The sequence below is a fragment of the Phocoena phocoena genome, chromosome 9 (assembly GCF_963924675.1).
Source record: "Phocoena phocoena chromosome 9, mPhoPho1.1, whole genome shotgun sequence".
Classification (NCBI taxonomy): domain Eukaryota; kingdom Metazoa; phylum Chordata; class Mammalia; order Artiodactyla; family Phocoenidae; genus Phocoena; species Phocoena phocoena.
Window position 1 is genome coordinate 102185610 of NC_089227.1, and position 72089 is coordinate 102257698.

Below are 72089 nucleotides of genomic sequence, written 5' to 3' on the forward strand. Positions count from 1 at the left end.
TCTATTTGTAGTTTTTTAAGGAACCTCCATACTGTTCTCCATAGTGGCTGTACCAATTCACATTCCCACCAGCAGTGCAAGAGTGTTCCCTTTTCTCCACACCCTCTCCAGCATTTATTGTTTCTAGATTTTTTTGATGATGGCCATTCTGACTGGTGTGAGATGATATCTCCTTGTAGTTTTGATTTGCATTTCTCTAATGATTAATGATGTTGAGCATTCTTTCATGTGTTGAAGATGAGGTTTTGATTTCCTTTTCCATACGTAGGACTTGCTGAATGTGAGTGGGAAAGAACACAGCTTGATGTGGTGGAGTTAATGGAAGCCGTATATAATCCTCATTATCTGTGACAATTAAGGCAGACCAGGCTGTGTTGTGACAGTTGATTGGGCTGTGTGATGATGCACGAAAGTGATGTTTATAACCCCCTGGACTGCTTTGCCATTCAGAAATTCATAGCTATATAAATTCATTCCGTGGATTAAGCATATGTCTTCAGCATGTCCCTAGTTCGCTGGATCTTTACACTGGGAATGTAGCCCACCAAATGAGAATAAATGCATAGAATTGATCAGAAAATAAAAAGTTGCTGGACGATGCACAGAATCTCTTGGTGTCACGAGAGTGTTAGAACCTCTTGATAAGGGGTCCATGGCTGGAGTGGGAGAGAGGCACCAGACGCACAGAGGTGGAAGAGATGCAGGGGCAGGCACAACTGGAGAAGGGGAAGAGGGGTCCAGTCCAAGGACCGGTGGGGACAGTGTTACAGCCTGAATGTCTGAGTCCTCTCAGAATTCACATGTTGAAACCCCGCATTGTGATGGTATTAGGAGGTGGGGCCTCTGGAAGGTGATTAGGATTAGATGAGGTCATGGGGGTGGAGCCCTCACGAATGGGTTTGGTGCCTTTAGGAGAGTCACAGAGAGCTTGTGAGGACACAGTGAGCTCTGCAACCCAGCAGAGGGCCCCACGAGGCACGGAATCTGCCAGCGCCTTGACCTTGGGCTTCCCACCATCCAGAACTGTGAGAAGTGGATTTCGATGGTGTCTAAGCCACCCAGTCTGTGGTTTTTTGTTAGAGCAGCTGCACAGACTAAGACGGACCGGACCTGACTACTCATGCAGTTCACATCGAGATACATATTGCAACCCTGACTCGAGTCTGGACTCAGACAAGGAGACAGGAGGCTCCCTTCCAAGGGGACACAGTAGCGCCAATGATCAAAGTCAATGACACGTGGGGAGGAACCCCAGGCTCTATGAGAGATGGCCGTCCAGCCCACGCTGTGCAGGAATAGGTGGGTGAGATGTGAGAAGTGAAATCAGTGTTCTGAGCTGGGCAGGACAGCAACTCTAACACAGACGTGTGAGATTTGAGGTCTGGCTCCACCATTAACAAGTGATGTGACAGACAACCTGTTACCATCTGTACCAAGAGACGGAACGGTCCCTACTGAGTAGGGATGTGCTGGGGCTAAGTCAGGTAGTGCAAGACACACCCAGGGCGTGTCTGTGACCCAGTTATCGCTAAGTAAAGATGGCTCTTATTATTCTTATTCTCATTATATAAATTATTATTACTATTCCTGGACAACCAAAGACTGCACCATCTCCAAAGCAGAAACAGGCTCACAGACGTAGAGAACAGACTTGTTGCCAGGTGGGGGGTAGGGGAGGGAAGGATTGGGAGTTTGGGATTAGCAGATGCAAACTATTATATAGAGAATGGATAAACGACAAGGTCCTACTGTAGAGCACAGGGAACTATATTCATATCCTGGGATAAACCATAATGGAAAAGAATATATATATATATATATATGTATAACTGAGTCACTTTGCTGTCCGGCAGAAATTAACACAACGTTGTAAATCAACTAGACTTCAGGAGAATAAACTAAAAATAGATTGCACCATCTATTCTAGTATATTTAGATTTTTAAAAGTGGGCCGCTCTTTCAGTCTAAAGGAGTGACTTGTGAAGAATTAAATTTCAAATAGTGTGGTACCTGGGGCAGGCTCCCCCGTGTTGGAGGAGAAAGCTGTGCAAAGCCCCTCCAACCCTCCCGGCGCCCCTCACTCTTCTCCACCCTCCCAGTGCCCCAGGGACCGCATCCTTGCTTTGTGGCTTCTGAGAGGTCGGCCAAAGGGAAGCACTGGTGGGGAGGGGCAGGGCGGAGGGGAGTGAGTCAGGGCACTCCCTCCCCACCAAGCCCCTGAGCTGCCTGCCTCCGTCAGGCAGCCTCTGCGGCAGCTGCCCTTCCTGGGGTCCCATCCCTGCCCCCTCCTCCAGCCCCTCCAAGCTTGGGATGGGGAATGGTTCCCCAGTTACTAGCCCCACATGCTGCGCTACCCTTGGTTGGTTTTTCCTAAATCTTGCCTACGCCTTAAAAAACGTCCCTTTAGGGGCTTCCAGTGGTTAGGACTCCATGCTTCCACTGCAGGGGGGCATGGGTTCGATATCTGGTCGGGGAACTAAGACCCCACAAGCCGCTCAGGGCAGCCAAAAAAATTAATAATAAAATGCAGCACTTTTAGAAAAAAAATAAAAATGTCCCTTTATTACACCTTCCTCCATTTCTCAGTATGACGACTTCTGTGTCCTGCCCTGGGCACTCTTGTTGCCCTCGAAACCACGCCCTTATTGTTTCCATGGCTTCCGAGCTATTTAGGGACTATTCTGCCTCACTCCCTTCTTTTCTCATCACCAAAAACAGCCGACATTGTAACCTTTGGCAAAGAGACACTCACAGGCACCCCTAACATGCCAGCAGAGCAGGGGAAGCATAAATGAATGCTCCCTGCCTGCGTATCCCTGTTACAATTACATAGAATACGGTAATTTTTAAAAGCGCGACTGAGATGCTTAGTAAAGTAGCAGGTGTTACAAAATTGCATTTTTATTAGCCTTCCCCATATCAGACGTGGAAATGATGGTCTCTCCAACTATTTCACCACTTGTTAAATGTTCCTAGTCAGTTATCACTGATCATGCTTCCTTTTAAATCATATGTGGACAATTAGAGACTTTTAGGTTAATTAATTTTCTATATCAGGAGAAAAGAGTTTATGTAAATTTAAGACAGTGGTATTAATATTATTAACAATAATAGTTATCGTAAACTATGGATTTATAATTTATATGTATAAAAATAGAGCCCCTGCTGTAAAAATATTAAAAATTGTAGTTAAATTTTATAGTCTTAAAATAACTTTCTGCATAGCCACACTTTCTAAGTAGGACATATCTGGCCAATTACTTAATATAAATAAATGGTAATTGATTATCCATACCTACCATTATTCTCTAATGCATCTGACTTATCCAAAAGATACAAATCATTCCCAAAAAATTGCTCTGTCAAATAAGATAAGGAAGGAAGTTTGGGTAAAGGGTAGATAAGAGTTGGAAAACTAAGAAGCCAGGACTTGGGTTTGAAGATAAATTACATGTCTTGAAACGTTCTATCATGAGCTGTGCACCCGGCACAGTTGGGAGAAAGACAACGGGATGCACCATGTACATTATCCACAAAACACACCACCTGGTCAGGTAGAGTGAGTCTCGCTCTAGCATCAAGACAAAGAGAAGCTTACTCATTGAAAGGGACATTGTGGCAATGGAAGGGAAATGCTCTTGATGACATCACTGGACTGGTTTTTAATGAATGAATGAAAGAAAACTGCTTTTTAGTGAATTCTTCAATGTAGACAGATATTGTAACATAACCCAAAGGACAATTTGGTGGTAGCAGTTCTTTAGGGAAAATGCCCTGAAAGGAAACTTTCTCTTTCACTACAGCCAGAACAGTTCTGACACCAAATGCGTGTGGGGTTTTTCCCACACCAGTCAGTCCTCCAAGCCTCCAGACAACAACTGCGTGTCCTACAATCCACTTCAGTTCTGACACTATCTACCTGGTGTTAGCACAGACCCCACAGGTGAAAGACTCAATCCCGCAAGACTGTCCCCAATTCAGATGCCAATTGCAAGTAGCGGGTCCCCAGATTACGCACCTTCTGTCCAACTTGACTACAGATTAGGGGTCCATGAACCCCTTCTCGGGTTCAGTTAATTTGGTATAACACCTCACCGAACTCAGAGAAACACATTGCTTACATTTACTTGTTTCTTATGAAAGATGTGATGGAGGATACAGATGGGCAGCCATATGAAGAGGTGCATAGATAGGGTGAGGTCTGGGGAAGGGGCTCAGAGCTGCCAGGCCCTCCCCAGGCCCTCCACCCTCCCTGGACCTCCAGGTGTTCATCAAACCAGAAGCTCTCTGAACCCCTTTCGTTAGAGACTTTAATGGTGTCTCCATTCTGCAGGCATGATTGACTATTAATTCAATCCCCATCCCCTCTTCCCTCCCCAGACGGTGGGGCTGACAGTTCTAATCTGATTTGGTTTTCCTGGTGACGCACCCAGAGTCCCCAGGTTAGAACAAAAGATGCTCCTATCACCTAGGAAATCCTCAGGGATTTAGGAGCTCTGTGTCAGGAACCTGGGTCAGAGAACAAATATTGGAACAAAAAGATGCTCCTAGTACACCTATCACTCAGGAAATTACAAGGGTTTTAGGAAACGTGTCAGGAACTGGGGGCAGAGACGGAATATCTAGTTCTTGCTATGTCAAAGACCCACAGTGGTACAACCAGGAAAAATGATCTGATGATGGCTTAATCACAGCTGTTAGTTTACTCATCTTCTCAAAATTCTGTTATGGTCTCAGAGAAGATAGATCTCTCAGGAAAATCACATGGACGAAAGCAACGAGCAATTGGTGGAAATAGACAAGTAAAAAAGGTGGGGAAAGAAATGCTTACCTGGGGAATTCCCTGGCGGTCCAGTGGTTAGGACTTAGCACTTTCACTGCCGGGCCCGGGTTCGCTCCCTGGTCAGGGAACTAAGATCTCGCATGCCATGCAGCGCTGCCCCCCCGAAAAATGCTCATATGCTTCCATGTTTGACTTTATTCATCTCCATCCCTGCAAAGCCTGGCACCAAACTGGACTTCAGGCTTAAGAAACAAATGCACCCAACCTGGATTTGAGAAATAAAGGGAAAGAGGAAGTTGAGAAGAGGCAGAAAAATGATAAAATATCAGGATGGAGTTATAATAGATGCAGCTGGAAATGATGTGGCAAGATTTTAAAATACGAGAGAAAGAGAGAAAGAGAAAGAAAGGGAGGGAGCATCTATACCTTTAAGAACTCCTGCCGGGGCCCCAGAGCTCTGAGAAAGCAAAGGGCATGATCTTTTGCTCCCAGACCTTGGTCCATCAGCATCAAAGTCAGACCTGATATGGGTCCCACTCCAGCATCTCAAATCTACGTTTCGAACTAAGTGCGTTTCTGCTTTGACAACACCTACTACCGTGGCAACTGCCCCTTTCACCCAGAGTGGGCTGACCCTGCAAAGCAGCCCCAGATAATTCTTAACTTAAACTCTGGGGTTTTGTTTTGTTTGGTTTTTAGAAGTCGTACCTAAAGAATGCCTAAAATGTTCTCTCCTGATAGACAGGTTTTCTTGCCGCTAAGTGAAATTACAGTTGCAAAGGGAAAACAAGCTAGATTTGGTGGCATCGATTCTGGTTTTTATATTTTAAGTTTCACCAAATATCTCAACAGTCTTAATGCATTCAAAATATTTGAAGTCTAAAAATTATACATTTAAAGAGGTTTAGAGCTGAGCAACAAACGGGTAACATATTACTTAAAATGTATACCATCAAAGGTCAGTTTTCCTAATGCAAAAAAGAATCATAAATAGAACATAAATGAGGAAACATAAATAAAACAACAGAAAAATAGGCAAATATTATGAGCAGACAGTTTCTATAGAAGAAGGTATAAAGAAGACGGGTTTATCTTAAATAGTATTAAATAGCAAATAAGATTTTATCTTAAGTGTTTTGTTTCTATTTAAAACATACACATGTGTTAGCCAATCTCTTGATATGACGAGCGTTTCAGGTTTTCTTTATTAATTAACTATACCTGTGATGCATTACCTTTTATTTCCAATTTCAGTTTCTTTCAAGTAAAATTTAAAAACCTTCTGAGTGCAGCATCCTTCTGGAGTTTTCCTTTTTTCCCCTCACAGCATTTTTAAAAAGTTTTATAGAGATACAATTTTCATACAAAACATTTCACCCATTCAGATTGTACAACTCAATTTTTAGTATGTTCACAGAGTTGTGCAACCATCAGCTTAATCTAATTCTAGATGAAAAAGAATCCTTATACCCACTTGCAGTCATTCCCCGCCCCTGGATGCCCATCATAAACTTGTCTCCTCTCCCGCCAACTCATATCCAGTCCCAGGCAACCGTTACCGTCTGTCTCTGTAGACATTTCATGTAAATGGAGTCATACAACATGTACTCTTTTGTGACTGGCTTCTTGCGCTCAGCATAAGATGTTTATAAGATCCCTCTGTGTTGTGACACGAATCAGTACCTCATTCCTTCTATGGCTGAATGATATTCCATTGTAAGAATACATCCTATTTTGTTTATCTGGTCATCCGTGATGGACACTTGGGTTATTTCCCCCTTTTGCCTATTATAGATAATGCTGCTATGAACATTTGTATCCAAGTTTTTGGTGGGCATATGTTTTCACTTCTCTTGACTATATACCCAGGATTGGAATTGCTGGGTCAAGTGGTAACTTAACATCAGGCCTTTTGAGGGACTGCCAGACTGTTTTCCATGGCGGCTCCACCATTTTACACTCCTACCAGCAATGTATGAGGGTTCCAGTTTCTCTACATCCCTACCAATAGTTGTTATTATCTGACCTTTTTATTAGAGCAATTTTAGTGGGTGTGAAATGACAACTTGTTGTGACTTTGAGTTAATATTACTTTTGTAGAAAAACAAGAGTCAAACTCGTATTTTAAAAGGTATTTTTAAAAAGTCTGCTTGTGGCATTTTTAGCAGGGAAGAAATAACGTGTTGTATGTGCGCTTCAGCCATAGATTTGCAATGGGCCTGCAACTCCAAAACATTCAGGTTTGATTCTCCGTGATTACTGAGACAGATGACAGTTTCCTGACAGTCGTTCAGGTTTTCGTTCCTTTCTGGGCATTTATAATCTTGGGCTCAGAGAAAAGAACCCTGGTAAAAGTCAAGAGATCTGTGTGTTCCCAGCTCAGTGGCTAAACTGAATGCATACTCTCAGGAGCAAATTCAAGTCCCTCTTTTTACCTACAGACATGTTCTATGGCCATAACTTTTAGACCGTTAAGTGTTGGGCTATTTTTTTTTCTACAAGATATTCCATAGGAACCCTAAAATATATACTCTGCTCTCCTGGTTCTCTTAAACAGATGTTATATAAAGGAATTTTACATTGCCCAAAGATAATAGGATTTTCATGCATTTAACTGCTTTTATTTTCTGATACTTTGCTTATTTACAGAGCTTCTCTATATAGATGTTCCTAATGTATAAAAGAGCTATCAACAGTTAACAGTTCCTACACTTCATTAAGAAGGTATTTAATACCCACAAAACACTGTACTGGTCAAGAGGTCTTCACTGGGGTACGGAGGCAGCGTTAGCTGAGCAGGTGAAATAGCTGCGGTCGTAGCCTGGAACGTCGACTAGTGGCATGAATAGGAATATGAAACCCAGGCTCTTTACCCTTCCTTCCTCCACCTGTGAAATGGGTATGTAGTAGAACACACTCATTAGTGTTCAGAGACAGGTGCTAGGAGAGAAGAGAAACCCCAACCCACAGATGTTTTGGTCCATAAGAGTCTATTTCCTAAAATAGAAACCACTAGGGCCCATCTAATGTAGAGGATCTGGTTCAGAATCATCTCGTTCCTGAGAAGTTCATGATGTCGGTGGCTCAAGGAAAATAACCCCGTTCAATTGAGCAAGACCAGGGACAGAGATTAACTTACATAATTTCCTCGACTCTTGGTCTACACTGGCAAGGGAAAATGCTGTCAAAGATAAAAGTCTTCTAATTAAATGTGGAAGGGCGTTTACATGTACACTTGGGACTTCTCTGACATCTCTCACTGTTGTGGCCTCTCCCCTTGCGGAGCACAGGCTCCAGACATGCAGGCTCAGTGGCCATGGCTCGCGGGCCCAGCCGCTCTGCGGCATGTGGAATCTTCCCAGACCGGGGCACGAACCCGTGTCCCCTGCATCGGCAGGTGGACTCTCAACCACTGCGCCACTAGGGAAGCCCCCTGTGAAATTTTTAAAATAAATATTGACAGATCTCATTTTTTTCAGAAGATATCTTCCTGGAAATTCATGGGTAAATCAAATTATATAGGATGAATGATGTCTTCAGTGCAATAAGAAAGCTCACATTTTAAAGAACTTGAGTAATGGATTAATCTGTGGGTAAAGAATAGTTTGTGATGAGAAAATCACTCTCTTTTCCTCTTTTCCTGTGCACTGTGATGGTTAGTTTTATGTGTCAACTTGACTGGGCCACAGGGTATCCAGATCTTTGCTCAAACATTATTCTGGATGGTTCTGTGAGGGTGTGTTTTTTTTTTTTTTTTTTTTTTTTGGATGAGTTTAACATTTGAATCTGTAGACTGGGTAAAGCAGATTGCCCTCTTTGACGTGGGTGGGCCCCATCCAAGCAGTTGAAGACATGAATAGAACAGAAAGGCTGAGTAAGGGGGAGCTCCTACCCAACTGCTTTGAGCTGAGACATCAGTGTTTTTTTCCTGCCTTCAGACTCAAACTGAAACATTAACTTTTCTTGGGTCTTGAGTCTGTTGACTTTTGGACTGGAACTAATGCCCCTGGTTCTCCTGGGTCTCCAGCTTACCTACTGTAGATTTGGGGACTTGAGAGCCTTCAGATTCATGTGAGCCAATCGCTTATAGCAAATTTATACTATATATACATATATATATATATATATATACACACACACACCACATACATGTATATTCTGTTTCTCTGGAAAACCCTAATAAAGCTACCTTGACTTTCACTTTTATGAGTTGGGAATTTCACATGTTGAGTTTCCTTACAGCAGAATTCACCTCGGCAAAGTTAAACTTTTAGTAGTAAGTCACAAGAAATGAACATTGACAAAACGACACTATGAATCTGTTCTTCTGTTGTAAATATCACCTGATGTCAAATGTGAAACTGAACATTGTGCCGAAAGTCTCAACTTAAATCAAAGCTGCTTTAATCAAAGCAGTTGCTAATGCCAGCAATACATAAATTAAGGATGGAGCAGAAGGATGGACAAAACAACAACTCTGTTATAGCAGGTTTGGAGAGAGCCTGTCAGAGTTAAATAACGTCCACGAGCCCACACTGAGCAAAGGTAGATGGTGTGTAGGTGCCGCAAAGCATGGCAGATCCCACCTGCTCAAACCTCACAGAAATACTACAGTGAAAACCATGAGATGAGCATGCCTTCTTGTAGATTAGAAAGAAAACTGGAAATTCAACTGCAAAAACTGGAGATGAGTCAACACTTAGTTGATAAATATAGGACCACATTTGCATCCCATGTTCATAAATGCAGCACAGGAGAAAAAAAGACATTCTGAGGATGGGGGTGAGGAGAGGGGTTCTGATGTCTGTGCTATCTTCAAATATTTCCTAATTTAATTTTCTTATAAAATTTAATATCCCAAAATAATATGGCAGTTGAGCCTCCTCCTTTTTTAAGCATTTCCCCCCTATACTCTTGGCTTCTTTCTTCCTCCTGGATTCCTCTTTATCTATCCTCATTCTTTGTCTCTCCAGCATTCCCTAGGTCAATGACTAAAAGCAGATGAGTTGCGAAGACTGAATAGTCATTATTTAATATTCAGAGTTGCTTTGCTGTTCTATTCCCTCTTTATGCCTGCTTTAGCCCTATTTTTTCTACAGGCATTTCTTTCTTTCTTTCTTTCTTTTTTTTTTTTTTTTTTTGCGGTACACGGGCCTCTCACTGTCTTGGCCTCTCCCGTTGTGGAGCACAGGCTCAGCGGCCATGGCTCACGGGCCCAGCCGCTCCGAGGCATGTGGGATCTTCCCGGACCGGGGCACGAACCCGTGTCCCCTGCATCGGCAGGTGGACTCTCAACCACTGCGCCACCAGGGAAGCCCAGGCATTTCTTCCAGAGGCCACAGGCAGGAGTAAGGTAGCACAGGTGAGCCAGACAAATAGTTTTGGCTGATAGCTCTCGGGTGAGTGTTGGGAAAAACATTCAGACTACTATCAGAATTATTCATTTATTAACTTAAAGTTTAAACCATATTATTCTGCTTTGTATTTCTAGAGATAATTTCAAGGAAGCTATAAAAATGGCAGGTTAAAACAATCTTGTCCTGTACCTTGGAATAAATTTAACCAAGGAGGTGAAAGACTTGTACACTGATACTGAAAACTGTAAGACATTAATGAAAGAAATCGATGAAGAATAAATCAATGGAAAGATATTCCATGCGCATGGTTTACAAGAATTAATATTGTTAAAATGTCCATACTACCCAAGGCAATTTACAGATTCAGTGCAATCCCTATCAATATTCCAATGGCATTTTTCACAGAAATAGAGCAATCCTAAAATTTGTATGGGATCAAAAAAGGCCCCAAATAGCCAAAGCAATCTTAGAAGAACAAAGCTGGAGGCATCATAACCCCTGATTTTATTACAAAGCTCTGGTCAACAAAACAGTATCGGTAGTGGCGTAAAAACAGACATAGATCAGTGAAACAGAATAGAGAGCCCGGTCTCTTCAATAAGTTTTGTTGCGAAGACTGGACGACTGCATGCAAAAGAATGAAACTGGACCACTATTTTACACCATACACAAAAATTAACTCACAGTGGATTAAGGACATGAATGTAAGACCTGAAACAATAGAAGAAAATATAAATGACATTTGTCTTGCAGTAGTTTTTTTGGATTTGACACCAAAGGCAAAGGCAACAGAAGTAAAAGTAAACAAGTGGGACTACATCAAACTAAAAATTTTCTTCACAGCAAAGAGAACAACCAACAAAATGAAAAGACAGGCTACCAAATGGGAGAAAATATTTGCAAATCATACATGTGATAAAGGACTAATTTCCAAAACACATAAAGAACGCATACAGCTTAATATCAAATAAACAAATAATCTGATTAAAACATGGTGGAGGATCTGAATAGATATTTTCCCAAGGAATGCATTCAGATGGCCGACAGGTACATGAAAAGATGCTCAGCATCACTAATCATCAGGGAATTACAGATCAAAACCACAAGGAGACATCACCTCACACCTGTTAGAATGGCTCTTATCAAAAAGGCAAGAAATAACAAATGTTGATGAGGGTGTGGAGAAAAGGGAACCCTTGTGCATTGTTGGTGGGAATGTAAATTGGCGCAGCCACTATGGAAAACAGTTTGGAGGTTCCTCAAAAAAAATAACAGTGGAACTACTATATGATCCAGCAATGTCACTTCTGGGTATTTGTCCAAAGAAAATGAAAACACTAACTTCAAAAGACGTATGCCCCTCATGTTCATTGCAGCATCATTTACAATAGCTAAGATATGGAAGCAACATAAGTGCCCATTGATGGGTAGATATACACACAGTGGAATATTATTCAGCCAAAAAAAATGAAATCTTGCTATTTGTGACAATGTAGATGTACCTTGAGGGCATTATGCTAACTGAAATAAGTCACACATAGAAAAACAAATACTGTATGCTCTCACTTATATGTGGAATCTAAAAAGCAAAACAAAAACCAAGCTTATAAATACAGAAAATAGATTGATTGCAAGGGTAGGGGTGTAGGGAGAAATGAGTGAACGCCGCCAAAAAGAACGAACTTCCAGTTATGAAATAAATAAGTCATGGGAATGTAATGTATAGCAGTGTAACTATAGTTAATAATACTGTATCACATATTTGAAAGTTACTAAGAGAGTAGATCTTAAAAGTCTCATCACAAGAAAAAAATTTTACTTAAATTAGGTATGGTGACGGATTCTAACAAGACCTCTTGTGATGAGCATTTCACAGTGTTTACACATATCAGTTCATTATGTTGTACACCTGAAACTAACATAATTGATACATCAATTATACCTCTGTAAAATATACTTTTGCTGTGTTTTCTCAGTTTTCCCTCCCTACTCCAATGTGTGATGGGATGGGAAAAGCCAGGTTGTGAGGGAAAAGTTTTGGTGAGAAAGAGAGGGAAGAAGATTCTAAAGGAATTAATGCCACTTCAAACAAAGAAGAGAAAGAACCATTTTAATGCTGCTTAAAAGCAGAATTAGATTGGCAATATTTTTGGTCCACATGAAGCTGGGTTTAGTGTAAAAGTCAACAGTACAAGGATGATCTGTGCCCATGTTCATTTCTAGAGAAAGGCTGTCATTAAGAATCCTAACATAGGAAGGTGCTTCTTAAACCTAAAAAAATGAATAGTGTTGGGTTTCCCTGGTGGCGCAGTGGTTGAGAGTCCGCCTGCCGATTCGGGGGACACGGGTTCGTGCCCCGGTCCGGGAGGATCCCACATGCTGCGGAGCGTCTGGGCCCGTGAGCCATGGCCGCTGAGCCTGCGCGTCCGGAGCCTGTGCTCCACAACGGAAGAGGCCACACAGCAGTGAGAGGCCCACGTACTGCAAAAAAAAAAAAAAAAAAGAATAGTGTTGTGCCTGCCACTTTCCAGGCAAATCCTAATCCACGTTCCTTTAAAAGCTGCTTTTCCATTAGCTTTGTTTCACCTATTTCTTCCACTTACTTCTTAAGCCAAATCATTAGTTACAAGTATTTTTCACCTGCTGCTTGAGTGTGCTTATATATACCTACCATATATGTGTGTGTATATATATATATATATATAATGCTTATATATATAATGTTTAATATATGAAGGCATTTTGGATAATTTACATATAATTACTGTTGCAATCGCTCAGAATTTTCTGCTTGAGTGTGGGTTGGAAACTGGCCTCTTATTCATTCTTACATGCGATTTTTTGTGAATGTAAAAAATGGAAAGGCTTCTCAAACCGCTCCTAGCCTCTCCTTCCCGCCACTGCCCCCCAGGCGAGGACGTACAAACACACACACGACAGTGAGTTCAAGCCTGATGCGCTGAGGTCGGTTGAAACAGCTCCAGTCCGGTTTTGGCGGTGGTCTGGTCCTCGGTGGAGGAAAGCCGCGGCGTGCGGAGCATCCTCTGTGCGCTCTTCCCGGCGGCTTGGGTTGGTCAGCATTTGAATTTGGCCACCTTCTGCGTGCGCGCTCTCGGGAGCGCGCGTCCCTGTGTGGTCCTGGGAGCTAACCCGCGGGTGTGAAAGATTCAGCCGTCCACGAGCGCCCCGGGGGTGGTGATCAGGGAACACTGGGCGCGATCACTGGGCAACCCGCCGCTTGGGGTGGAGGTTGGGTGGGGGCTCAGAGCCGGGGTTTGGGCTCCGGGGCCAGGCAGACCCCTTGGTGCGGGGCTGGGCTGTGGGAAGAGCTTGGGATCAGGTCCGAAGAAACAAAGACGCTTTAGGGGCCGCAGCTGGGGCAGAGGCCTGGGGGGAAGGTGGAGCCTGGGAAGCCAGGTGTGCGGGCGCAGAGCGGCCGGGCCAGCCGGTGCCGGGAGTGCTGCTACCCAGCAAGGAACCCCATGCCGTGGACCAGCCGCGGCGGCAGATTCGGATGCAGACCCAGAGTGCAACCATGGAGACGCAACGTGTGTCCCATGGTAACCCTAAACAACATTATTTATGAGCCCTCCGCTTCACCCTGCTCGGCTTCTCCACCCCTGCAGCCGACGGTGCTAGGCGGCGCCCGACTCTGCCCGGCCTCTCCCTCCCCTCCCGGGGGCGCAGACAGGAGATAGTCGCAGCAGATGCAGCGTTCACGCTGGGCGGGAGGCGGCGGCTCTACCCGCGGACATCGCGGCGGTGCCTGTTCGTAAAAACCAAGCGTGCGTGCTCCGCGCACAAACGGCCCGCGGGGAGGGGGCGTGTATCCCAGGAGAGGGTGCTTGGAGGGGCTCCCGGCTCTACACAGACCTTTCGGCACGCCTAACCTTGATGCAGCCCGAGGCTTCCTGGTCCAGCCGGGTTCGGGCTGAACAGCCGGTGTGTGTACGCGCGCGCGCGCGCACGCACACACACACACACACACACACACACACATACATACAGATACACACACAAGGGCCCGCGCGCCCTGTCGTCGCCGCCGCCTCGCCGGGGTCCCCGCCCTTAGGGACCAGTGCGGCGCCGGCAGCACCCGGCGCTGTCCGCAGAGCATCCCCCCAGCCGGCCGCGCCGCCCAGTGCCCCCGCGTGCGCCCCGCGCGTCTCCTAGCTGTCGCTGGCGGAGCGCGGCTGGCCGGACACGCAGGCTGTCTAGCTGGCCCCGCGGCTCTCAGCCTCTTCCCCGCGCCCCCGCTCCCGGCGCCCAGTGTTTGTTGAAACAGGATCTCACCCTGCTCTCCGGCTGTGTATTTTTCTATCTCCGCGGCGGCCGAAAAGAGTTGATTGCTATTGTGATCCGCCGGGGAGAGGAGAGGGGCAGGGTGGCGGAGGGGGAAGCCGAAGCGCTGGAAGAATTTTTTTTTTTTTCCTGCGAAAGCCAACTCCACCCAGTCCTCGGCCGGTCCAGTCTCTACTTTAATCATCACCGAGACAATGGATTAAGTTACTCTTCTCCGGGCCAGAAGTCGGGTTCAGACTTGGGGCAAAATGAAGGAAAAGGCGATGATTAAGACGGCTAAAATGCAAGGGAACGTGATGGTGAGTGCTGGTGAGGCGCGCGGGGGCCGGGAGGACCTGCAGGGGGGATCGGGGACGGGGGGCGAGTCCCGCACCCCCGGGAAGGACCGCGACCCCCGTGCGGAGCGCGTTGGTGCCGCCACCATTTCCCACCTGAATTCCCCCTACCCGCAGCGGCGGCCGCCCGGCTGCGAAGGATCAGGCGTTCCCTTGCAAATTACAACTTTGCAGCTCTGGGTCCCTGTGCTTTGGGCAGGTGGCTCGGTGTCTTGGGCCACGGGCGGGGTGCGCGAGGTGGGCAATGGGAGGCGGACCGGCCCTCGCCGGCTGCGCGTCCGTCCCAGTGCGCGGCAGACCCCCGGGAGACACGCGGAGAGCGAGGTCGCCGAGGCCAGGGGAGGACCGCGGGGCCGGGATGCCCGCGCCGGCCTCGGGGCCGCGAGTTCCCGAGCCCGGGACCTGGTAGGGTCCGCAAAGCCTGTGGCTCACTCGGGGCGGACGCCTGTCGCTCTGTTCCGGCGGCTGCCCCCGCGACCGCCGGCCGGCCGGGCGGGGCCCTGCTCCCGGGTATGACAACAACGACTCCCCCGAAAGGCCGACTCTGCCAGCGAGCGTAATAATGGCACATCGCTCCCCGAGGAGGACCGTGCGCCGCCGGGGACCTCGGATCGGTGGGAGGCTCAGGGCGGCGGGCCAGGGGGCATTGCGCCTTGACAACTTTGCTAACTCGAGGACCCCGGCGTCCCGCGTCCCCCGCCGACCCCCTTCCGCTCCCGGGCACCGCGCCGCTTTGGCGCTCCTGCCGTCCTCATCCCGAGCCCGTGCCGGGGGCTGAGGGGGTCGAGGACGAGGAGGTTGCCATCTTGTTCTCTGGAAACTGTGTGTGCCTGAGCGTGTTTATTTGGCTGACGCTTTAACCCTTTCCGGGTTGCTGTGGGATGCTTCGGAGGAGGGCCCCTGTTTTCACGCTACTTGCCCGCCGGTACTTTGTTGTGAAGCAGGGGCGGGCAGGTAGGGGTTGGCGTGCGGCTCTGAAGGTACAGCTGGAAATGCAGGGACTCCTTCAGGTCCAGGGTCTGCAGCTGGTTACGAGGTGGGTTGGGTGCAGGCGATGGGGGGCGGGGAGCAGAGGTGTGTTTGGGAGAACTCAGCCGGTGAGCCATTTCGAGGTCTTGCTTTCAACAAAAAGAGACGGGAAGTGGAAAATGTATTCGAATTGAACCAGTACCCAGCCGACTTAACCACACCCACGGCAAGACACCTGTTGCCTGCCGGAGGAAGGAGTGCCATCCGCTTGGAGCTTGGCTTCTGGCCCGAGGAGCGCGGTAACCGTATTAAAGGGACTATTTTGTAGAACGCCCCCGACCCCCCTCCCCACGCAGACGACAGGCCAGTCATTCCAGAGCCTGCCTTCATCAGTCTGGGTTCTCCGAGTGGCTTACCTAATTGTCTGTGAAAATACATCTGTGTCCCTAATTTTCCCACTCCCTTTTTAGCCGTCGGGTTGTTCCGCGTAATTTCATGTATAAACAGGGCAAAAACGCATATGGAGTAATGTTTTCCAATTAAATTCCCACCCACACCCGTAATTCCTCTCATATATGGTGCCATAATGTGCTAGTAAAACTTACACATTTAGGACTGAGGGGAGAGAGAGGATTCAGGTTTGTTCTCCTGTTAATAATAATGATGCCTGATTGATTCTTCACCTAAATCTATTGTCCAGTAAGTGTTTCTTCTCGTAAGTTAGATGGTACGTTGTGACATAGCAACATCTGTGTATGACATCTTCATTAAAAACTTTTAAGATCTTCCCTCCCACTACCCGCTCCCTGCGTTCATTGCAGAAAATAAAGAGCGAGAAGAACACTGATCTCGTTTTCACTCAAACGGTGAGTCAGGCTGTCACCCTCCTCTGTGTCTGCTTTTTATAAGTGTCATCAGAATAGGTTGAACTGAGTCTAGATAAGTCTACAGCCACCAGTTAGGTTTTTAGACTCATCTGTTTGTTGGCTTAAGAGAAAAATGAGACACAGACTCACTCAACTTTTCAATGTTGCATCAGTTCTTAAATTGATAACTATTACCCTGCAGTTGGGTTTGTACTTTTTCTGAAACGTCACATTCCGGCTAAATACACACAGCTTTACCTGAGTGATCACGCCGCACTTAAATCGTTGTTTGGAGACTTACTGAGCCCTAATTTTTCATCAGTTGTTTTGGAAGACTCTAGCGAATCACAGCCTCTGTTGGACTCGATGACTGGCAAATCCTTGGCACTTGCCGCCTGACTGGAATTCAGGCGATACTTTACATTCCCCATGAGAGCGAGGATGACTTACTCCCATTACTGACGGTTGAGTGGCTGCATATCTGACTGCTGTGAAAAGGGGTGGAACGTGCTGTATATGCAGTGTTGGTGCATCAACAGACACACAGAGACATGGACACAGACTCCATCTCCACGCAGGGCCCTTGGAGCTCTCTGGACCCACATCTGAGGTTTGATGTGTAAAAGGGAGACACTTGGTCCTGCCTGAGTGATGGGAGAGGTGCCACGTCCCCTTACAGCCAGGAATGGAAATTGCTTTTTATTCCAGTCTCCACTCACATTCCCATGTGTGACCATGTGGTCTGGACCTGTGGTCTCTTGTTCCCGAGAACTGTGACAATAGCGCGTGGCTTGTCTTTGCCCTGCTGTAATCCTTAATTGAAAAATCTATTTTCCTAAAATCTCAGTGAACGTTTTATTCCTCACATGTTGCTTTAGAAGTTTATTACTCCCGGCAGCTGATTCAGAGAAGGCAGACTCCCTGGTAAACTCTCTCATTTTGGCGTAATAAATGAGTGAAAGAAATAACACGGGTGGAATCATTCACAACTTCTATTTTCATTCCTGAGAAGAGTCTTTTTCAGAAACTTTATTTCTGATATTGTGAGAACTAAGCCACGTTCCATCTGCGATCTAATACACCTAGAAAGTGACCAAGATTTTTCCAGTCTCTCAGAACAGAAATTGTTTTTTCAAATCACTGTATTTTCATAAAATCTACATTTGAAAATTCATATGGGGGATGACTTGCATTCGTTTCAACCCAATCTTCCTTTATGACTGTGTTGATATCCTACTTATTAAACTGTTGTTTGAATTAAATGGGCTGTTTGAGAGAGGCTTATCCTCTTGCAGTAGGTTCTAGGGTCAGGGGAAAATTTGATTATCCCTAGGATATTACTTCATGCTCAGTTCCCTCACTCTGTCCATCTGAGCGTTTCTCAGATATGGGGTTGCTTCCTGGAGACTGAGTAAAGGTTATTTAAAAAATCAGAGTCCCAGGGGGACGGCCCTATGTCCTAGGTGACAGCGTCCCGCTTCCTTGGTGTGTTTTGGTGGCCCTGCAAGCAGATGGTGGGTGAAGGAGGATGGCCAGGCCCCTGGTGACCAGAGTTGTGTCAGAGGAGGTTCAGAAAATGGAAGCTGTGGGTCAGAGGTCTGCAGGCCACAGGGATGCCTGAGAATCTTCGTGGTTGATGGGTGTTGCTTTTAGATGAAAGTTGCAGCCTGGGGATGAGTTTCTCATGTAGGGAAAGCTGATGTTTTTCCCGTGGCCACTGATGGTAGGGCTCTGATCACTGACTGGATATATCTGTGATACCACGAGCCTGGGATCTTCTGCAATCTTACTTCCCCTTCCTGTGTTGGATAGAAACCCCGGAGAGGAACCACCCACAGTGAGAGCTGGCTTTCAGGCCCTCTGGATACTTTACTGATTCAGTTCTACTAAACAGGATGACCTTCTCGTGTTGATGCCCTGCTTATAATTATAATAAGCCCGGTGAGCAGAGGAAAGGCTTTGAGGTTTATAGATGAGTTAGTTATAGGAACTTGTGTGGGACACAGATCCCCCCCCCCCCCCCCCCCCCCCCGCTGTTGACCTTCCTTGGGAACAGGGACACACACTTGTGAAATGACTTTTAGGGGCACATCCTTTAGAAATGCAGTGTTTTTCCTCTATCTGAAGGTAATTGGAAACATGACCCCGCTTCCTTACAGCGATGGGCACCCTGGTGACATAAAAGCCATGGTGATAGTTCTACAGGTGAGCTTTTGGGCGTGTGTATTGGACGGGATTTGCCTTCTTGAAATGGGTTCCAAAATTACTTCGGAGGTCATGGTTTTCAAGAGTTATCCCTGTGCATCCCAGGGGTGTGACATCTACTTAGAGACTTCTCTACTTCCTAGTTGTTCATGTCCGTTCATAAAATCATCAACCCCATCACCGGACTCCTCTTGAAATGCTGATTAATCCCACCTGTGCAGGAAAAAAAAAGCCTGAAGCAGGTATCATTTCACACACCTCTTACAGGATTTAAGGTGCTAAGATTTCCAGGAAGAAGTCCTAACCCAGAAATGGATGGTTAGCTCAGGATCTCTTATAAAATGTCTTGAGTAGAACTGTAGAGCATAGATAGGGCAGTCCTGCTTTTCCAGAGTCCTGTGCAGGTCTTCACCGGATGGATCGCTGGGTCTTCCTGTTGGGGCATGTAAATACCCTAAGTTGGCCTTTTCCTGTGCCTCGATGATTTCCCTCCCTCCTCTGATCTGTCCTGGTCGCTAATTTGGATTTTGAACTCCCTGAATTATTCCTAAGAGGTGTGGTGTGTTTCCAAAACATTAGCATCTTCGTTCACCCGTGGGCAGGTGCTGGGCATGGGGAGCCCCAGGTGGATGCGTGAATGGACAGGTGTTCATTTCTGAGCTCAGGATGAGGGCTTTTATGAGCAAGTCCATGGTTCTAGTTGTGCTTTTCTTTCTTTTAAGAACTTCTTCAAGCTCTTATGTGTCCGATAAGAGGAGAGAGAATTCCACACACAGTGTATTTTCCACTTAAAACTACAATGAGGGCTTCCCTGGTGGCGCAGTGGTTGAGAGTCCGCCTGCTGATGCAGGGGACGTGGGTTCATGCCCCGGTCTGGGAAGATCCCACGTGCCGCGGAGCGGCTGGGCCCGTGAGCCATGGCCGCTGAGCCTGCGCGTCTGGAGCCTGTGCTCCGCAACGGGAGAGGCCACAACAGTGAGAGGGCCGCGTGCCGCAAAAACAAACAAAAACGAAAACAAAAAAAACTACAATGAAATTGAAACTCGTGCTCAACTTTAGTGGTCGCCACATGTGGTCTTTTTCTAGCACCACTAGGCAGTTGTCTCGCACCAGCTGGGTGTCCTATAATTCAGCTCAGTCCCAACCCCATCTATCTGCAGAGAGCGTCTGATCCCACAGGTAAAGGACTCAGTCACAAGACTGCTTCCACTTCAGACGACAACTCGAGTCTAGCTGCTTCTGAAAGATCGGCTAGAGATCGGAGGTTCCCAGGACCCCTCATTGGGTTCCATTAATTTGCTAGCATGGCTCACAGAACAAAGGAAACCAGTTTACTTATTGGATTTACGACAAAGGTTATTAAAATATAAATGAGCCGTATGAAGAGCTGCACAGGGCCAGGTCTGGAAGGGTCACAGATACAGGAGCTTCTGTCCCTGGGGAGTTTGGGGTGCCGCCAGCCCTGGTGTGTCCTGGTTCACCAACCCGGAAGCCCTCCACACACCCCATCCTTTGGGGGTTTTTATGGAGGCTCCATTACATAGGCAGTCTTGATTAAATCGTCAGCCGCCAACCACTGATTCAATCTCTAGCTTCTGTCTTCTCCCCGGAGATCAGTGGGTGGGAATGAGAGTTCCAGCCCTCTAATCATGGTTGGTTCTTCTGGAAACCAGCCCCATCCTTAGGGGATTCCCTAAGGTCACCTCATTAACAGGAACTCAGATGTCATTTAAAGGGGTGTGTTATGAATAACAAGATACTCATCTCACTTTAAGGCTCTGAAGTGATTTCAGGACAAAAGAACAAATATTATGACAGAAGATGCCCTGTGGCTCTTAGAGCTCTGGACATCCCAAGGCTTTGGGAGCCGTGAACTGTGGCTGCAGACCAAACTGTGTATTTGTTATAAATCACAACATCACAGTTCAATAACTACCACCTCAGTACCCTTTTTATTTCGGGAGGTAAATAAATTAATCCCAGGTCATTGTTGTCTTTTCCTTTCATTCCTTTAAAATAAGTTCGATGAGGAGGAGACTTTTGTGACCTTTGGTTTCTTGGAGCCGGTTCTATTGGATTAACAGGACCCACAGCTTAGAACTCAAGAAAGAGCATGTCCCAGACCTCATAGGACACATGCATACACTGAGCTGAGAGATCGGAGCTGGACAGAACCGGTCAGAATTCCCCTTTATCCCTGTCGCTCCTGGGAGGATGGGGAAAGTGTTCCCACACACGTGTGATGCAACCGCTGCCCAGAGGTCAGTGCTTGCACCACTGTTGAACAGAGTGCAGACTGGTTGGGTGGGAGCTCTGTGGGCACAGTTGCCTTGGTAGCTTGACTTTCTTAGCTATGAAGGGAAAGTAACCACGCTGTAATAACCACGGTGCCAAGGGTGTTCTGGTTTCCAGGCTGGTGTTACTCGTCGGTAACAATAAAAAGGAATTGCTGGCCAGAGGCCAGCCACAAGACCTGGTTGTCAATGTACCAGCTGTGATTGGGTCTCAAGCATGGGGAGAAACTAGGGCCAATTGCTTTTCTTCATGATAATGGTGTTTGAAAAATAAGATTTTCCTCTTTTTTTCGCATCCCCTATTAGGCAACATACAGTTTTACTTCAAATAATTCTCTTTTTCTGATTTTGGGTTGTTTGGTTTTTTGGTTGTGGTTGTTGAGTTTCATGAGCTGTTTGTATATTTTGGAAATGAAGCCCCTGGTCAGTTGCATCGTTTGCAAATATTGTCTCCCATTCTGTGGGTTGTCTTTTCTCCTTTTGTGATTTTGGTGGCATATAAACAACATGGAGTAAAACCTCTACTAATGGGAACCCAACTGAACTTGAGCCAGCTAGACTAACAGTCTCCTGTGATTCTAGCACTTGAGGCTGAAATGCAACTTCTAGGGTCTGTTCTTGACTCTATATACATTAGGTCATTTTTCTATACCTTCTAATTCTACATTTTTGGAAAATGAGAGTTAATGCTCTTCAAGCCAAAATTCTCTCCTTCTTACAAAAGGATTCAATTGCGGACTAGAATCTGTATGCTCAGGAAAAAAAAGAATTAACACATTTTTATAAAAACTATAATTATTTATAACAGAAGACCAAGGATTTTCTGGTTGAATATGAGTTTCCCAGAAATTTCTGTATATCTGACCAAATCAAATCCTGATACACTTTCCATAATAGGATTTTTTTTGGTCTTCTCCCTATGACTTGGTAAATTGTGTGTATATTTTTTAAGATCCCCACTCTTTTTTTTTTTAACATATTTATCGGAATATAATTGCTTTACAATGTTGTGTTAGTTTCTGCTTTATAACAAAGTGAATCAGTTATACATATACTTATATCCCCATGTCTCCTCCCCCTTGCGTCTCCCTCCCTCCCACCCTCCTATCCCACCGCTCTAGGTGGTCACAAAGCACCGAGCTGATCTCTCTGTGCTATGCAGCTGCTTCCCACTAGCAATCTGTTTTACATTTGGTAGTGTATATATGTCCATGCCTCTCTCTCGCTTCGTCCCAGCTTACCTTTCCCCCTCCCCGTGTCCTCAAGTCCATTCTCTACGTCTGCGTCTTTATTCCTGTCCTGCCCATAGGTTCTTCAGAACCATATATATTTTTTTAGATTCCATATATATGTGTTAGCATACGGTATTTGTTTTCCTCTTTCTGACTTACTTCACTCTGTACGATAACTTACAGTTTGCATAGCACCTTTAGAGATTGTAAAGCAACGTTGCACACACTCTTTTATGATATTAGAGCAACCCATTGTGTGGACAGGCCAAATATCATTTCTTTTGTATGGTTGAAATTGCTGAGGTTGGGAGAGATTATTCAGCTGCTCCCCACTCCCGGGCCAGGGTCTTTTTTGCCCATCACATATTCTTTCAAAAATCATCTTCTTTCCCACCACAACTGGAAGGAAATATAGAGCCTGAATGTTGGAAGGGATATAGAAACCATCTAGAACAAGATCTCTTCTAATGCTCTGTCCCTGTAGGATTTCCAGCCTTTTCTGGAATTCACTCAGGGACTCAGAGCTCCGGCCCTTGTTGACAAGTTCTACTTGCTAGAACAGTCTGTTCACATGAAACCTACCTTCAGGGAATTTCCCATAGTCCCAGCTCGAAGCCTTTGAACTATGGAAAGTTAGTCTAATCCCTGCTTTAAGCTACAGTCTGACCTTCAGCTGATGGCTGCCATGTGTCTCCTTTGTGGTCTCTTTTCCAGGAAAAACATGTGCTTCCATTTATTTGCATTTGATCGGAGTGACTTTGAATTTAACCATTAGAGATTCCTTATTTCCATCCATCCATTGCTATCTTTTTCCATTTCTTAGCTTCCCCAAGTCTCTCCCTACTTTATTGTTGTTGTTGATTTTTCACCTGTTTAAAACTAGGTTACAAAGCTATGATTAAATTCAGGTGTGCACAGCAAAGGTGGTCTTTTCAAAATAGAGCAGCAACTTTTGTGAAAATCTCCAGAGAGGAGAAGGCTAAGACTTCTGGACAGAAAGTTGTGACATTCGCAACTGGTTTGGGTTTGCTTGCAGAGAAGAGAGAAGCAATCCCTGCAAAACTTTACAACAATGATGAGGCTTTTGCAAAGCAACAATTATTTCAGTCTAGCTGATGGAAGGTGATACCTCCTCAGGTCTCTTGCTTGCTGTTTGCTGTAAAGAAGCAGTTCAGTATCACCTGGAAACAAGAAACTCCAACAACTTAGAATTCACCTTTCTGTTTCCTTGAGAAACATATTAGACCCTGACCAGGGGTCATCTGCCCTAGGACCTTCTAGTAAGGGAGGTAAAAGCATAACCAGGGGAAGGCAAATTAAAATCGCAGTGACAGAACACCCAATGAAAAGTCAAATATTTATTAAAGATTTATAACACTTAATTTTGGCAAAGATGTGGAACAGTGGGGGGGGAGGGGCACATCTGAAACTTCGCGAACGATTTCACATTAGCTGCACGTGGATGATCTATATGCCCCGTGACTCCCTGTCTCACTCCCAGGCATGTACCTGCAAGAAATCCTTGCAGGTGTGCACTCAGGGACAGGTACAAGAATGCTGACGGCAGGCCTGTTTGTACTAGCCGGTCAAATCGCTATCAGCAGTAGGGTGCAAGACTCCATCAGTGTATTGATACAGCAGGGTACCAGACAGAGGCAAAAACGGGGACACAAGCTCGAAAACACAGGGACTTTCCCAAACATGCCACTGAGCAAAAGAAGCCGGGCCTGAAAGAATACATACTGTATGGCTTTGTTTATATAAAGTTCGAAACAGGTAAAGCTAAGATGTCCTGTTAGGGGATGCTGACGTGGAATCCCTGATGGATGGGATATTTTTAGAAAAATTAAGGGAATCCTGACTGTACGAATCAAAGAACCGTTACCTCTGGTTGGTGGGAGAGGAGGTTATGGCAGGGAGGCATTCGGGGGACTTTAAAAGTGTGGGGAGGATTCTCATGTTTGACCATGGTTTGCACAGGCTGCTTTGTAATAATTCCTTCTAGGTCTGTACATTGATATTGGATGCATTTTTCTGTACCTGTGTTGCATTTCACAAGGCGTAGAGACAGATTGTAAAATGTCTTTTGCATCTACTGGGTGAATGGATGGTCCACATATGGCGGACATAGACCCCCTTTTTCTTGTAGAAGAAAACCAACCATAGCCCTTAGAAGTCAAGGGGCCGTTGATGTTGAGTATCCCTTCATCTGTGAGGCATAGTAAGTCCCTTGTGCAAAGGTAAGTATCAGGGCTGCCCTGTGGGAGCCGCCAGGGAATGACAGAAGCCAGCAGTGTGGCCAGAGACAGGGATGGTCTCCAGACACAGGGCAGGTCGGGAACCATGAGAGAAAGGAAACGCCAAGGCAACAGCTGCAGGATAAGAAGCCAGGGGCACCAGCAAATAGAACAGATCTATCAGGAGAGTTGAGACAGGCTGGAAAAACTAACAGAGCCCTTGGGGAACCACTGACCCTGGGGAGGAACTGTCCTCAGTTGTGGACATCAGAGGCCTCCTAAAAAGAGCAGTGTCGACGGGCAAACAGCAGCCGAGAGAAAATGAAGCCATATCCGGCCCTGTACCCTGACACTGAATTAAATCTCGGAGACAAGAGTTTTGGGTGAAGTAGAAAAGGACAGCTTTATTGCTTTGACAGGCAAAGGGGGCCACAGCGGACTAATGCCCTCCAAACTGCGTGTCCCGCCCTGGAGGGGGTCGTGAGAAGTTTTATAGGAATGGTTCAAAGAGGGCGGTCAGCTTGCGGACATTCTTCTGATTGGTTGGTGGTGAGGTCATCGGGAGTCCGCATCATCAACCTTCTGGTGCCAACCGGTCTGGGGTCTGTGTGCTTGTGGGCAGCAGACAATTAACTTCTCCTGCCCGGTGGTGGCTTCAGAATCTGCAAAACAGCTCAAAGATACTGTTCTGTGTGTCCCTCGAGGGGAACCAGGACCCTGCCCCAAGGCTGCACTATTGTTTCTTAGCTGCTGCTCCCTTGTCTCTGCATCCCCTCCCTTCCCTGATTAGCAACTGTTTGAACCTGCTTTGGAACTCAGGGAAGGTCAGGGAGGCTGAAGGAAGCCTATTTCCTGTCATCAAGAAACAGGGGACACAGAAAGGCTTTTGTGCCCAGGAGCCCCACAGGGTCCTGCTCATTTCAAAAACACAAGTGACGAAAACCACCCTTATTTCTACTAGAATCCAAGGTCTTGCCTGACTTATATGCCATCTAAGTGCAACTCACCGGTGAAGGTGTGACCAGATCATGGGCTTTGCCGATGTGTATGTACATTTTACTCAGGTAGCCTAACTCAGGTGAAGTGGGTTTTGCATCCTGAATAGTGGGCTTTATGGAATCTTGCTGCTGATCATTACTAGAGAAGAAGGGAGGTAGAAACAAGGCACTGGGCTTCCATTAATGCTCAGAATTTACAGCCGCACAGAAGTGCAGAGGTGAATGGGAAGAAATGTCCTCTTCTGCTGCCACCGCTGCTGCTCTAATTCCCCCGAACCAAGTTTATATCCTCCCTCGAGACGTTGATGTGCCGTCTCTGTTTTTCCCATGGCAGTTGCATGCCCAGCTTGAGGACGTTGAGCCCTGCTCCTAGGACAGGACTGTTCCCCGAACCTTAGCAGCCCACCGTGATCTCAGCCTAAAGGAAAGAATCCCTTGACGCTAAGGACAGTCGGGTGTTGTCTGACCAGCAATGAGATGGGGCTTCTCTCTTATCCCCCTTTTGTTTGTTGATTTCCTTATTTTTGTTTCCTGCTGAATTATGTTTTTCTCTGAAAATATAAGCTTGGGTTAATAAGCCTGCTGAAGAGGGAATGTCCAAACAGTTACTGGTTTCTGGAAGGAAGAGGAGACTGAACTGGTCTAGGTGGCAAGTCCATTGTTTTTGTAGATTCCCTGGAAAAACTGATCCGCTGTGAATGAAAAATGTTGCTGCCATCCCGGCAAACAACGGGTGCTTCGGCCATCAGGCCGTCAAGCCGTCAGCCGTTCCCGGTGGTGAGCCCTGAGGGAACTCAGGATGGAGACAAGCTGGCTGCCCACTGCCCAGCCCTGAGCCACTGCAGGCCCCACCCCTACCCATGTGCACCCTGGGGGGACTCAGGATGGGAAAGCACAGGACACTGGCCCCAGAGAGCTGAGGTTGCTTCTCCAAGGCATGATTTCCCTGAACTCAGACCCGTGCATCTTCCCATACTTAGAAAAGCGCTGAATTGATTAACTTGAGATGTCTGGTTTTCTTTAATGAATGGTTTTGATGTTCCAACTCCCTGGTCTTTGTTGCAAAAACCTCTAAGTACCCTGGCTCCTTGCCTACCTCCTTGGAGCAGTCTCTCAGAGCTGACAGGCTGCCTCCTGGACTTGAAGTCGTCAGAACATCTGCCAAATAAGACATAATTCTCAACGTTTAGATTGTGCATTTTTTTCCCAGGCCACACCGCTTTGGATTTTGACTCTCACTTAGGTTCTGCAGGAACCTTGCAAGTAGCTGCTTTGCAAAACGCAAGTTTAACCTAATTTGATCTCTCAACTACCGCTCTGCTCCTGTGTTATTCTCAAAGTGCTGGAGCAGGAATTAAAGTGGAGGGTGTTGAAATCGACTGCGTACACTGATTTGGCTTGAGGTGTGTGAGTGTGAGTGTGTGTGCACAGGCAGGCACATGTGTGCTCACTTGCATACAAGTACTCAGGAAGCTGAACTTTGCATCCTTCGCACTGTGATACTTTAAGACCATCCATTATAATCTGAAAAGCATGCAGGAATTAACCTGCTGTAGACTCCCGGTTTGGTTTCTCAGGATGAGTCAGTCATCACTACTGTCGACTTGAGGAAAAACAAAAAACCGTAAGAGCTGGGAGGTTAAGTTTTATTCAGAGACTTGCTGAGGACTGTGGCCGGGAGACAGAGCCTCAGTAGCTCTGAGGAAACTGCTCTGAAGAGGAGGGGAAGAAGGAAGTTTATATATGATTTTTTGGTAGGAAGTACATGCCATCAAGCATCCATCTTGGTAAGAGGTTGCTGCTCGTCACAAAGGACAGAGATCCTCGAGTTAAGGATTTTCGTGCTTTTGTATACAGCACGGGAAGACGCAGGAATCTGCATTCTTCCTGAGATGTGCATTTCACTGTTGAAGGGCCTGCTCATCCACAGCACGTGGTGCCTCGTTGGGTTTTCATCCTGAATTCCTCTCCGGTGCGCTGTCAGTCAGCCCTGCCGGGGGTTAGGACTTAACCCCGTGGAACTGGGTGCTGAACTGAGTGCTCTGTTTTTTTGCTCAAGCACTCTGCTTTGAAGGTCGTTGTGGAGAGTGGTTCTCAAAGTGTGGTGCCTGGACCAGCTTCACATGGGAACTTTGGAAATGCAAATTCTTGTGCTCACCCAGACCTACCCAAATGGAAACTGGGAGGGTGGGTCCAGCATCCGTACTTTATTTTTTCTGTATCGTGCTTTTATTGTTTCGCAGCAGGAATCCCAGTGTAGGACATAACTGCAAATATTCGGCTATGCAAAAGAGAATATTGCTTAAGTCCAAATGGGAGACAGGAATTTTCTTAAATAAATACTTAAACATAAGTCAGTCTCACAAGCACCTGGAGTCTAGGTCTGGTGATTCTGGTGCATATGCTAAAACTTAGTTCTGAATTTGCCAGTTCTCCAACTTTCTGGGGTGAAGGGCCATTTATTTTGCTTTTGTTTTTTAAATTTCCATGCCATCATAGATCAGTACTTTTACAAAATGCAATCACAATGAAATAATTTTTAAAAAATGATATATAAAGTACACACCCTGAGTTTGCATTATTAGATCCAAAGATCTAAAATTACCCCATCAGATTGCTGTAAACCTTTCTAAATGGCAGGCTCTCCATTTCTGTATTTATCTCTTAGAGAACCAGTGATAAGAGGTTGCCCACGGGCTCTTGGTCGAAGACCACGCTCAGAATAGCTTTCGGCTGGCGGGCCTTGGAAAAGCCTTCCTCCACCCTCTACTGCTGGGTAGCACGGCCTGTTATCTGTCCAAACCCCTGGTGGGAAATATAATTAAAAACAAAATCTCCTCCCAACCCAGCATCTCTCGCCACATAGTCAGAAGAGAAAGAAGCCAGTTTTATTATTGAATTAACGTTAAACAGTACTGCAAAGACAGACAGAAACCTCCCTCTTGAGAGGCTTATTTAACTATTAAAAAGATTTATAAACAAGATCGGCAAAGAACTGAGGAAGAAGTTCTGAAAGAAATGGGAGGTAGGGCAGTGTCTCTTCCCTTATTTGCAACAGGGAGAATTAAGCCCCTTATTTTTAATTTGCATTTGCCTTTATACCCCTAAATTCTGAAGGTGTCATGTCTTATTTTTCTTTTTCTTTTCAGCCTTATCAGTAGCATGCTTTATGGTAGCAAGCAGGTCTGTGAGTTATGAACCCAGAATAACATTATTTTCTTAGAGTAACCATTTCATTTTAAAATCGATTCATTAGGGGGTGCTGACAGGGGTAGCATTAGGATCAAAAGATGACTTTCATTTTTTGAGTTTTGCCATTAAGGAAGCATTGGGTGTTTTCCCACTTTTCACTAAATTTTATTTTTGGCTATGATTATTGTAAATGATTCATTTTTTTCAGACATCTAGGAAATGTTAATGACTGCAGATAAGACTTTATTCTAAAGCCTACCACAGAGGCTTTTTTCCTTCGTCAATACATATAAAGGAGATGATGTTGAAATGATCTGATGCAAATTTGAAAATTCCCTGTTACATGAACAATGCATTCCCAAAGCTTCTGTGTGATCCCAAACAGTCAGAGGCTTAGAAATGTTTCGGGACCACCCAGCAAATACGGGAGCAGTGGAATTTTTCACGGAGATTAGCTCCTTGAAAAATGGATTCAGTGTGAATTTAAGGGAGTACAAAGAGCTGAAAAGTCCGCGTAGCTCAATGCAGAGGTAGGTCTCTGTGGACCCTTTCCTCCCAGATCGTGGAGTGGCTAAGGAATCTGGGAGGGATGGTCACTGCGGTAGTTAGAAAGAGGAACTGTCTTCGTATAACAAAGCAGAGGAAGGTGAGGAAGGGCTAATACAAAAGCAGGTCAAGTGATGATAATGAAGAACCATCCTCTTGAGAATAACATCAAGCTTCTGCCAGGACCACCCGAGTGACTACAGCAAAGACACTGTTCATTTGGGTTATGCCTTCAGACTCCTGTCTTTCCTCTATTGACCTAGGGAATTCTTCCTGCCACGTGTTTGGAGAATAGAGAGTCACACTCTTTGTAGTCGCTTTCCTTAGGTTGACTCAGGTTGCCATGGGGTCTCGGCACACATGCATCCTAATCTAGAAGCTTTTCTCACTGCTTCAAGCCCTGTGTCCTCCCTCCTTCCTTCCTTGAACTCCTGAATATTAAACATAAATGAGGAGAGGTGTGTGGAGCTTGCACTACAGTGTAGTTGTAGCGAGAACACCGTTCGGGTACCTTCTGCAAGTTCCCACGTGTAATTAAAAACAAAGTCTCCCTACCCAGGAATCCTCTCCACGTAGGTAGGAGGGAAAGAAAACACTTTTATTCTTTGAGTTGGCATTAAATCAGAATGCCCATCACAGGTGATCCACCAAGAAAATGCTTCGAAGGAAGGAAATCTCACCCCTTATGTATGGCCAAGCAGGTGTGGCTCCTTCCATACATGTTTTCATGATAAACAGTAACTAGTCCTCAAGTAAGAGGCCTTGACGGCACCATTTGTGGACATAGTTCATTCCAGTGGTCACTTGGTCATCTGGTGACCATCTGTGTCAATTTATTGGCTTCATCCAGAGGGGAGGCAGACGTTTGCATGTTGGAGCAAGGTGTCCACCAATTAATGTTAGGCTCCTGTCCCCGCAGGACCTGGGAGGTGGGGGTCTCTCTCCCTGGATGTTGGCAGTTTATAGGGATGGCAGCTCCCAGAGTCCTCCTGGGAAAGGCATTCGTGGGTCAGAAAGCTGACAAAAGACGTCTCTGGTCTAGAAAAAGATACGTTTGAAAGAGATGAAACAGCGCTTACAAAGACAAGCTTTCTAAGGTAAATGCTGTAAAAAAGGAGAGGAGGGAATTTTTTCCCTTATTTTCAGCCGGGAGAATAAGCTGTTTATTTTTTTCCCTTTTTTACAGTTGAAGTATAGTTGACTTACATTGTTTCAGGTTTGCAGCAAAATGATTCGTTTCTACATATGTCTATTCGTTTTCAGATTCTTCTCCATTATAGGTTATTACTGTAAGGTCGGATCTTAACAAACGGCACCGCGAAACAGAGGAAAGCTTCAAGTGAGCTTTATCAGGGAGCGCTCCCGGGCGAGGTTCACTGGTCCGAGAGAAAGGGGTCAGAGAAGTCGCACCCCGGCGAGGGTTGGGCAAGATTTTACAGGGGAAGAAGGGAAAGGGGTGTGGTGGATCTGGGACGGCACAGGGTATTCCTTATTTGGTGGTCTTTTCGGGTATCCTGGGGGACCGTTAGTCCCGCCCCTCGAAAGGCGGGAAGGCTGGGCTGGGTTCAAAGCCCCCAGGTCAGTTCCTGGAACTGGGTGGTCCGGAATGTCTCCAGGGCAGTTCCTGGAACTGGGTGGTCCGGAGAATTTCGGTCTGATGCAACCTGTGAATCTGATTGTGTTCCCCTGCCTCGGACCAGTTGGCCTTACAATTACAAGACCCTGAATACAGTTCCCTGTGCTGTACAGTGGGTCCTCGTTGTTTCTTTTATGCGTACTAGTGTGTATCAGTTAATCCCCAATTCCCAGTTCATCCCCACCGGAAGCCTCTTATTTTTAATCTGTATTTGTCTTTAAAGACAAAATGAGTAACCTGTACAACACCCAGCAAAGCCACAGACACTCACCAGCAGTGACTGGACAGAGGCTGAGGGCTTGAGATTTCAACAGGATTTTAGGCACAACTGAGGCTCAGGTGACTCAGGCCGGAGACCCCAGTGCTTGATGGGACGTTCCTTCTTCCCAGAATTTACGAGCAGGAAACACACTCAGCCGAACAACTGCAGCAGGGCTGGCCTCCCGTGGGCTGGAAGGAAGCATGAGGGTCCTGCCCTGGGTGGGAGGGCAAAGCATTGCCTACCATGTGCTTGGCACGTGGTAGGCAATGAAGTAGGCACTTTGCATGCTGCATCTCACCAAACTCCCATAAGGGCCCTGCATGGAGGTAATATTATCTACATTTATCAAACGAGGCTCAAAGACGCTCAATCGGAAAATTGCCCCGGTCACTTAGACGGAAGGGAGAAGTCCAGGATCGTATAACTCAGACCTGTGGGGCTCGCTCTGGTCTTAGGAGAAGGGATCAAGCTTTAGATTGCCCAGGCAAAGAGGAAACTTTTCAATATATAAAAAAGGTAGGCTTCCCTGGTGGCGCAGTGGTTGAGAGTCCGCCTGCCGTTGCAGGGGACGCGGGTTCGTGCCCCGGTCCGGGAGGATCCCACATGCCGCGGAGCGGCTGGGCCTGTGAGCCATGGCCGCTGGGCCTGCGCTTCCGGAGCCTCTGCTCCGCAACGGGAGAGGCCACAACAGTGAGGGGCCCGCGTACCGCAAAAAAAAAAAAAAAAAAAAATTAATGCCCTATTTACTGAGGCCACGTGAAGGGCATTTGGAAGCTGGTCCAATAATTCAGTTTGTTGGCTATAATAATACTTTAACTTTTCATTTTATCTTCTTACCCTTCCATCACATCATCTTTTGATTATTCATTTGTTCAATTTGGGCTCCAGAATGAAGGGTTTGTGTTGCCATTAACTACGCCCAGTACTTTCTATTCTTTATGTATCACAGGAGTTCACCTGAGGTGCCCTGTCTGCTACTGAAGTGGGGGAGAACTTTGGTTAGCAGGGCTTTTTGCTGTTTTCAGAAGTTGTCAGTCTCTGGCTCCAGGACAGGCATAGGGTTCTCTGTGTAAAGAAGCAGGTGGGCAAATATTTCGCTAAGCAGAGAAGTAAAGTGTGGGGTTCTTGGGCCCCGGATCTCCTGCAGCTTTCCATTCCTCAGCCTTGGGTTAATTTGCCCGTTCCTGGCACCCTCCTCAGTTAGAGAAGGGCAAGTGGAGGGGATAAAACTGAACTCCTCCAATGCTAACGATCTCATTAAAAGGCTGGTGGGTGCAGCAGTGGGACCGTGGGGTGACTGCGCATTCTGGCTGTCACTTTCCCTTATTATTTCTTGAATGGTTGGCGAGTCCGGGGCGTTTGCTCACCATCTGTGGAGCGTCTCCTATGCAGACATCACGCAGGCTCTCAAGAGGACCCCTCAGTGAACAAAATATAATCCTACCTTCCCCTTTTGGGGCTTCTGTCCTAGTGGCAAAAGTAATATGTAACTGGTTACAAAACTAATTATGTAACTACAAGTCTGATGCATTCTGCAAAAAAAGTAGACTGAGATTCTTAGTATTTCAACATAGGCAATGCAGTCCAGTTTGGGCTGATTTTACAAATAAGAAAGGAGGTTTGAAACTAGTATCTATGTGAAAGGTATGACACACTGATGAGAAAGATGATTCTCCCAAATTGTCGATCCAAGGCCAAATAAAAATGTCATAATTACGAATATTTCTTCAAAGAGATGAAATCAGTATATAGTGACAATCTGCTATTACAGCAGGGAGCTTAAAACGAAAAATTTCAATGAAATTTAAACTGAAGCTTGGGTATTTATAGTTTTTGAGAGTTGTGAGAGAAATCTAAGATACTTAATTGAGGAAAGGCATACGGACTCACTTTAGGTGTAAATATGTGCTTATAAGATGTCAGGAAACAAGGAAGTATGCGGGGCACCTGAGAGGAGCGACAGGTGAGCAGATCAGTTTTGAAAAGTGGAGATTGAATTGCGATTTGATGCTGGAAGCAAATACCAAAGAACTTAGAACCACTAATAGTGAATCAATAGAAAGTAGAGCTACAGTGAAGCTTGGAGAGTGGAACTTACAATTCACAAAGTTGAGAAAAAAAAAAAAAAACTAAGATGATGAATAGAAGGGTTATACATGTAGTTTTGTTTATAAGTGGAATATATTTCCAGAGCACTGAAGGACACTCAACCTCAACTTTTATGAACAAATATGTATCAACGTGGAAGAAAAATACTGCAGGCTTCTATTAAAATAATACCAAATCTCATTAGCTACTACAAAAGCTAATACTTAAGAGCTAAGCATTCTGATGCCTTTTGTGTTAGATCACAGCTGGATTTTCAGTTCTGGGGACTTAAATAAAGAGGGCCAGGCAAGGTGGTACCCATCCAGAAGAAGAGGCATCACCATCATGAAAGGTGAGAAATTATGCTAGCAAAGGAAATTGGAGGTGAATGGTGTTTAACCTGGGTGTGGTGGTTAATTTTATGTGTCAGCTTGACTAGGCCACAGGGCCCAGATATTTGGTCAAACATCATTCTGGATGTTTCTGTGGGGGTGGATTTGAATGAGATTAATATTTAAGTCAGTGGGCTTTGCGTAAAGCAGATTGCCCTCCGTAGTGCAGGTGGGCCTCACCCAATCAGTCGAAGGCCTAGAGAGAACAAAAGACTCACCTCCTCCAAGCAAGAGGGATCCTGCAGCAGACGGTCTTCAGACTCGAGCCACAGCATCGGCTTGCTCCTGGGTCTCCTGCCTTCTGACGCACCCTGTGGGTTTTAGACTTGCCAGTCTCCATAAATGAGTGAGCCAATTAAAAAATGTCTCTTTTTTTTATCTATGTATACATCCTGTGGCTTCTGTTTCTCTGCAGAATGCCCACTCATGCACTGGGATGGAGGGTGTGACAGGTGTTCGTAAATATTTGGAGGGCTTTCATGGAAATACGTTCAGGTTTATTTGGTGTGATTTTTGAGAGTTCCAGATCCTAGGATTGAAATTAGACGCCGGCAGTGTTTAGCTTAATAGAAGGAAGACAACAAAAATGGACACATCAATCTAAAAATTAAAAAGAATATACGAGTTGACGTGTTAGATAGCAAAATTCAAAACATTTTGCTGTTTATAAAGTTAGGGGATAATCAGTTGTACAAGATATCGTAGAAATGACTCAGTGTGTCCATTGGGCGTTAGAATTATAAAGAATTTTGGAAGTTTCTAGTCTAACAGTCTGTATTTCTGGTAACACACATTGTGAGGTGCTGAGAAACATTTGTTTATTTTATAAAGGATGAAACAATAGACTTAATAAAAAGCTGAAGGTATAGTTATGGCTTTTAAATGGAAAATTCAGACCACAGCTATATTGTGTGAAATCATTAAATGCATCTAGATAGGAGCAAAACCCTGGAAATAGTGACAGATTCTGGTTCTTTTAATACTACTTATTATAGATATGGATAGAAAAAATGCAGATAGCGGAGTATCAATAAAGATCCATTTGAAATGTAGAGGGAGTGGTAAGCAGACACGATTTTTGTGTAACTATGGTTACACGGTAAAGGAACAGAGCTTATTACAGAGGCATTTTCTTTTTATTTTAACATCTTTATTGGAGTATAATTGCTTTACAATGGTGTGTTAGTTTCTGCTGTATAACAAAGTGAATCAGCTATACGTATACATATATCCGCCTATCCCCTCCCTCTTGTGTCTCGCTCCCACCCCTCCCATCCCACCCCTCTAGGTGGTCACAAGCACCGAGCTGATCTCCCTGTGCTATGTGGCTGCTTCCCACTAGCTATCTATTTTACATTTGGTAGTGTATATATGTCCATGCCACTCTCTCACTTCGTCCCAGCTTACCCTTCCCCCTCCCCGTGTCCTCAAGTCCATTCTCTACGCAGAGATGTTTTATACAGCCTTTTTTCTAAGAACACTGTATGTATTCTTTAACTCAATTGAACACATTTCAAATGAACTAAAAAACTGCCCATCTTCAAGGATTTCAGTAGAAGATTCCTTATGAATACCGTCATAAAATGAATGGTTACATTGTCCAAATATTTTTTTGTGAATGAAAATATAAGTGGTCACATATTGAATTTATTCTAAGAGGATTATATGTGTGTTGGGTGAAAAGCATTAAGCAATGCATTGTTTCTGTTGTTTTAATTCATTTGGGACTGGTATTTGGTAGGGATATTGCTTTCTTTTGTTCCCATGTGGTTTACCTAGAGATCTGAGATAAACACGGGTCTTGAATGGACCTGGTGAGGTTCTGAGTCTGGGGAAGAGGAGGGGTGTTAAGTGACCTCTAAGGACTCCTGCAGGAGATTGGGCCTCGCTGGTGCCGCCGCAGCCTCCGTGACAAGCAGGGGTCCTTGTTGTCGTAGGGGAAAACCACTGCCCATCCATCCTCTCTGCTGGATTGTTCCCATCAGAGGGAAAAATGTGCTCTTATCCTTTTCTGTCTTAAAAAAAAACCAAATCTAAAACCCCACAAAACAGCTTGAAGCCGTGAACCCTTCCAGTGACCAGTCCTTCCCTTGCAGGAATGAATAATAACCAAATGTCGCTATTTCCACTCCTCTCATTCCGTCTTAAAGTCTTCTCTGGTCAGGCTTTGGTCCTTGCCACTGCAGGAAAGTCTTGCCACATCACACGCGACCTCCTTGCAGCCAGGTCCAAAGGTCAGCTGACACTGTCAACACCCCCCACAGGGGACGGCCCCCTTCTTTTGGACCCTCTTCTTTTGTTTGCTTCTGGGTCACCAATCTCTCCATCTCAGGGCCGCTCATGTTCATATCCTGTCCCGGCTACAGCCCCCCCCCCCCGCCCCCCCCCGCCCCCGAGCTCAGGCATCGTTCTTCTGCCCATTTCCAGGTGATCTCATCCAGTCCCCGTGGCTTTATGTTCTGATGGTTCCCAAGTTTATATCTCAGCCTCTGAGCTCCAGATTCTGTACCAGAGTTCTTCTTACATACCTCATGGGCTTATCGAAATGGGCGTAGCCAAAACAGAACTCCTGATTCACTCCTTCTAAAATGCAGCAAGACTCTATGGGGCCTTCCCAGGACAGAACTCCCCCCATGTCCTCTGCCTACCTTTTGTCTGTAGAAAAACCTTACCCAAAGAATAAATTTAATCAGAGAAGTGAGAAAATGCAGAAGCAAAGGAAAACAGTCAAACATGACCAAATAATAATAGTTGAGTCATTAAACAAAGTCAAGGACCTTCAGTTCCTCCTCAAGGGCTGTAGATAATATTCTGAGCCATGTCCTTTGAGCTGCTTTGTAGATACTGAAACCCCAACCAGGTGGAAGAAGTTAACTGCACGATGACCAGCCTGTAGCCATGACATAAGCGGCCGCAATCCCTAGAACTGGCCTCAAAGAAATGGGAACAAACCAACCCTAGAACTGAAGATTAACCGAACTTAAGACAATCAAGATAATGCTGATTAGACCATGACATGACCAACTGCAAGATGCCTGTCAGAGCTGCCTGGGCTGTTCTGCGTGTAGCCCCCTCCCTCCCTCGGTATCAGAACTCCCCTATCAGAGCTCTTTTGCTCCCTGATCGACTGCGGGGGAGTTGGCTTTTACACATCAGTCCACCTTCCACAGGTTGCCAGCCTCCCGAATAAAGCAACCTTTCCTTTCCACCAACACTCGCCTCTCAAGTATTGGCTTTCGAGTGATGAGCAGCTGGACCTGAGTTCAGTGACACTTCCAAACCTTCTTTCTCCTTAGGCTCCCTGCTGACCTTGGTGGAATGATGGACCCACCATTCGTGATGAGGTTCAAGCTCAAACACTTGGATAATCCTTGTCTCCTCACTTTCCTTCACACATCACAGCCAGTTGCTCCATCAACAGACAGCTCAGGCTTCAGATGCCTCTTGAATCTGACCTCTTCTCTCCTCTGGTAGGACCTTCACCTCAGGCAGTGCCACCAGCCTCTCCTACCTGGACCAGAAATAGCCTCTTCCTTGGCCTCCCGGCCTCCACTTTGGGTCAGACACAGATCATTCTCTTTATAGCCTCTAGAGTGATCTTTTGAGACACAGGTCAGATTACTTCACTTAATAGCTTCTCACTAGACTAGGATAAAACCTATGTCCTTACCCTGACGCTGCCTGTTTGCTGCAAATCCCTGCAGCCTCACTTGTTCCGTGCCCCTCCTCGCGTCTGCTCTAACCCGCTGGCCTCGCTGGGGTCCCTGCAACACATCATCCTTATTCAGCCTCGGTTCCCTTCACCTGCTTTCTCTCCCCTTGGGGATCTCTGGCCCTAGATGTTGGCTCCCCCTTTCTGGAATGTTCTTCCTCTAGACCTTCACACTAAACTCATTCTTGACTCTCTACCCCCTGCCCCAATATCGTGACACCTCCATAGTCCTTTGCTAACTAGTATCTGGTACTTTTCTTGAAATCATATAATTTATGCACTGGTCCGATTGACGATAATCTGTCTCTGCCCCCAGAATGTAAGCTCCCCAGGGGATCTTGCCTCGTTCATTTTCTGCTTCCCCTGTGCCCGGCATGTAGCAGGTGCTTTACTGAATCTGGGCGGGAGGGATTAATGTGGGGCTGGGATTGCTCAGAATATGGTCTTTTAAAACAGCTTTTGAGTGTCTCTATCTTTTTAAAGTTTTCCATTTAAAGTAATTCAGGGCATAAGTATACAAACCGGTAATGAATGTGAACTGAAGCAAGGGAGAGCAGCGCAGTAGGTTATGGAAAAGTCCTGTGGGGATTGTCATGGCATGAACAAAATGATACGTGTCAGCCCCTGCTTTCAGTGGCAACATTATAACACGTGGATTCGTAAATCGAGGTCAAAAGAAGTTCCTTCTGCACACACGGGATTCAGAAAGAGAGAAATCCACGTCCTTTTACGTTACTGTCACCAGTTCAGTTTCAATGCTGTTACGTTTTGTCAACTATTTTAAAGCAGTTTTCCTGTCTTGTCCCCCACTTTGGGTCAGGCACTCAGTGCTGTGAACATTCCATTAAGCACTTATTAAGGCACTAATACCCGCTGGATGCTTTACAGCTTATCCTGGGACAAGTCCAGAACCACTTATCTGAGAACCCTGGGTTCAATTAGGAATTCAGAACTTTTCAGAGTTTAAGAAACTAACTCAGGGCTTTTACTGTATATTAGGTCACACCCTGAGTGGTGTCTGGGGTACCAGCCTGTAAACAAAACCAGGATGGTTTCTATGGAAAAAAAAATAATATCAACACTAAATGGGGTAAATAAAATGATCAATTGCTTCATATCAGTTCTGGTAGACTGTGCCACCAAATGAGTTCAGGTAAGATTTTGTTGCCAGGTGAGTTTGAGAGAGCTTGATGGAGTTGGAAATTGTGGCCGGGTGTATGCTGAACTCATTGCAAAGTCAAAATATATACACACCCAAGTGACATGAATGGGGGTCATTGCATCGGATGCAGGTAGAAAGTGGCATGGGGTCACTTGGACGGGGGATCAGTGAGAACCTGGGGAGCAGAGACTTCAGGAAGGGGTTGCACCTGCAGCTGCCCTGTAGCCTGGGAGCCTCTGCAAACAGCCGCGTCCGCCCAGTCTGCTCTCAGGCTCCCTTTCCTGTTTCATTTCTGTGGCCAAAATAGCTCTTTGAATTTGGTGCTTAGAAGGATTTAGAGATACTAAAAATTGCAGCATTTCCTACAGAGCTATTTGTAAGAAGAAAGCAATGGAGGTAGAGAAGTGGGTTGTTGAAAATAATAGCGTGAACTTGAAAAAGGGAAAAAAAAGTGAGGATTAAAATAAGGCAATCTGCCTCATATTGAAATTTCTCAAGCTCAGTGTTCTCCAAGGGGTTTTACTTTCATTTTTCTTAAGGGGTAGAAAATCAAACTCTTAAAATTATATATATGTATATATATATTTTTATATGCATATATATTATATATATTTTATATGCATATGTTATATATGTATATATAATATATTTATATATATTTTATACATGTATATATAAAAATACATTTATATATAATATATAGACATTTTACAGGAAGGAATAGTTGAACTGTTGAACTGTGGAGAGTTCCACTCTCCAGGTAGTCCCTAAGGCCTCCTCATTAAGACTCTAATCAGACCCTTTGCAGCTCTTCTGCGTTAAGAAAAACATGGAATAACCTGAAAACAGATGAGCATAAACATCTTCAATCGAGCTTTGGAACCTCAGGGTGCCTGCTGAAAACGCTGCTATTATGTTAGCTGGAACCAGGGAGGGAGGACTCTTTTCCAGTAGTAACCATGTTTATAAAAGTTTTCTATGGGACTGTGTTTGGGTTTTCTCATCTTCCAAGAATGGGTCTCAGTGAAACACTGTGGTTCTTTCCAGCTCTTGTTGTATCAATTCTTTGATTTGATCTAGAATGTATCAAAGTACCTCTTCAAACAGAGATGCGTTGTTTCTTCTTGTTTCTATAAGCTACCTTTCAGTATCATAGTCTCAGAATTGAGATGCATGCTAGAGAGAGGATATTTGGCATTGCTTCCCCTCAACTGTAAAAATACTCCTTTTAACCTTGATTTCTACCACCCTGTAACTTCTGCTTATTGGTCTGAGAGCTATAGTTTGCACCAGCACCATGTATGTCTTACCTTTGTTCACTGGGTATATGTTCAGTATCTGAGGAAACCTATCACATCTTCCCTCGGCATTCTTTTTGTACAGTGAAAGACTATCCCCTGATCTTGGGGGCCATTGTTTCATTTTACTGTTTTAGACCTTGGAAACATTTTAAAGCTTTGCAGGGGAGCCCTTTAATATTGCACGCCTGGAAGTTAGTGATCCAAACTGCAGAACGCAATGAATATTCTCCGTAGGGCTCTATCTGAGTAATGCAGGGAAGAGAGTTCAGCCAGTTCTGTACCTAAGGTTTCACATTTGAGAGTTATATAGTAGAAATGTGGCGTTTCTTATGAATGCCAAGAATCTAGTCACGTCTCTTGTTTTCTGAATAGCCAGAGAGAAAACTCGCCTTTGATATTCACTGAAAACTGGCTTATTTAGTTAAGCCAGTTCCTGAGTCCAGGAATCCCCACTTTCCTTTCCCTTACCTGCCAGCAGTGTGTGTATTAGAATTGTTTCAACAGGAGGGAACACTTTCAAGTTTCAGGAGTGCCTTCTGTCCGCAGGAAAAGTTTTTGGAGCAGCTGTATTGAGTTATAATTTGCATAGCATATTTTAAGTGTACAATTCAGTGAATTTAGTACACGTACAGACTGATACTATGATCACCAAATCGAATTTATAACATTTTCCTCACTCTGAAGGAAGCCTCGTCTCATTTCACAGGTTTGTTTTGAAAGTGGATCTTGGAAAAGTCACTTATTCCTGTTCTGCACAGATGAAGATGTCAAGGTTCAGAAACCACCTTTGTCCCTATTTCATAGGGTCAAGCCGGTGTGACCTTAGAGAAAACTTTCCGCCAGTGCACTGTCAATTAGAAAGCACTGTACAGATGTTGGGTTATTATTAGATTATTTTGTCTATGCGTGGCATTTCTCCCTTCTCCCTCCCGGGCTCATCAATAATTGGGTCTTAACGCTTTCTTTTATTTATAAGTGAAAATGTCAGATTGTCGTTGATATTGTCTAGCTAAAATTGCTAATATACCCTTTTAGTTTTAATTAGTAAAGAGATTAAACTGTCCAGTAATAGAACTGCTTCTGTTTTATCTATGTGCTCTCTTGGAGGGGAGGCATTTGTTCTTATAAACTTGCTGGTCAGTGTGTTGAGGGGAAAACACAAAAATCAGGCTCAAAGCTTAAGTGGGGAGCCCAGAATTTCAGTTCCATAGAGCACAGAAACCCACCCCTCCCGAATGTAATAGGAACCTGCCAAGCATACAGTCAGCATGTCCGAAGTGATTCCATTGTATAAGAGATTAGAGAAAGCCAAGATTTTGGACCATTTTCTGGCATCCTTAGTTATGTCCAAGAACAGAGTGCCCGGGATGGCGCCCCGCCCCCATTCCTGACACCAGGTGTATCTTCCACTTGTCTCACCTGTAGAAGTCAGGGCAGCTGGCCTCTCCTGGCAGCTCTTTGACTACGTGGCATCCCCTCTTCGACTGGCCAATAGTTTTAACAAGATCTTCTTTTTTAAGAAGTTTGCGTCTTTCTAATCCCGAAGTTAGGTAGGTGGAAACTGAGAGAATGAGTGTCAGCGCTGAAGGCAGAGGTGCACCTTGAGATGCCTTTGGAGCGTTTTGAGGAGGGTCAGTTCATGAGGATGAAACGTAGGTGTGGGATGAAGGCAGATGGAAGGTAGCACTGGCCGCTGGTGCTGGGGACAGAGCCGCTGGGTGTGGGCAAGGGCTTTGGCCGCCTGGACCTGCCTTAGTCCTGTGCTTCCTGGTTTGCAGGGTCCCTGTGCCGCTTTCTGTATTTTCGGTAAAAAGACAGGAAATGATAATATTTAAAAGTACAAGACAGTAATATCTTCAGACGTGTCTTGAAAGGATTAATACATCAGAATTTGAGAAAGTGAAATTAGTAAACAAGAGTAAGCCCCTTACCTGGGCCTAGGAGCTGTCACTCTAAGATAAATGGCTCCTCTATTCATGGTTCCAGAGAAACGTCTTCTTAGAACAAGTGCGGGGGGCCTCAGCAGTCTGCCACATTTTCTTCCCTTTTACCTCTTCTTCTGTATTTTCAAATATTCCTCAGAGTTAGAGGCAGCCTTTGGCTCACTCTGGCTCTTACTTTCAAAGCTATAAAAAGGAATGAACATATTTACCTTCTATTTTATAAATTTTATTACCATGTGAGCGTGCACGTGGGCGAGTGTGTATGTATGTGTGGTAAAGAAAAATTTCTGGTGAATGTCTCTTATTTATGTATCTTTTGCTGACTCCCGTGATGTGTTGTGACATGATTTTGTCTTGAAAGTAATCCACAGCTGTGGCATCACTGACTCTTGCCGTCACAGTTGGGCTAGTAGGGACCATCGCATGGCTTTTCAAACTGAAATGTGCATCGGGATCACCTGAAAATCCTGCTAAAATGATTCTGTTCATTTAGTCTGGGGTGGGGCCTGGGCTTCTGCACTTCTAACGAACCCCAGAGTGATGCCCTTGCTGCATCTTTGAGCCGCACTCTAAGTAGCAAGCCTTCTAAGGCCCAGGGTTTGGTGATCCAGACAGGTTTCCCCAGACTGCCATTCCGGTACCTCGGTTCACGGGGTTTAGGGCTCCGGCCCATCAGAGTTGGATCAGGGGAATCTATTCTGGAAGGAAAGTCCTGCTTGGTTAAAAGATTCCCTCTTTCCCGGGACTTCTCTGGCAGTCCAGTGGTTAAGGCTTCACCTTCCAACGCACGGGGAGTGGGTTCGATTCCTGTTTGGGGAGCTAAGATCCCACATGCCTCGGGGTCAAAAAACCAAAACATAAAACAGAAGCAATATTGTAACAATTCAATAAAGACTTTATAAAAAACCAAAAAAGATGCCCTCTTTCCTATAGTTGACCAGTGTTTAAATCGAATCAGCCTGTGATTGTACATATAGTAAGACACACACACACACACACACACACACACATATATATATATATATAAAACCTTGGGGAAATTTCAAACCCCTGGATGTCTTACAAGGTCATTGGGGCAGTACTTTTACCACCTGTCTGGACCAGGCAGTGAGAGTTTATGGTCTCAGGGAGGGTGGGTGCTGTCAGGAAGTGGCTGCCACGTCCCTCCCTCCCGGACACCTGGGCTCCCTCCAGGTATTTTAAGGCTCTGGGGAGATAAGAGTTAAGTACCTCCATTCAAAAAAAAGTTTATGAAACTTTATTGTAGACTCAGAAACCTTCTGTGGATTATATAGGAGTATTCCCTTCCAGTGTGCTAAGCCTCTATTTAAAAACAGTATTTTTGTTTTTATCTTTCATATTTCCATCATTTCCATTTGCACCAGGCTTGTCTCTGCAAACATATAAATTATGTTTATCTTTCTAGTGATGGCAAGATAAAAGAAAAATTTCAAAGACCTTTCCAGAATGACTTGATCGCCTCAATTTTAACACCTTTAGTCACGCAATTCAGAAAATGGCATATTTCCCTATAAACATCTTGTTTGATCATTCGTGATGTTTTTCTGTCATCCTGGAAGAGTTATGAAAGGCTGCAGGATGTACATCTGATAATATTGGTTGTTAGTTTTAAACCAGTGAGAATACACTGCCTCTGGCCCGCTTGGGCCTTGCAAACAGGCCTGTTGCATTAAATACCACATTGTGTTTATTCCCTATGGGATTGTGGCAGATACCATTTTCTGGAAATAACAGTCGTAAATTATCATGTCTTATTTGTCTCTACGACATGATCTTAGGGTACTTTGATTGCTGTGGAGACTGACACTTAAAATAGTGGGAAATATAATTTTAAATTGCTTGTTTGAAGATTTCTTCATTGTTCCTTATTATAAAATGGTGAAAATAATTTATCAGTAAAGATTCCTTTCAGCTGAATATCTTTTGGTGCCTTAAAATGATTGATCATATTAGTTAATCACTATGGCCATTTTCTAGGAAGGCAAAAGGAAGAGGTGATTTTTTATTTTAATTGAAGTATAGTTGATTTACAATGTTGTGTTAATTTCTGCTGTATAGCCGAGTGACTTAGTTATACATATATATACATTCTTTTTCATATTCTTTTCCATTACGGTTTATCCCAGGAGATTGGACATAGTTCCCTGTGCTATACAGTAGGACCTTGTTATTTATCCATTATAAATCCATTATAAATGTAATAGTTTGCATCTACCAACCTCATTACCCAATTCCCAGTCCGTCCCCTCCCTCCCCCCACCCCCTTGGCAACCACAAGTCTGTTCTCTATGTCTGTGAGTCTGTTTCTGTTTCATAGATAGGTTCATTTATGCCATATTGTAGATTCCACATATAAGGGATATCATATGGTGTCTTTTCTCTTTCTGACTTACTTCACCTAGTATGATAATCTTATTTGCATCCATGTTGCTGCAAATGGTATTATTTCGTTCCTTTTTATGGCTGAGTAATATTCCATTGTATATCTATACCACATCTTCCTTATCCATTCATCTGTCAATGGACATTTAGGTTATCTCCTTGTCTCGGCTATTGTAAATAGTGCTGCTTTGAACGTAGGGGTGCGTGTATCTTTTTGAATTAGAGTTTTGTCTGGATATATGCCCAAGAATGGGATTTCTGGATCATATGGCAGCTCTATTTTTAGTTTTTTGAGGAAGAGGTGATTTTTTCCAAACATTATTGAGTGGTGTCATCTCTGTATAGCCAAACACACCAACAACAGATCATTATCTTCTCCAAGAAGTTTTGAGAGGTGAAATCCAAGCTAGTGTGTGTTACTTGGGAAAGTCTCATGCTGCCCCTGTTGTGGGCCAGCTGCAGAATTCATGGATTGGAAGTAAGTTCTAGACCACAGGTGGCTTTCCTTGGTCCTACCCAGGAACTGTTTGTAATCAGTGAGAAAGCCCTGGGCCTGGCAGGCAGAGAAGGCGCTGTGTCATCCGCGTGCCAGGTGATCTGCTCTTATGTCCCTGCTCCATCGGTGGAGGACTGGGTTATGCATTTCCTCAGCAGCTTCTCATATGGTCCCCGGGGGAACCCCTGGTGTTCGTGTGCAGGATGCCCGGCTGGGATGAAGAGACAAAAGAACACCCATATAGCAAGCTGGCTCCAGTAGAGACCCCAGACTCACTCTTGGCCTCATTCACCTGAATTCTTACCTATTATTTTCTACCCATTTGATTCCATAGTAAACTCTTACCTCTTCCGAAGTTGTATAGTTGTCTACTTTGATGAAAAGAATGTGCTTAATAGAAGGTTTCCTGATCTAGCAGATTGATTGTAAATGATAATTTTCAGAGGATTAGAACAGCGAAATACACTTTAATCAAGGAAATATAAACTCAGGTGGATGGATTGTAAAAGCCATCAATCCAACTCCTTTTATTTACGAAAGGGAACTTTTATACCTGGTGTCTGAGTCAGGGTTCTCCAGGGCAATAGAACTCATAGGATAGGTAGTGAGATATATAGCAGCATGCCTGAAATTTGAAACTGTTGTTTCATGCATTTTAGATCAGAAAAATTAAATAGGGGTTGTCGATGCTGTGATTGTCTTTATTTGTGGGTTGCTTCTTGGTACAGAATGCTGTAAAGTTGGCCAGAAAATGGAAAGACTTTCTGAGCCTTCGATACATCTGTGCAGAAAGTCACACCTCCGCCTGGCAGAGGAGATGCTCCTTAATCGTAACGATATCTGGAGGTCATGTGATCTTTTAATAAATTTATTTATTTTTGGCTGCATTGGGTCTTCGTTGCCGTGCGTTGGCTTTCTCTAGTTGTGGTGAGTGGGGGCTGCTCCTCATTGCGGTGCCCGGGCTTCTCATTGCGGTGGCTTCTCTTGTTGCGGAGCACGGGCTCTAGGTGCGTGGGCTTCAGTAGTTGCAGCACGTGGGCTCAGTAGTTGTGGCACGAGGGCTCAGTAGCTGTGGCTTGCGGGCTCTAGAACGCAGGCTCAGTAGTTGTGGCACACGGGCTTAGTTGAGCCGCGGCATGTGTGATCTTCCCGGACCAGGGCTTGAACCCGTGTCCCCTGCATTGGCAGATGGATTCTTAACCACTGTGCCACAGGGAAGCCCAGATCACGTGATCTTATTAATAGATGTTTACTATGCCTGAGACGGAACTCCCTGCAAAATGTTCTATGATAAAAATGACTCAAACGTATCCCACGGGAGGTCACGTGAGGCCACATGAAGAATAGGAAATCTGCAAATTTTGCTGCTGTTGGCAGAACCCTGCTTCCCACGAGGTACAGCCCACAAGCCATTCTATGACCGCTGATAATTGGCTTCAATGAAAGAAGTTTAGAAGGATGAGTCACTGTAGACATGGCACTGGGTTACTAGTTTCTGTTGTTGTTGTTGAACTGCCTTTGGAACAAAGTTCTTTCACGTGTCAGGTCTTCACACTATTGGCCAAGAGTAACAGGAGGCGACCCGCTTGCTCTTCCGAAAGCTCAAGAATGTTCTGGTGCCATTTGGGGATAATCCTCTTATGGTTCAGTTACTCGTAGAACTGATTTAAAAGAAGGAAAGGAGGGAAGAACTGAGGAAGGGAGAGAAAGAAAGAAAGAGTTTGTCCATTTCCTCTAGGTTGTCCATTTTCTTGGCATATATCAATAGTTCTTCATAGTGGTCTCTTATGATCCTTTGTATTTCTTTGGTGTTGGTTGTTAACTTCTCCTTTTTCATTTCTAATTTTACTGATTTGAGCCTTCTCCTTTTTTTTTCTTGATGAGTCTGGCTAAAGGTTTATCAATTTTGTTTATCTTTTCAAAGAAGCAGCTTTTAGTTTCATTGACCTTTTTTTTTTCTTTTAGTCTATGTCATTTATTTCTGCTCTGATCTTTATAATTTCTTTCCTTCTACTAACTTTGGGTTTTGTTTGTTCTTTCTCTAGTAGCTTTAGGTGTAAGGTTAGGCTGTTTATTTGAGATTTTTCTTGTTTCCTGAGGTAAGGTTGTATCGTCATAAACTTCGCTCTTAGAATTGCTTTTGCTGCATCCCATAGGTTTTGAATCATCCTGTTTTTGTTTTCATTTGTTTCTAGGTAGTTTTTAAATTTCCTCTTTGATTTCTTCAGTGACCCATTGGTTGTTTAGTAGTACATTGTTTAGCCTCCACGTGTTTGTGTTTGGGCAGTTTTTTCCTTGTAGTTGATTTCTAATCTCATAGCGTCGTGGTTGGAAAAGATGCTTGTTATGGGGAGAGATGGGGGGTAGGGGCAAGGGAGGGATCTCTGTTCTCTGGAGTGGAGGACGCTCCCAGATCCCGATTCACCGAGGTGAGTCCTCACCTCAGTCCATATTTAGGTGGTCAGTCTTTCTTGGCCATTATTAATATTATTACAAATGGTGTCACCAATTTCACTACTAAATGAAATGTACTAAAAAACTCCCTTCAGAGATTGAAAAACTGAGGTTTAGGAGGCTTAAATAATGGTGTTTACCCATAGGATCTTGAAGGACCTGTGGTAGATTGTATTTGCTTATTTATTTAGAAAACACAGAGTGTTGGTCTTATTTTGTTTGTTGCTCATCAGGCTCTTCTATTTTTAATTGAGGTATAGTTGATTTACGGCGCTTCAGGTGTACAGCAAAGGGATCAGTTGTCCTTCACAATTATTCAACTCCTTGCACTATAGACTTGGCCATACGGCTTGTATTAACCACCAAAATGTAGCAGAGAGTGACAGCTTCATGTCCAAATGGAAGCGTTCAGAGCCTGCTGGTGTTCCCTGTGTCTCTCTTTTCCTGTTAGGAGACCAGCATGTGCTCTGGGTGGAGGCTGTGCTGTCAGCCTGGGTCCCAGCGTGGAGAGGACCCTGAGCGGAGCCAACTGCTGACCCGCGATGGACATTTAGCAAAAGTCAGAAGCAAGTCTTGTTCTTGTAAACAGCAGAGGTGTTGTAAACAACAGAGCCTCTGGGACCTGGCGGTGATTGTTACTGCAGCATAACCCAGCCGATCCTGATCGATACCAGATGCCTTAAGTGCTACCATTCTGGGATTCTAGATTTCTGTTGATGTAAAAATGTATAGTGTCCCTTTGTTCCAAAAAAAGGATTAAAATCAGCTTAAAAAAACACCCCCAATTCCACAGAATTAAAATGCATAGATTACCTAACACACACACCTATTTGAGTAAAAGAAATGAAGGCAGAAAAATAAATCCAGGGCAAACCCGATACCATTAGATGGAATGCGAGCTGGGAGGCGTCTGCCCCAGGCAAGCAGCGTGTGGGCTTGGCCCTTTCTGGACTTTGTTACAAAGAGGGAACATGTTGTTCAGGCTTCAACAAACCCATTGCTTTCATCTCAGGTGAGCTAAATGCACAGCGAACAATAGCAGAGTGGGAATTCAGATATACTACTTTATTAATAGCCAGGCTCACAAGAACCTCTGCAATCGGGTGCTGGATCCGGGCACATCACCTAGGTCACCAGGCTCGGGACACCCTCCTGCCTCCTGTTTCTTCCCAGCTCACACATCTCAGTCTTGATTCCAGGGGCTCTAACATACCTGCCAGGGGAGGAGGACAGCCAGGTGTGAGGGGGAGGCTGTGGCCACGCTTACACACCCAGCTGTGTCCCCGGAGAGCAAACATGAAAAAGCACAGTGGTGGCGGGACCTGCCATCAGCTCTGTTTACACCAGGAAGCAGAAAGCTGGTAGGCGGTGACTTGCGACACTGCAGCCCCGTGAACCATTAATCTGGGTCCATTAAGATCCTGGTCTCCTGCGGGAACCCAGAGGTAGGAGTCATTAATGATTGTGATGATGTGGAAGCACTCCCAACCCTCCCACACACTGCAGACCCTGGTGGGTTTGCTTTTCTTTGTTGAAAATTAAAGTAACTGTCCCGGCCACCTGTCACTGATGTCACACATTTCTTCAAGTCCGAGATGCACATGATTTACATGGTTTTATGGATCTTTAATATCACGGTGTGTATGTCATATTTTAATCGGGAGTACATTTCCTTTATAAGTGGTCCAAAAAAAATAAGGTTGCATATTCGACCAATGATCTCTGAGTTTTGATGAAATGTGACATAAGGACATTTGTCAGAGCAGAAATATCACCTCGTGTCAGAGAAGAAAGAGCCTGCAGGTTCGTGGGGGGCTTCGCAAAACCAGACGCTCCTGGTGCCGGGCGTCCCGTCTTTGGATACAGCCAGGAGCGGGTAGTCCACAGCCGGCAGCCCACAAATGAGGCACGGAAATCCACCGTCCCTGACATCCATGGTTCCAAATGGTTTGGGACTAGTAGGCTGCCCTCGAGATGGCCAAAGCCATGTATTTGTAGAAGCAGGTGCTACAGATGCTCTTTGAATCTCCAGCGATCAAGGAAGGAATGAAGGATGAAGCCAAATGCTGCCAACCAGGCAGGGGAGTTCAGGGCAGCCCAAGTGGCAAAGGGACATAAAGGGATTTGAGATGACCAGGCATGGAGGACTTAGGGGACCAATGCTTAGAAGCCCGGAATCTCTTTATGGTGAAAATCACTGCCTGTTAGAAAGACTTGCCTCCAAAGACAAAGGGCCAGGTGAACACAGCGTCCTACACCTTTAAAATGGCAAAAGCCACTTTCATTACGGGTGTGTTTGATCCTGCATGCTGAGCACCTGAGGTATAACTTGAAGACGACCGCAGTAGGCTGAGGGTTGACACTTTCTCTGCAAGTTCGCAAGCCTAGAGAAGGCATGTTCATGGGCAGAAGACTCCCTCCCCTCCATGGGGGGAGCTGAGGGGTCAGGGAGGAGTGTCACTCTTATATCCCTCATCCGGTCATTGGTGGGGGGTCTCTGTAAGATCTCCAGAGTGGGAGGGATGGGATCCAGGAGGGTAGTAGCTGAACACGAATACCAAATTGATCGTGCCGTGGTTTAAAAATCGCCAAACTTCAATATCGCCAAGCGTAGTTGTCTGCGGTTATTTGCTGGCTGGATAGCCTAGGGCTGGTTATTTCATTTCCCTGTACCTCAGTTTTCTCATGTGTAACATGGAATACTAACAGTATCACCATTTAGGTTTTCGGGGAGGTTTAAATGAATATATATGTTGAATTATTAATAAATGTAACATTACTGTAACATATGTATATATAACATATAATATATGTATATGTGTATATATGTCTGTGTGTGTATATATATGCACGTTCATTTAATCTGCATCAGTGAATAGCTATATATACACACATATATACACATATATTCATTTAATCTGCATCAGTGAATATATAGCTATATACACACGCATATATACATATATTCATTGATGCAGAATAAAGCTGTTATTAAGCCATCTCTCTCTCTCTGCCTATAGCCAACTTTTCCTCCTTGGAGATCTTATTTAAACTCTTCAGCTCTCTGGGCCCTTTCCAGGGCTTTCCTTCCTCTTTAGCGATCTCAGCGCTGGGCATGGGGCCTGGGTTCTGGATCTGTGCTTCTAGAGGTGGGAGAATCACTGTAGCCGTGACTGCTGCACCCTTGAGGCTGGTGAGCGATGGACCTTCTGGCTGGTTGTTGGCCTGAGGCATCGAGGGCCAGATCCAGAGGGCCCAGGGCTCTGGGGCAGGTATTCCTGGGCACCGTGGGCACCCACAAGCCAGGCTGCGTGCAAAGCCAGAGGCACAGTGGGTACCCAGTGCTCTCTGTAGGCGAGGGGACCACCCAGGATCCTTTGAGAAGTCAGGATCCTGGGCACCAGGGTTTGGTGGGAGGTTTCTGCAAGCTTGTGGTGGGGAGTTCAAGAAAGCTTCTGGACTCGAGGACACTGCCATCCATGTCACCCGCTTAGCCCCATCTGGTCTGATCATTGACACTGTATTTCCAGGGCTGTGGGCCATCCAGGGTGATGACAGAGCCCGCTGACTGGGCCAAGGGTGGATGGTGGACCCTGTGGGATGGTGCTGGGGCTGGGGAGAGGGGCCATTAGTTGGAGCTCAGGGAGAGCTCTGATTCCCTGTGAGCGCTGGTCAAGCCCCTGCTAAATGAAGTTCTAGGTTCCGATTAAGGTGGCAGTCCAGCTTGGTGGAAGGTGTGTGACCTAAGGCAGGTTCCTTAATCTTCCTACACCTCTGTCCCTACAAACTCTAAAACATCTCCTCATTATGGGTAACTGAATATTCACGTTTGTTACATGGTGTCAGTGTCAGGTTACATCTTAGGTGTCCCTGGGGGGGACAGGATAGTGAGGGTAATGGTGATGGATTTCTTAAACAGTCCTCTGCAGACCACAGCAGCCACCTGACATCACTGGGATTTCTCAGGGGTAAACTCCTCACACACGTAACGGCTGTTCACTACCGAGTCTACCTCCTTGTAGCCTCTCCAGTTGAACTCAGGAATTCATTGACTCAACAAAAAAGTTATCAAGCCCCTAGGAAGCACCAGCCATGCTTGTAAGGTTTCTGACATCACAGTCCTGATTCATAGCTGTTTGATCCTATGTAATCTGTTGCCTCTCGCTGGTCACGTTCGTGTTTCTATCTGTGAGCCTTTTGTGCTCATATGTACAAGTAAATCACATCAGAGCAGGAATCAGGTAAATTGTGAGACTCTATTACAAATTACTTGAAATCCCATTTATATCCTAATAGGAAAGAAAGAGAGAGAGAGAGAAACACACCTGATACCCACTCTCTATGTTAGAACATTGGTGTATTAAAAGGGGAAGGGATGCTAGGAGTTCAGCAGGGGCAGGAGAATGCCAGGCCTACTTGCCTTTACCACCGAAGGGCTGGAGTTTTCTCCATCATATTTGTGGACGGTGTTTTTGGAAGATGGGTGTGTTTTATTTAGGTGGTTCAGATGTCTGAAGTGGGGAGGTTTGATGGAAGTTGATATGTCATTGTTACTTGATCTGTGGACATATGTATAAGAAGTTAGCTACACATTTTTCCTCCTCTGTTTTTTCCTTACCTATTATGCAGAGGACCTGAGAATATGTCTTGGTTACAGGAACTGATTGTTTATGTGGACAGGGATTGGAGAAATGATTTGCTGTTTAGAATTTCTCCTTATATGACATTCCACCAGATAAACAGATAGCTGTTCCCAGGTCCACTGGAAAAATGCAGATTAAAAAAAAAGGTTTTCAAACTTATGGTTACCAAAGGGGAAACGTGAGGGGGAGGGATAAATTGGGAGTTTGGGATCGATGTATATACCCTACTATATCTAAAATAGATAAGCAACGGGGCTTCCCTGGTGGCGCAGTGGTTGAGAGTCCGCCTGCCGATGCAGGGGACACGGGTTCCTGCCCCGGTCCGGGAAGATCCCACATGCCGCGGAGCGGCTCATCCCGTGAGCCATGACCGCCGAGCCTGCGCGTCCGGAGCCTGTGCTCCGCAACGGGAAAAGCCACATCGGTGAGAGGCCCGCGTACCGCAAAAAAAAAAAAAAAAAAAAAAAAAACCCAAAAAAAAGTAGATAAGCAACAAGGACCTACTGTATAGCACAGGGAACTCTACTCAATATTCCGTAATACCCTAAATGGGGAAAGAATTTGAAAATGAATAGGTATATGTATATGTATAACTGAATCAGTTTGCCGTATACCTGAAACTAACACAACATTGTAAATCAACTATACTCCAATATAAAATAAAAGTTAAGAAAAAAAACAAATAAAAGGTTTTGTTACAAAAATATTTCCTTGGTATATGTTTTTATTTTACAGGAAAGAATCATGTGTTTTACTTAAAGTTCTTATTGCAAAAAACGAATACATACCTGTGCTCATTGTAAGAGATTCCAAAGTAAAAATTTACCTGAAATTCTGTCATGCTGATATATATCACCTTTAATATTTTGGTGGCCACCTTTACTTCATCTCTGTTACACATACATATATAGTGTGGAATTTTGCATTTCATGAATGAGATCATGAATTCTATTTGAACTATTTGAACATCTGCTGGGACTCTTGGGTCCCCAAGAGATACGGGAACTATGTTACCGAGTACGTGAACAAGAAGTACGTCACGTTATCTTAAAAATGATTTGTTCTTACATATTTTTATTGTGGATGAGTTAGAAAATATAGAAAACCGAGAGAGTAAAAGTCACAGCAGCACCCAGGGAAGATTTACATTAATACCATATTAAACTATTCCCAGGATTTTTCTGTTTCTATATACAGAACCGGATTAGAAGGGCATGGTTGAGAGACAGCCCAGCCTAGTGGTTGAGTCCATGCGGGGTGGGGGGGGGGCAGCTTGAGCAGGAACCCGAAGCAGAAAGGTGTCTGCGGGTTGGTGGTCAGCAGGGAGAGAAGAGGGAATTTGAGACACGTCCAGTGGGAGGGGTCAGAGACACGCCGAAGGGCCAGTTATCGAGGGCCTGGCACCTTTGTCAAGACTGGCTTTTCCTCTAGTGAGAGGGAAGTGATGGGAGGGCTTTGGGCAGAAAAGTGAAGTGGTCTGATGGGTCGTGCAGGATCACACTGCCTGCCGTGTTGGGAAGAGGCTGCAGGGGTGTGAGCGTGGAGGCTGTTCCAGTAATTCAGCCAAGAAGTGATTGCTGGTGGCTCAGATGAGGTAGGTAGTCCTCGGGTACCGGAAGTAGGATTTGGGGTCAGATTAGACGTGAGGGATGAGATACAAAGAGGGGCCACGGCTGACATCAAAACTGGGGCTGGAATTATTTACAGTAGCCAGAGTACGGAAACAATCACGTGCCTATCCGTGGATGAACGGATAAAGAAGATGTGATACACGCACGCACACACACACACGCACACACACACACACACACACACACACGCACACAATGGAATACTACTCAGCCATAAAAAAGAACAAAATCTTGCCATTTGGAACAACATTTGCCCTTGAGGTTATCATGCTAAGTAAAATAAGTCAGAGAAAGCCAGATACCATATGACTTCATTCATATGAGGAACATAAAAAAACAAAAAATAAATGAGCAAACCAAACCACACAATAACAAACACATATATCCCTCTGAGGAGCCATCAGCAAACAGATGATATTTACAGCCTTAAGATGGATGAGCTGATGAAGGAAAGAAATATGGGTAAAGTAGAGAAAAGCCTTGGAGAAAATAGGAAGACCTGAAAGGTTATTGGTGACGTTTGCAAATGGCTTTGGAGAAAGGAATCGATGTGTTTCCCCATTAGCAGCAGGTGGGAACATTTGCACCACTGCATTCTCATCTGATCTCTCTGTTACAAATTTTTTAATCATGACCAACTTAAAAGATACTTTTTTTTGCTGAATTACTATTTAAATTGTAATTTATTTGATTGTCAGATAGAACAAATTTCCATAAACGTAGTTAGTCATTTCCATTACTTACTCTGAAGTGAATTATCTGTTCATTTTCCATAATTTGAAGTCAAAGAGACTGTGTTTTATTCTCTCACAGTGGGGGCCATTGAACATTTTTAATGAGCACAACACGACGAGGGTGGCTCTCTGGGAATATTAAGAGGAGAGTTCCTAGCCGTGCATCTTCCCTCATAAGTCATTGATGAGTGATTTAGACTGCAGAGCTTCAGCTGTGTGAAAAGTTCGGAGAAACTGGTTTTGGATAACTACCAGTCAACTGTGAGTGCGTTAGCTGACCATTAATGGAATGAAACCTTTACAATTCTTGTTGGCCCCGTGTGGAGCAACCATTTAGGACTGTCTGTCAGCCTTGAAGTCAAGACTCTCAGTATGGAAGACAGAGTCCCATTCCTTTATTTGCCTTGCTCCTGAAAGCCAATTACCCTTCCCATCTCCCACCCCACCCCTCCCTATAGTGAGACAACAGGAAGTGACGGCATCATTCACATCTAGCTTATACAACATGGAGTCAGAGTAGCCACTTGTGGTTCATCATCTTCAGGGAAGGTAGCAAGACTTCCAGGTTCGGCAACCACTGCCTCCCAGTGGCCTCAGTGGGATGTGGTACCAGTAGACTTTGCAAAAGCAGGAAACATCCTGGACCATCTGCTGCGTCTCACTAGATCCTCCAGTGTAATCAACTCAAAAGCCATTCCATAGACAGCTCAGGGAGGCAAACTTCAGCTTGTGGAATTGCCTTTAGAGCCTGGGGATATTCTAGGGATACATTCTCTTTAATTTATTTTATTGAAGTCTAGTTGATCTACAATGTTGTGTTAATTTCTGCTGTACAGCAAATGATTCAGTTATATATGTGTGTGTGTGTGTGTGTGTGTGTGTGTGTGTGTATTCATCATACTCTTTTCCATGATGGTTTATCACAGGATATTGAATAAAGTTCCCTGTGCTGTACAGTAGGACCTTGTTGTTTATCCATCCTATATATAATAGTTTGCATCTGCTAATCCCAAACTCCCAATCCATCCCTCCCCTCCCCCACCCCTCTTGGCAACCACAAGTCTGTTCTCGATGTCTGTGAGTCTGTTTCTGTTTCGTAGATAAGTTCATTTGTGTCATATTTTAGATTCCACATGTAAGTGATATTATATGGTATTTGTCTTTCTCTTTCTGACTTCACTTAGTATGATAGCCTCTAGGTCTGTCTATGTTGCTGCAAATGGCATTATTTCATTCTTTTTTATGGCTGAGTAGTATTCCATTGTGTATATGTATCACATCTTCTTTATCCATTCATCTCTTGATGGACATTTAGGTTGTTTCCCCGTCTTGGCTATTGTGAACCGTGCTGCTGTGAACACAGGGGTGCATGTATCTATTTGAATTATAGTTTTGTCTGGATATATACCCGGGAGTGGAATTGCTAGATCATATGGTGACTCTATCTTTAGTTTTTTTGAGGAACCTCCATACTGTTTGCCATTGTGGCTGCACCATTTTACAGAAGGACACATTCTCTTGAATTAAAAAAAAAAAAAAAAGACGGTCGTTCAGTGGTGGCCATTGGGGTGAGCTTGACTTGCGGAAATATTTACTAAACTTGACTTCAAATAAGCCAGCAGTGGCAACCCTGCTTCACATGCACAGCTTGTTTTAGAATAATATGCCTAATTTTCTGAAACGGTTTTGAAAGCAGTTCTCAAAAAGGAATTCCAAAATATCGTGAACGGAGGCAGCGTTTCAAGGATTAGCTGCGCTCCATCCTGAGGTGACTCTTCTACAGGAAATCACACTTACTTGTGTATCTTGTTGGGCCTTAAAAAGCAGCCTCAGGAGATTGTAGGCCACACACGTGTACCTGGAGCTTCCCTATTGAATTTGGAACCCGAACCGATTGCCAGAAACTGTGTTTAAAATCCCATGGATAAGAATCCCAGTGAACTAAAGGTGCTGTTAACCACTTTCTAAAAGAAAGTTAAATTCATCACTTAAGATTAGAGTGGAGGTCCTTGAAAGATGTGCCGTTTTAAGGAGAAAAAGTCTCCCATCCCAAAGCACATGGCAAGCGAAGGCACACAACCCTAGCCCTACTGGAAGCTTCCACAGTCTTCCTATGATGGGAAATGAGACAAGTTTTGCCCTCATTTCAGGCTCACGGCGATCAATGTAACTTTTCTTTCTTCGGGTGGATGTCCTCAGAAGAAAGATACTGTTCTTTGCTGAACAAACTAGTTCAAGTATTTCATGGGGGAAAAAAAACTATTGAAATTCATTATTCTGTCAGCTTCGGCGGAGGTCCTCTGAGGCTGTCAGTGACAACCATTTTCTCCTAGCCGTGATTTCTGTCATACCCCGAGTACACGAGTTCTGTTTACAGATGGTTTTTCCTGGGATGCCAGTTGAATGTTAACACGTTTATCTTGAACTTGTTTTACGGCTGGCGGCCTCAGCATTGTACTTCAACAACACTCCTAAAAGTGTCCAGAAGGATGTGTGAAATCAAAGGGCTGTGTATCCAGTGGTTTTTCAGCCTTTTGTGTATCAGTTTGCATCCCCCGTCAGCTGGCCTTCTGCCTGAAGCAGCTTTCGTGTGCTGGTTAATGTATGGCATTCCAGAGTAGCTGATATCCCAAAACGGGTAGGAAAACTGTTCCTTCTCATTTGCTTTCGGAGCAGAACTGCAGAAGGAACTCTGCTGATCATTTACAAGTGACAAAGGTGAGAGCTCTAGAAGGCAAGGTAAACTTGCCATTTTCTTTTTTGCTACTTGCCTTTGAGTTATCGCTTTGTTTATGTAAAGTGTAGATCACCAACATCCACAGAGGGGACATGTCTTCTGACGGAGACGGAGATCACTGAGAAATGGCAGCCGCCGAAGGACACCAGGCTGCGTGGTCTCCTGTGGGGCCGGAACAAACGGGCCAGACTCTGGCCACAGAGTCTAGAAGTATCACTTGTTTGACTTGCTCCAAACTGTGGGGAGAGGTGATCTGCCCTGTAAATCTACCCAAGCATAAGATTGTCGTGTTTTGAGGGACACTGGGCAGGACCCCAGAAGCCTGGTTTCCATCCAAGGTCACCATCACTGTCTTTGTCCCCTGGTGGTCATCTACCCGTTAGAACCCTCAGTTGCCTCAACTGGAAATGAAAAAACCATCCCCCCCCCCCCCGCCCCCGATGATCTGCAAAACCACATTTGGCTATAACGACCTCCGACTCCGTGACAGGTGCCGCTCAGTTTGCCTTGTGATGTGCTCAGCTCCTGCCCTGCTTCTGCCTGGAGCCGAGGGGCGTCCTGTGGAAGCTGCCAAAGCTGGCACGCCCAGCTCTTGCCTATTCAGATAAACCCTTGTCTGGGTTGAGAATATAATTACCTTTCTCAGAGCGAGAAGGAAAAGCAATGCCAGAATGTTCGCTGTGTCTTTATCAACGCCAGGGACACTTCTCCCATCGTACGTGAGTTAATTTCTGCAGATGCTTGGCTGAAGAGCTGGCACAGGACCAGCCACTCGGTGGCACATTACTCGGGCACAGAGGAAATGAGAATATGATCCGTGGAAGAGGCAGACAAGTCTTTTCCTGCACCAGCCAGTTCTTTACCTTTCGTTGGGATGTTTTTGTAGTCCCACATTCTCATTTTCTCTCTCTCTTTTGCACACACACACACACGAGACCCAGGTTTGCTGCAAAACCCCTCTGTTAATAAGGAAGCCAGCCCATCCCAGGAGCTTTAGGGAATCAGGGAAGCAGGATAGACACTGGTCAGCAGATCCGGTGGCGGTTGTGTGGTGGCAGCACCCGTGAACCTGGACGAGATGAAAACAGACCTCGGAAGTTCCGCTGTCCTGGCTGCAGTGCAGGAGGCCAAGAGGAGGTGGCTGGGCCATCAGAGGAGCACCGGGGACGGTGGGTGGATGGCCTGACCAATGCTGAGCCCGTCCTGCCGGGTGGTGTGGAAACAAGGGAAGGACCGACAGCAGGAACAGCCGTAGCCCACTCAGCTCATCACCTGCCGGGCTCTGGGGACACGTAACAGGGCAGGTGATGGAAGGAGGCCGCAGAGGGCCAGTGGGGGAGGTGGGCCTGGAGTCCTGTGTCCCTGGATGTGGGCACACGAGGACACGGGCTTTGCTTGGTAGGACAAGGAGTGAGTCAGAGACTGGGGGCGGGACAGGGCACATGTCCCCAGAGGGCGGCCCCGTTGCCAGGCCGTGAATCATCGCTGTTATCACACGATCCTCAGCTTAGAAGGGACCACGGCCTCTCATGTCAGCTTAAACATCTGGCCATCAAGGCCCACGCCTCACTCTCAGTGCAGAGCAGCCCCCGCCCCGCTAGACCCCCCCCCCCCGCCCTCACTCAGGCCCCTGTCGGCCCCATGGCCACGTGCTTGGTGTACGTTCTCTCTGTGCTACCCTGGGAAACACGACAGGAGCCCCACTGTGCAGATGGGGAAAACGAGGCTCACGTGGTCAGATCCGGCCAGGCCTGGGCCCACGCCCTGCCTCTGGCTCTGGTCTGTGGTGCTCGCCGCGCCGCTGGCCCGTTCCCCTGACCTCACACTTCCACTCAAGGGCCGCCTCTACAGAGCCTGTGGGTGACCCAGCCCACCGGCTCCCTCCTGCACCCACCAGGCCCCGCTGTCTGGAGCGAGGCCTGCAGCCGGATTACGAGGCCTCCTCGCCGGGAAAGCTGGCCTCCGCATTCTCCGAGGACCTAGTACCGCGCAGCACTCGGTCACCAGCACATGTGATGAGCCTCTAACCAGTGGGATGAAATGTTATTTAATTTGCTTTTCTTTCCCAGAACTCTCATGCCCTTAGTTGAGTCTGGGCTGGGACAGTTCTCTTGAGGGGAAAGGGAAGCTGTTCTGTCCATACTGGCTTCTGAGCTCTAACTTTTCCCAGAAAATATGTAGGTATCACAGTGACGTGAAGAGGGTGCAAGTTTTCTTAGAGGCTTATAAACTAGTCCGTGGAGACACGGCCCAAATATCAAGATAATACACCGTTATAAACAAGGTAGCAAGGCAGAAGGAATTACCTACCGACGTAGGAAGAGTTTTGTTTTTTTTTTTAATTGGAGTATAGTTGCTTTACATTGCTGTGACAGTTTCTGGGGTACAGAGTGAATCAGCCATACATACGCATGTATCCCCTCTTTTGGATTTCCTACTGAGCAGAGTTCCCTGTGCTATCCACCAGGTTCTCATTAGTTATGTATTTTATACATAGTAGTGTATATATGTCAGTCCCAGTCTCCCAATTCATCCCACCCCCAACCTTCCCCCTTGGTATCCACATGTTTGTTCTCTATGTCTCTGTCTCTATTTCTGCTTTGCAAGTAAGATCATCTGTACCGTCTGTCTAGATTCCACAGGTACGCGTTAATATACGGTATTTTTCTTTTTCTGACTGACTTCAGTCTGTATGACAGTCTCTCGGTCCATCCACGTGTCTACCACAGGAGGAGTTTTAAGTGAGGTCAGGTGGTTTGTGTTTTGAATTGAAGTTGGTGGGAAGTGTGAGCTGGGGTCCCCATGCTGGCTCAGGATGGAGAGCCCGGGTCAGACACCGGCATGGGGACCACAAGCTTGTCACCAGGTCTGCCTGGCGCACAGCTAGATGGCATTCCCCATCTCCTGCAGCCAGACGTAGCCCTGGGACTGAGTTTCTGTCACTGTCGTGCGTGAGGAAGTGACACATGGCACCTCCAGGACAGCCCCTAGACCCGTGAGACGTTACATTCTGTCGTGTAAGCCTCCTGGCCTGTGGTGCTTTGCTGTGGCCGCCCGAGCCTGACCAAGACCAACCAGACGGCAGTATGATTCCTCAGGGAGAGAAGCTCAAGGTTGGGGCCCCCAGGAGCCCTGATGGGAGGTTGGCTCCCAGGCACTGTGTGGTGAGCGGTAGACAAGAGTCACGTGGAGGGGGTGCCCTGGCGATGTGACAGCAACTGTTTGGGGCCTTGGTGCCTGGGTGAGAAGCCCCTGCCTTTAGAAAAGCATCTAGTCTGAAATTCTAGAGCTGCTCTTAGGACAGACAGAGGGGTGTAGAGAGTCCCATGAGCGCCATGCCCCTGGGTACCCCACAGTGAGGAGATGCGGGTAGAAGATCGTGCTTGCCCATGGCTGCCTAAAGGATGAAGTTTATTATATAAAACCTACACGAAACTGATGATCACTGAGACCAAGGAGTCGTGCGGCCCAGTTCTCTCAGGGCACCTCCTCCTCCAGTTTGCTCTTTTGTGTTTTCTTCTTCCATCAGAGCCGCCCTGATGCCCATTTCAGCCCCATTCACCGTGCTGCAGGAGAAGCTGGTGGTAGGGGTGGGAAAGGGGCTTGAGCTGCCCCTTGGAGACATGACAGCCGGTGAGAATGCACACGCTTTGGTGAAGACTGATGAGATTCCACAAGCGAAGTCTCATTCCCCTTAGGAAAGGGGGGCGTGGGTTCAGAAGAGCGTGCCGGGGACCGCAGGGGCTGTCCTGGTTCTCGTGTGAGGATGAGAGTTTGTGCATTCCAACCAGGGTCCCTTCTCTCTCTGAAGAATGTGAGGGACTTTCCCCAGCTCTGACCTCCCAGGCTGGAGGCATGTGTGGACCCCGAGGAACAGGGCATACGCTTGTGTCTGGCATCTCACAGCTCATCCTTTGACACCTTCTCCTTTATCTTCATTCCCTTCATGCGTTTGCCTCACATGAGCAGATGAGGTCTCCGGATCTGGATTAGGGACTTCCCATGTCGTACCGAACTCTGTCATTGGGTTGCTAAAAAGGTGTATGAGGGAAGCAGTCAGATTTATCACTTGGACATTTAGAGCAGCCATTCAGATGCTTTCAGGAAAAATGAGAGTTTCTGGGGTCAAGAACCAAGCCTGTAAGTCTTAAGAGAGCAAAGCGAGGGAGATGACATTGGATTCTGAAAAACACATAGAGTCTCTGGTTCTGGGGGACTGGACGCTAGAAAAAGTCTAACAGATGAGCTGAGAAAAAACAGCACGCGTCAGAATTAGTGATACAGTCATCACAGGCGGGCGTGTGCTTTGCTTTATAAGGACCAGCGCTGTCCCCGCGGGGCACGACCTTCCCCGCATCTCCCCTCTTCTTTCCTGAATCTTCACTTTTTCATTTTCTATTCTTCAAGTCCTATCCCTTGAAGAAGGAAACAAAGACGGTGGAAGAATCCACGAACCCCAGAATGACTGTTCCTAAGCACTGGGTGCTTTGCGAGGTCATCGGATTTGTCACCTTGCAGAGTGCATTGAATGCTTAATTGAGCCTCATCTCTGTCATGGTACTTTGACACACTCCGTTTGCCCAACCAAATCCTTTAATTAAAAATTCTTAGGCTGTGGACACAAAGGCACTTTTTCAACATACATCAGTGCCACCAAAAAAGTAGGTTTTAATTCGTTGGTGTGCTCTTATAATACAAAGGTTTTCCCCTCCCCTTTTCCTAAGTAAAGTTCTTTTTTTTTTTTTTTTTTTCTGGGCTATCACTGTAATTCTCTATACTCAGAATAAAAATATTCAATAAGAGGTAGAATGACGTCATCTTTGATAATGTTTTTATTTTTCAGTGCCTAGAAAAGGGTACATTAAGATCCCCATCCATTAAATTAGAAATGGTGTTATTACTTACACTTTATAAATAGACTCATTATTATTGGTTAATATGGACTCAACGCTTAAAGTGTTCTGGGTACTACGCAGAGTTTGTAAAGTACAAGCGTTACATTATAGAAGTGTGTCAATCTCTTCTGACTGCCAAGAATGATTCTCTTATTTATTCAACAAATATTTCTTAAGTGCCTGCGCAGTGACGGAGCCACGAGCAAAAGAAACATGGCCCCGGGGGGCTTGTAGAGTGTACAGGTTCACAGTCTAGCAAGGAAGACAGACATTCAACAAACTATCATCGAAATTAGTCTTAAATGATACTTGTGTTAGGGACTCCAAGGTGAGTGTGGGGTGCTGGGAGGACCACGATGAAGGGGCTTAACTCAGGCTACAGTTAGGGATCCTTTACAAGGTCTGGTTTCTCTGAATGCTTGGCATTTCTGTGCATGTCAGAAAGCTTGCGCTAGGTTCAGGGGGGTAAGAAGATGAATAAGACAAAATTATTCTTATTCTCAGGGAGCGCCACACCCCAGTAAGAAGGACATATATAAAAGCTAGTAAGCGCACAGACTTCTATTACACCACTTCCCACACTACGTCTGCAAGGTAAGTTGCTGGCACTTCCTCCTGGGAAGGGGTACCAAGAGACAGCTACCCAGAGGACTAGGTAAACCGGTGGATCTCGGAGGGCGCGTGGATGGCATATAGCATACAACTTTCTCTTACAAAGGAACAGAACGTTACCGACCGTCATATAACCAGGAGCATCGTCAAAGCAGCAGAAAGTAGAGAAAGCTGAGGACTATTTTGACCCAGCTGGTGGTGTGGCCAGGCTGAGAGATGGCATGGTTCCTCCCCACAAATAAAATCGTACTAACTATGAATAACGGCCCCCTGGCTTCGTACTACCTCTTTTTTTTTTTTTTTTGCGGTATGCTGGCCTCTCACTGTTGTGGCCTCTCCCATTGCGGAGCACAGGCTCTGGACACGCAGGCTCAGCGGCCACGGCTCACGGGCCCAGCCGCTCCGCGGCATGTGGGATCTTCCTGGACCGGGGCACGAACCCGCGTCCCCTGCATCGGCAGGCGGACTCTCAACCACTGCACCACGAGGTGCACCACGAGGACGAGGGAAGCCCTCGTCCGACCTCTTTTGACTCTGCTTATCGAGGGGAGGTTTAGCTAGTCTGTACATAGAAAGCGGGAACCATGCAGAAGAAAACAGGGAAAATCCAGTCAGTTTCACCAGTGAAAAGCTGACACTGACCTGTCCTCCCAACCTGGAGAGTCAGCCTGAGTATTGGCAGAGGATTGAGGACACGGAATTCCCTTATCAGACCCCTTGGTTGTGGCTTCAGGAGGATTGATACAAACTACATGGACAGTAGCTCAAGCATCCAGGCCTAGCAAACCATTGCTCTGCAGCCAATTCACTATGAGTCTTTTGCACTGAAATACCCTTTATGGGATTGTACTAGATGCTGCTGCTTTATAGCTGGGGACACCAAGGTCCCAGAGAGGTGAAATGGTTTACTCCATATTTGATTACCTGTTAGTTAAAAGAGGGATGGGGGCCACGATCCACGCACTCCGACTGTACTGTCTACTCTACTGGACCCACTTCCTCTCATACCTCCCCAGATGGCTCTGGTGACTAGGGATGAAACATATGTAAATGCCACAACGGTCCCCAACGCTCACCCTCTAGAGGAGACAGCCTACCTGGGAGGGGTTAGTCACTGCTCCAGCTGCCACTGGGAGCAATCATTTCCACAGCCCCGATCTGTGTAAAATCTTTTAAAAAGCCACTTCTGGGCTTCCCTGGTGGCGCAGTGGTTGAGAACCTGCCTGCCAATGCAGGGGACACGGGTTCGAGCCCTGGTCTGGGAGGATCCCACATGCCGCGGAGCAACTGGGCCTGTGAGCCACAACTACTGATCCTGTGCGTCTAGAGCCTGTGCTCCGCAACAAGAGAGGCCGCGATAGTGAGAGGCCCGCGCACCGCAATGAAGAGTGGCCCCCGCTTGCCGCAACTAGAGAAAGCCCTCGCACAGAAACGAAGACCAAACACAGCCAAAATAAATAAATAAATAAATAAATAAAATAAAGGAATTCCTTAAAAAAAAAAAAGCCACTTCTTTTCTTCTTTTTTTTAGAGTGGCATTCCTTTTCTTTTAATTGAAGTACAGTTGATTTATAACATATGAGTTTCAGGTATGCAACATAGTGATTTGATAATCTTATAGATTATGCTTCATTTAAAGTTATAAAAAATTGGCTATATTTCCTGTGCTGTACAATGCATCTTTGTATCTTATTGTTTTTAACATCGTTATTGGAGTATAATTGCTTTACAATGGTGTGTTAGTAGCCACTTATTTTCTAAGCATATGTTGGTTCCAGACGAGTCATCTGGCCTCTTGCTTTCAACCATATCACGGCTCCTGAATTCCCCCCTAGAGAAATTCTGGACGTGGGAGAGACATCCAGAAGGCATTGTGGGGTAGGGTCTGTTTCTCACGAGTGACCAGATTGCCTCAAGATCTTTCCCGTGTAGACCAGGAAGTTACCGTGGATAGATGAACTCTTCTGCACTGATGCCATCCAGGAAGGTCTTGTGCGGTCTTAGAAGTGTGCCCTGTGTGCGGGTTTCTCATGAAGATGAAATGTGCTAGTGCGTATTAAGCCTGTGACACACGCCAGTGGTGGCACAGAAATAAGCCCTTGAAGGGTTAGAGCACGTTGTCATTAAGGGCCAGCTGCTGTTGGTACAAGGTCAGGCCAGGTGCTGAATTACCTGCAACCTGTGGTACCAGGTGAGCAAACCAAGTCAGCAGTGCTGTTTTCTCTAAAGCGAGTGCATCAGCCCATCTGCTGCTTTGACTTTCACGTCGGGGCGGGGGTGAGGGATGGTGGGGTCCGTAACGGAGCAGAGATTCCAGGCCCCTCTGAGGTTGGTGGTTGAGTATCTCTCGCCATTGCCAAGGTCACAGCCGTGGAATGAGCCCTGGGCTGGACACGGCTGGACAGAGCCCCAAGCAGCTCCACCACTTGGGTGACTTTTTGCGTAAAAGAGAGAAGAAAGCAGGGATTGTGAATTTCTCACCTTCATCTACAGTGGCCTGGGTGCATCTCTAAGCATCTGCCGTCCATGCTGGTGGCTCAGGGTCTGTCCCAGAAATATGGATTCGAAGAGTAAGGCTTGCAAATGTCATTGGCTGTAGAGCTAAAGAAGGTACACAGGGCCAGATGAGAAATACAGTCCTGTTGAAAAAGGATCAGTTTTTGTCACTGAAGCTATCAGAGGAGTTTCCGGAATAAGCTAAATAAGAATCTCTCTCTTTCTCTTTCTCTTTTTCTCTCTAAACCCGCCACCATGCCCTGCCTTTTCTGAGGAAAGTTCCATTTCCGCAAGGCCTTGAAGCCAAGTATTTCACATTTAGCTGGGAAAGAAGGGTAGTGTGGAAAGCCAAGAAGCTCTCAAGAATGCCTCAGTGGGAACTTGAAGTCCTAGTGGAAAGGCATCGGACAGAGGGACTCTGTTAGCAGTTCCAGGGTCAAACGGTGCCCGAGGGGCTGGCCCTTCCCCAGCCTCCATCCAACTTGGTGCCTCCAAGGTGCACATTTCCATGAAAAAGAGGGCTGGATGGCAGCCCACTGGTCCACCCCTGCACGCCTCTGTATTCACTGTCTTCCAGGAGCTGGGCCTTTGCCCCACGTCCTGGCTTCCTTGAACTTCAGTCCCTCCAGGCTGGATGCTGCATCTTCTCGCTCTGGGACTTGGAGGAATTCTCGCGTCACCTGTGCACTGCACCTGTTGGTTGATGCCCAAAACCCTCTTTTTCATGACACCAGGTGATGACACAGAAGAGGCCTGTTCCCTGGGGAGCCCGTGGGTGCGGGCTCCGGCTCGTGACCCCAGAGGCTCTGGCTGGTGTTGATGGTTTACTGAGAGCTGGGTGATTTAGCAGGGACCATAAAGGGCCCCAGGGGCCCAAGGCGGGAGGGGTGATGCTGGGGAGTCCGGAGTGCAGGGAGGAGGCTGGGCCCTCAGCATCAGTGTCGGGGGGTGGCCCTGCTCTAATGTCCCCAGATGCAGAGCCTGCTGGTCTCGGGGCCCTCTCGACGAGGGATCCTCGGGCATCTGTGTACCTCGGAGGCCCAGCTCTGCGTACCACCCCGCCTCCCCCTCCCACCTGCTCATTTAGACACCGTGTCCAGTCAGCACAGAATAGGATGGACAGGCCCTGTGCTAAGCGTGGAAGGGCCACTTCGCTCAGAGCTGACCTTCCTAAACTGCTGGCGAGGACTCTGCTCAGGCAGGCCTGGCCGACGCTGCGTGTGATCTAGCCTGCGCGTGGCGGTGGGGTTACTTCACCCCCATGTTCTCCTGTTTGCCACCCTGTTCCCTTTCAGACTGTTCTGATTTTGTAAGAGCCTTGCTCCTCGCTAAATATCCCTAATAAAGTTTTACTAAAAAGGGCCCAAGGGTAATTATTTTATTAACTAGTGAACTCCCAAATACCGAAATCGAAAGATCCAAAGGAATGAATCTCGAATGGCCAACTTGTGGCATTCTACCTGTCAGCCAGGGAGAGAGTTTGAGGTAAAGAGACTGTCCTTTGTCTCTCAAATTCTATACCTACACATCTGCTGATTTTGTAAGTAGGATCTGTTCAAAAGAATGACGAATCATGGAACTTTCAGACATTAGGTGGATTCAGTTAGACCCGTGTCTGGGGCCTCGAAGGGCTGTCAGCCCAGCCAGGCCACATCCCACCGGTCCCCTCCTTACCTCAGCCCTGGGGAGGCGGGGCAGGACCTCGGAGCTTCCTCCAGGTTTCCCTTGGTCCCTTTGGTGCACTCTGGTTTCAGGTCTTCATTTACTTTCTAATGACTTGCTCTGTTTTCTTTCCCTTCCTAAGTGTCAATCTCAATTGCAAACACCCCCAGGAAGCCGCACACCCGCTCCATTCAGCTTCTGCCGTGGTGTGAATGAACAAGGAGCCCAGCGAGTTTTTCATAGCTTATTGTCAGAAAAATGTGTCTGCCAGCTTCTGTGTTTATAAAAAGCAACTTTGCTTTCCCAGAAGCCAACAGTGTCTATTAAACATGTAGTAGAGAATTTATATTTAATATTAAAAACCTTTTAACCCCTAGTCAGACGGATGCAATGCTGCGTTGTTTGGAGAAAGAGGACGGGGAGGATGATGTGCCCCGGCACCAGCCTGGAGCAGAGGCTGTGCCAGCCGAGGCCGAGTCCCCCTCCCTCCCCAGATAGCGGCTCACACTTAAGCAAATGAGCATCTGCTGTGTACGTGGAAAATGGTCCAAGGGAAATCAAGGAGGATGCTGCTCCTGGCATGTAAAGTAATCCCCGGATTATCAACTGAAATAAGATTGCATAAGAAGCCCTGGTTATTGCACTGATTCTAGAACGCCCAGGCTCTGGCCTGTCTGGCCATTCACCTCGCAGCGAGCACGTACTCCTACCGTCTGCCTGTGAACGTGCGCGCGCGCGTGTGTTCATTCATCACTAGAATAAGACCTTTTCCAGCCACTTGTTTGAACACATACTCTGAGCACAGACATGTGTTTGGATCTATCAGTAGAGGGATAAGCAAGGTGACGGGCCCCCGCCCAGTTCGTGGGACATTGAGTCCTGAGGGACAAGCAGAAGGGAGGGAGAGGGGACATTCCAGGCACAGAGGGAAGAGCACACGGGGCTGCTGCCGTCATAAGAAGGTCTGTGGGTGTCTTGGAGGAGCTGAGGGAAGGCTGGTCTTGCTGTGACACAGACAGAGATGAGCAACAGTGCACGGGCAAGGAGGACGAGGTGGAGGCCCCATGAGGAGAGGGTCCTGAAGACCATACGCGCACGGGAGTGACTGGCATTTTCTTGTTTTTGAAAGATGACACCCTGTGAGTCCTCAGACCAAGAACCACCTTTTAGTTCTAGGAACAAATCAAGGTGTTTCCTGCCCCAGGGCCCTTGCACTGGCTCTGCCTGTGACTGGTTCTTTCTTGCAGGTGTCAGCCTCAGCAATTCCCCCCGACCACCACAGTCTCTAAAGGGGCATCCTGGCCTCCCTTTCACGATGGCTCGTCCCAGCCGGTGACTACATAGTGCCTCTCTGCTTTGTGCTCCTTTTAGCTTACCACAAAGTCGCAAAAGCATTGTTTCTCTGTTCGCTTGTGTATTGTGGGTCCATCTCTTCCCTTCTCTCTTTGCAGTTTCTGTGAGAGGACTGACATCTGAGTTTCCCGTCTCCCTCCATACCTAGCCTTACCTGACACAGAACATTCCATCAATAGATATAGGTGTGTCAGAGGAATCCAGAGCTGGAAGGTGCATGAGTGGGATTCAGAGCTGGAAGGCCCATGAGAAGGCGTGGAGGTGTCAGGGTCAGGAGACAGTGATGGCTCGCTACAGTAGAAGCAGATGGAGTGTGGATGGGTGAGTCCTGAGAGCAAGTGGGTGGTGCTACGGACGGAAGGTCTGTGGTCCCAACATTCGTATGTTGAGGTCCTCACCCCCACTGTGATGGTGTTAGGAGGTGGGGCCTTTGGGAGGTGCCTAGGTCCTGAGGGTGGGGCCCTCAAGAAGGGAATTAGTGCCCTTGTAGAGACCCCAGACAGCTCCCTTGCCTGTTCTGCCATGAGGACAGTGAGAAGACAGCTTCCCCAGAACCCCGGCCACACCGTCACCCTGACCTTGGACTTCTAGCCTCCAGAACCGTGAGAAATAAATGCCTGATGTTTAAGCCACCCAGTCTGTGGCACTTCGTTATAGCAGCTCGAACTAAGACAGATGGCTTGTGAAATTAGGGAGTTAGAAAAACAGAATGACGGAGGAAGGGGTCTCGAGACCACCTCACCTGAGAATCAGGGGCGCGGGGCTGGGGTGGAGAACAGAAAGCTTGGGAGGCGCCAACCGGACAGCCTTCCTGCTTTTTCCTTATTTGTTGTAACTCTCCTCTGAGGATGCATTTGAAGGTCTCATTGCCGCTGATGGAACTGCCAAACCAAAGGTGGTTTCTGAAAGCAGTTTTAGCATCAGTAAGGGTGAAGGAAACACCCCCAGTGTTGCAGGGGAAAGCTGGCAGAGTCTCATTCTGTGAGGATATGTTGTCCTGCGTGCCCCCAAGCTGCATGCCCTGTTGACGGAGCATTGAATTTTTCTCAAATCCTCATTTTTATTGAAGTATAAAAGTATTTATTTTCAACCAGCTCGCCAGATTCCTCAGTGGAGCACACGTGGATGTGTGTGGTCAACCCCTGAGGGCTCACGAGAAATATTTCCAAGTCTAAGACCAGCATTTCGCCCCCAAAGAGCCTGTGGCCTCACGTGAGAGGGCACAGACATGGGTAACACAGCTTGCGGCTGTGGCCAGCGTATACACACAACGTAGTGACATATCACAGGAGCGGGATGCGTGGAAATAATTGATAAGGGTTGCCCGTTGGGGGAGACTTTCTGGAAGGGGGTAGCAAGTCAGGGTGGTAAGATTTTGCAACACCAAGGAGGGGTGGGGAATTTTAGGCAGAGAAGGGAGCAGTTTGGGCAGTTTGGAGGGGATCCTGGAGGAGCTGTGTTTTTCCTCAGGAAAATGCCAGTTTCCAAACAGATGATGAATGAATAGCAAGGCCAGGCTGGCAAGTGCCCCCTAAACTTGTTATGGTCCTGCTGAAGGTGTGATACTCCTCAGACTGTCAGGATAATTTGCACGGTGTGCAGTGATTCTCTTTCCCAGAAGGTGCTTTAGAATCTAGCCTAATTACCTATATGGGAAGAGAATCTGTAGAAGAATACACACACACGCATATATATATATATACACACACACATATACGTGTATATCTGAGTCACTTTGCTGTGCACTTGAAAATAACACAACGTTGTAAATCAACTAGACTTCAATTAAAAAAAAATGTATGTTGGATAAGGTAACATAAAAAAGTAATCTTTCTTTAGCTTCCTTTTGGCCAAAGGAATCCTGGAAAAACCATTGACACACTTAGAGGTGGAAACATGCCATTTGTAGGTTACGACATTCAATCCAAGATCACGTACTGTATTGATTTGCTCCCACTAGGGGCCACCCTAACAATGTACCACAAACCAGGTGGCTTAACAACAGATACGTGATGCCTCGCAGTTGCAGAGGCCAGAAATCTGGAATGAAGGTAAAGGCAAGATTGATTCCAGGGCTGTGAGGGCAGGGTCTGTTCCAGGCATCTCTCCTTGGCTTGTGGACGGCCCACTTCATGTTCACATGGCTCCTCCCACTATGCCTGCCCCTGTGTCCAAACCTCCTTTTGTATAAGGACACCAGTTATATTGACAACTCAGTCACCTCTGTAAGGACCCTGTCTCCACATAAGGTCACATTCTGAGGTACTGTGTGTTAAGACTGCAACGTCTGAATTAGGGAGACACGACTTAACCCATAAAACTCACCATGAGCTTTTTCGGAGAAGCTGCTATTTAAGAAAAGAACAGACCAATCCGAGTGCTGTGACCCCAGTGTTTCCTGTTGCCAGCAGTAGCACTCCTGTGGTCTGGGGATTACAGAGGAAGAGGATTTAGGGCAGCCGTGTGCCCTCCTCTCGTTTTATTTGGAAACTGAAGCATTGCTATGTGGGTGCATGTTCGAGAGAGGGCAGGAGAGACAGTGAGTGTGTGTGTGTGTGAGTGTGTGCGTGTGTGCGTACACGTGCACGTGTGTGAAAGTACACTAAAGTTTGGCACTCAGCGGACTGGACATGACGATGCGTGAACATTTTTGCCATGAATTTTGGACACGTTACAAGACAACCAGCAAACCTACAACAGTTGTTCTCTGTAAGTCAGGAATTACTTTTGGGGCTAGGCTTGGCCTGATTGGTAGCTCGCTTCATGGCTTTGAAAAACCACCTTGAAATATGACGATTAATATGGAGGTGGATAAACTGTGGCCTAGAGAGATCTTCTACTTTGTCTGCCTTACTGGATTCCTTTAAAGGCTAAAATATACACACGTATTAAAGAATGTATAAAGCGTAATGCGAATTAAAAGAAGGTCCCGTCGACTGCGGTCTTAACGCAGAACCCTCCCCGCCCCGCCCCCTGCCACCGAGAATGGTAACTATTGTCGCCTAGCAGGAGTAGGGGCTCCTCACTCCAGCAATGATCAAGACTGCCCAGTAGGATATATTAAACAGGGTTAAATAGAGAGGTGCCATTAAAGAAAACTGAAGAAGTTCATTTTGATTCACATTCAGGGCATGTCATTACATCAGGCAAGAGTATGAAAGAGAAAGCACGTGTGGTTTCTACTCTTAAAAAGCTCACAATTTCATCATTTCTAAAAAAAAATTTTTGGCCGAACCGCGCGGCATGTAGGATTTTAGCTCCCCCCGACCGAGGGTTCGAACCCATGACCCCCTGCATTGGAAGGCAGAGTCTTCACCACTGGACCGCCGGGCAAGTCCCTGTCATGTTTTTAAAGAGATATTCAAAACGCAAAGACGTACAACAGAATAATATATGATTGTGTTCCAAAAGCATTAGCTGAAACTCATGGATGACCTGATGCCGTTCTGTTTCTGTTTTGTTAATTTTATTGGAGTTGATTTACAACGTCGTGTTAGTTTCAGGTATACAGCAAAGTGATTCAGTTATACATATATTCATTCTTTTTCAGATTCTTTTCCCATTTAGGTTATTGTGGAATATTGAGTAGAATTCCCGGTGCTATGCAGTAGGTCCTTGTTGGTCATCTATTTTATATGTCGTAGTGTGTGTACGTTCATCCCAAGCTCAGGGATGCCACTCTGATGCTCCTTCCCCAGGCACTGGCACGGTCTGTGCCCAGCTTGCCTGCACAAGGAGTGCCCGGCGGTGGGAGGGGTGGGCGGAATTTGAAAACGCAGCTGTTAAGTACAGCCTCAGAGATTGAATACAATTGGTCCGCCTTGTCTGATGGGAATACATTCCAGGACCCCCAGTGGATGCCTGAAACCTCAAATAGTGCCTATGATAAAGTTTAATTTACAAATTAGGCAAGTAAGAAATTAACAATAATAACAAAATAGAACAGTTATAACAATATACTATAATAAGTATATGTGGTCTTTTCTTCCTCTCTCAAAATACTGTATAAATTTAATGCCTTTTCCATTTTAACTAAGCACTGTGTCTGCAAGTTTTGCAGTAAGTTTTGCAAAAGTAGCACAGATTTCTTTTTCCTTCTTCACAACTTCACAGACAGAAGCTTCCTCTTTACTGCAGGTCTTTGTTTTTACTATAGATCTT